This window comes from Cervus canadensis, chromosome 4 (genome assembly GCF_019320065.1).
Source record: "Cervus canadensis isolate Bull #8, Minnesota chromosome 4, ASM1932006v1, whole genome shotgun sequence".
NCBI lineage: Eukaryota > Metazoa > Chordata > Mammalia > Artiodactyla > Cervidae > Cervus > Cervus canadensis.
The window spans coordinates 53,019,169-53,091,257 of record NC_057389.1 but is presented as its reverse complement, the minus strand read 5'-3'; positions in this window follow the sequence as shown (position 1 = coordinate 53,091,257).

Sequence of the window (72,089 nt, the reverse complement as noted above, 5' to 3'; positions counted from 1 at the left end):
TTAAAGTTATTTCTTGGAATGAATTTAGGTTTCTTTTTTTCTTTGTGTGCATTTTTAACTGGTAACCCAAAGCATTTATGTATAGTAGGAGAGGAAAAATGGTGTTTAAAATAAAATTACACTTACAGGACATCAATTGGGCAAAAACAACTTGATTGCAGACTTCTCCAGGGCAAGGAGAATGAACAATGCATCTTTATAACCTTTGTCAGAAGTGTTAGTATATGTCTTTCTCATGATGGATATTCAGAAAAGAATGACAAATGAGTGAATACATACATGAATGTATTAAATAAATGTTAACAGAAATTGAAGCTGGTTTAAATATTGAACTGCTTAAAAATAAGAATGTGGAAACAATCTAAATGCCCATCAACAGATGAATGGATAAAGAAAACGTGGCACGTACCTATGGACACCTTATCTTCGACAAAGGAGGCAAGAATATACAATGGAAAAAAGACAACCTCTTTAACAAGTGGTGCTGGGAAAACTGGTCAACCACTTGTAAAAGAATGAAACTAGAACACTTTCTAACACCATACACAAAAATAAACTCAAAATGGATTAAAGATCTAAATGTAAGACCAGAAACTATAAAACTCCTAGAGGAGGACATGGGCAAATCACTCTCTTACATAAATCACAGCAGGATCCCCTATGACCCACCTCCCAGAATATTGGAAATAAAAGCAAAAATAAACAAATGGGACCTAATGAAACTTAAAAGCTTTTCCACAACAAAGGATAGTATAAGCAAGGTGAAAAGACAGCCCTCAGAATGGGAGAAAATAATAGCAAACGAAGCAACAGACAAAGGATTAATCTCAAAAATATACAAGCAACTCCTGCAGCTCAATTCCAGAAAAATAAATGACCCAATCAAAAAATGGGCCAAAGATCTGAACAGACATTTCTCCAAAGAAGACATACAGATGGCTAACAAACACATGAAAAGATGCTCAACATCACTCATTATCAGAGAAATGCAAATCAAAACCACAATGAGGTACCATTACACGCCAGTCAGGATGGCTGCTATCCAAAAGTCTACAAGCAATAAATGCTGGAGAGGGTGTGGAGAAAAGGGAACCCTCTTACACTGTTGGTGGGAATGCAAACTAGTACAGCCGCTATGGAGAACAGTGTGGAGATTTCTTAAAAAACTGGAAATAGAACTGCCATATGACCAGCAATCCCACTTCTGGGCATACACACTGAGGAAACCAGATCTGAAAGAGACACGTGCACCCCAATGTTCATCGCAGCACTGTATAATAGCCAGGACATGGAAGCAACCTAGATGCCCATCAGCAGATGAATGGATAAGGAAGCTGTGGTACATATACACCATGGAATATTACTCAGCCATTAAAAGAATTCATTTGAATCAGTTCTAATGAGATGGATGAAACTGGAACCCATTATACAGAGTGAAGTAAGCCAGAAAGATAAAGACCAATACAGTATACTAATGCATATATATGGAATTTAAAAAGATGGTGACGATAACCCTATATGCAAAATGGAAGAAGAGACACAGATGTACAGAACAGACTTTGGCAGTCTGTGAGAGAAGGTGAGGGTGGGATGTTCACAGAGAACAGCATTGAAACAAGTATACTATCAAGGGTGAAACAGATCACCAGCCCAGGTTGGATGCATGAGACAAGCGCTCGGGCCTGGTGCACTGGGAAGACCCAGAGGGATGGGATGGGGAGGGAGGTTGGAAGGGGAATCGGGATGGGGAACACATGTAAATCCATGGCTGATTTATGTCAATATATGGCAAAAATCACTACAATATTGTAAAGTAATTAGCCTCCAACTAATAAAAATAAATGGAAAAAAAAAAAAACACAACAACAGTGGTATAGGGGCTTCCCTCATGGCTCAGTGGTAAAGAATACACCTGTCAATGCAGGAGACATGGGTTCCATCCATGGTCTGGGAAGATCCCACATGCTGTGGAACAGCTAAGCCCATGTACCACAACTACTGACCTGTGCTCTGGCTCTCAGAAACGGAAACTGCTGAGCGCATGTGCTGCAGCTACTGAAACCTGTGCACCCCAGAGCCTGTGCCCCACAGCAAGTGAAGCCACCACAGTAAGAAGCCCACACACCACAACTAGAGAGCAGCCCCTTATCGCTGCAACTAGAGAAAACCCACACGTAGCAAGGAAGACTCAGTACACCATAAATAAATAAATAGCCTTCAAGGAGGGGCTTTAGTCAGTTGGGTCAAATGCTGTTGATAGCCAAATTAGATGAGCACAGAGACGTGACCATTGGATTTAGCAACGTGGAGGTTGTTAGAAGCTTAAAAAGTGTAGTTTACATGCACAATGGAATATTACGCAGCCATAAAAGAGAAGGTGTGTGCATACTCAGTTGTTTAGTTGGTCTGACTCTTTGTGACCCCATGGACTGTGGCCTGCCAGGCTCCTCTGTCCATGTGATTTCCAGGCAAGAATATTGGAGTTGGTTTCAGGGGATCTTCCTGACCCAGAGATTGAACCCTTGTGTCCTGCTAGGCAGGGGTATTCTTTCCCACTAAGCCATGTGAAAAACCCATTCCCCTTATAGAAGTCACCTAAAGTAGCCCAACATGTAGAAGTAGAGAGTAGAATGGTGTTTCCAGGGGCTGAAGGAACAAGAAAAAGGAATTTTTTGTTCAGTGGGTATTAAGGTTCAGTTAAGTTAGATGAACAAGTTCTAGAAATCTGCCCTACAACATTGTGCGTATAGTTAACAATATTGTATTCTGCATGTTAAAATTTGTTAAGAGGATAGATTTCATGATATGTTTTTGCCAAAATTAAATAAAAATGAGAGGAGCAATATAGAAACTGCCATGGATCTGAGCTCATAGTTGATCTCAGAGAACAGCTTAATGGATGCTAAGAATTAAAACTACCAGAGCTCTGTAGGTCATGAACACTCAGAAAGTGAAGCCATCTGAAGTTCTCATTCACAGTTAACTCTACATTCCTCATGTAAATGCTCATGTGGATCCATTCCCCAACTGGTGTTAACAGGACAATTTCCTCCAAGATAGTGACAAGAGAGCAAAGTGGAAAGGGTTCCCTGCTTTCTAAGTTTAAAGACAATGACCTAACTGCAGATAAACACAAAAGTACAGGTTTCTTTATTACAGACCTCTAAAAGGTTCTAATATACTAACATGAAATATGAATCTCAGAGAGGGGATAGAGAAAATCTCTTTCCATATTGCTTGAACATAGAACTTTTTGTCCGGGATGTCTATTGGTTTGTGGTAGAATTGTTTTGTGATGCATACTTTGCCAACAAAGGTGCGTCTAGTCAAAGCTATGGTTTTTCTAGTAGTCATGTATGGATGTGAGAGTTGGACTTAAAGCTGAGCACCAAAGAATTGATGCTTTTGAACTGTGGTGTTGGAGAAGACTCTTGAGGGTCACTTGGACTGCAAGGAGATCCAACCAGTCCATCCTAAAGGAAATCAATCCTGAATATTCATTGGAAGGACTGATGCTGAAGCTGAAACTCCAATACTTTGGTCACCTGATGCAAAGAACTGACTCATTGGAAAAGACCCTGATGCTGGGAAGGATTGAAGGTGGGAGGAAAAGGAGATGACAGAGGATGAGATGGTTAGATGGCATCACCGACTCAATGGACATGAGTTTGAGGAAGCTCCAGGAGTTGGTTTTGGACAGGGAAGCTGGTGTGCTGCAGTCCACGGGGTTGCAAAGAGTCGGAAATAACTGAGTGACTGAACTGAGCTGTGATGCATCTACTAACATCTCCTAAAATTAGATTTATGCAGAATATAAACAACTGGTCTAGAATTTGGTTGTGAAACACTGCTCTAGCGAATTAGTGCTAAATTTAGTCATTTGGCAAATTCATCCATCACTGCAAATGTCACCAGGGTTAATTTATCTATTTGATATGTGAAATAGCCAATCTAGTGAAAGAAGTTACAGTCAGCAGAATCATGGTGATGATGATGATTAAAAACAAACTTAATTGAATACTTGCCATGTGCTTCAGTTCAGTTTAGTCACTCAGTTGTGTCTTCAAGGTTGGATCTCCTTGCAGTCCAAGGAACTTTCAAGAGTCTTCTCCAACATCACAGTTCAAAAGCATCAATTCTTTATATTTTTTCAACTGAAGTCTAATTGTTTTACAATGTTGTATTAATTTCTGCTGTATAACAGAGTGAATCAGCTGTGTGTATACATAACCCCTCCCTTTTGAACTTCCCTTCTACCCCCGCATCCCACCCTTCTTGGTTGTCAATAAACTCATATTTTCATAATGATCTCAAAAATGAGTTCTTTAGCTGGATTGTTCAGCCAGTATGCAATCAGTGATGACACATTGCATTTGGTTTATAATATCTCTTTTAAAATTTTGATCTTGAACACTCTCCATTCCTCTTCTCTTCCCTATTCTGGCTTCCCTCCAGGACACCTCTCTCGACCCCCTGCCTGCCTTACTGACTTCTTGAAGAATTCAAGCCTATTATCCTTTAGAGATGTCCCATTTTCTGGATTTGTCTGATTATTTCCTTTTATCTTGTTTTTGCTTTTCCTCTAAATGTAAATTGGATCTAATTCATATAAATTTTTTTTGAGCAGAATTGCTTTAGGCAACACTATTTGTTTCATAATGCATCATATTAGGAGGCATTTAACACATACTTTTCCTGCAGTGAATTAATTAATTAACATTAATTAATTAACAGTGATTATATGATTGGTCGGTGGGTTCAGGTAGTGAAGGCTAGATTCCTCCATTATAAACTCTCATTCTCCACTTGGTGTCTAAAAAGATTATGGTTGATACTTTACATCTTGTGATATGCAATTTTCCAATAACTTTATTTATTTATTTAAACATTCATCAATGCTTTTTCCTGATTTATTTTATTAGACATTTATTTTCTAATTCTTTAGTTTTCTAATTAGTTAATTCTTTCTACATTTATTAATTAATTATAATTCTTCTGTAAGGGAGCGCTATTTCTCAAAACACTAGAGTTGTTTGGTTACCCTGAATTCTTGTAGCAATTATAAAGGCAGGATAAACAATTGTTTCCATTTATGCATAATTGTTTAGAGAATGATTGATAGCAAATGAGGATTTTTTATGGGTTTGTTTTGGCTTCTCTTTTTAAGTGTAGTTATAGAATCAAGAATTTTAATATATTAATGTGTTCCAATAAGTTACAGTTTTCTTAATATACAAATTGTCTCCATTGAATTGTCTCCTTCCAGGTATCAGCTTTATCCTTTTAATACAATCCAATTAGTCTCTGAAAATTTTCTTGCTTTCGAGCAAAAGATGTTCCTGGAACATTTAGGACCTTTCCTTCTTTAGACTTGGAAATAAATGTTTCTTCAAGGAGTTCAAATTCTACTAATAGGAATGGTGCTTAGAAACCAAATTCCAGCCCCAGAATGACATTCACTTTAGGTTCTTTTAATGAACCAAGTTAAATGTGTATAAATAAATTTATTTATCGTATATACATATATATGTGAAAAAATCATAAAATCATGTTAATTTTAAGTTTTTACTCAATTTCTTTGATTTTTACACTGGTGTCTCTGTCTCCACTTTCTCTTTATTTTGAAAATCCATGACTTCTAACTAAGTTAACATAATCATTGATCCACATTTTCCTACAATGTCTGTAAAACATTTCTAGATTACACTTAAAAAGTACTAAATGAATTTTATCTTTTTGTAAAATTTTTTGGTCCTTAGTAAATGTACTAAATGACTTTGTACATTTAGTTTAAGAATTGCATTCTGAAGGGACACAAAATGATTATTCTGTCTGTGTTATTAGGGTATTTTTGTTATTGACTATTTTGATTCTTTTATTAATATATAAAATATTTTCATAGCTCAAGAGCAAACTCTGTATGAAATGGGACTCTCAGGCAATCCTCATTTCCTTCTCTGTTGCCATCATGCCAACTTTCCCACCTCCTACAGGTAACATATTTTATTAGTTTTTGATTTATCTCTTCATTGATTCTTTTCCCAGCACAAGTCTATATACATACATATTATTTCTTCTATTTTCCTAGACAAAATGCAACCTAATAAATAATCTTCTTTATAGGCATACTTCATATTATACTTTTGCAGGTTTACCTTTAGTACAGATTCCTAGAAATGGTATTGCTGGTCAAAGGGTAAATGTATATGTAATTTTGTTAGATAGCACCAGATTTCCTTTCTTAGGGAAGATTTATACTCCTATCAGCCATGTCTGAGCATGATCCTTGTATCAGTTTGTGCTGCATAAAATACTACTCAATTTAATTTAAGACAACCACCATTTAATTTAATTAGTTCATAATCATGCAGGTGAGTAATTTAGGTGAGGCACAACTAAACAGATCTTCTGTTTTCTTGGATGGGCTCTGTCGTATTTCTGAGGTCAACTGCAGGTCAGCTTTTGAGACTGGTTGGCTCTTGTTTGGATTGAAAGGAGGTGACCAAATCAAGTATCTCTCATCATCTGGAAAGTTAACCCAGACATGTTCACATGGTGGCTGGGCAGAGGACAAAGAGAGCAAGTGAAAGCATGAAGTCTGCTTGAAACTTAGTCTGGGCCTGACTTGATGGTTCATCTCCTATATTCAGTTTATCAAAGTCAGTGGCACAAAGGCAGCCCAGATTAGGGGAAAGCACATAGGGAGAAGAATCATTGTGGATGGTTTTACAGTCTACTACATTTTTCATAGACATGCCAATACACTGTATTGTTATGATTATGGATTTCTGCCACTCTTTTTGTAAGAACAGGCATTTTAGTGGATTTTAATTTGAATTTCTATTGTTACTAATGAAGTGGAACATCCTTTTCTATGTACAGTCTTTTCATATCTCTCACCCCTTTTTTAAAATCAGGTTGTTATTCTTTATTTTTAGGAGGATTTTTGTACATATTGGAAATTAATTATTTATCTATACTGTAAACTTTCTGTGTTGTTATATATTTTTCACCTTTATTAGTGATATTCTATTTTATGTCCTAAAGTTTAAGTATTTATATAGCTTATCATTACTTCCTTTATGGCTTCTAGATTTTTGATTCATAGTTATACAGATTTTCTCTATCCTCAGATTTTAGCGTGGTTTATCATGTTTCTTTCTAGGTCTATTAATTTTAGAACCAGCTTATATCCCAAAGTTAACAACTGTGCTAGAGTTTCTTATAACTCCATAAAATAGTGAGGTATTTCAAGCTCATTCTCTGAAGGCAACTTCTTGTTGGAGAAGGTGCAGTGTAATTTTTTTCTGCAGCTTGCTGAGAGGAAAAAAGGCAGAAAGGCAAATAATAGAGTAACCTTGATCCAAAACACAGATTTCCTTCTGAAAGCTTCCTTGCAGTGTTTGTTATTTGAGACCCAGAACATCAGTCCCCCTAGAAACAATGGCAAAAATGATGATGTGGTTTTTCTTGCATCTCACCAACTGTATTTTACCTGCATCATAGAATGAACCATACTATGCTTTGAGCTCTATTACCTGTTCCCATTCCCATCTCTAGACCTGAAGAAGCAGGGGGAAGATATACCATTAACAGTGCCTTGTGAGAGCTGGAGTGTGGACTATAGGCCATCCAAAGGAGTTGAGGTCGTAAAGAGGTATGGCCACCGCTATAATGCAGTGCTGGAGTAAGAGAAGAACGTGGGAGAAGTGGCTCAGTCCCTTCCTTTGATATTGTCAAACCCAAGTAGAATTGAGAGGGCAAAAATCCCAGGTGATTGGGTCCATAAAGGTCAGGGCCTATGGCAAAGAGAAAGGAAGAAGGCTGGGTACAAACAGAATTCCCATACAGTTAGAGACTGCAGCAGTCAGGGTGAGAATTTCAGTGTACCAGAATCTATATGCCATTATAAATGCTAAGATATTGTATGGTTTGAATTGGCTCCCTAATCTTTACTTCTAGGCTAGGAAGGTCTCCAGGCCATCTGTGTATTCTTATTGCTTAACTCAGTGTTTAAAACATGAAGTGTTTAAAACATGGGAAAGATTGAGGGCAGGAGGAGTAGGGGCTGACAGAGGATGAGGTGGTTGGATGGCATCATCGACTCAATGGGATGAGTTTGAGCAAACTCCAGGAGATAGTGAAGGACAGGGAAGTCTGGCGCCCTGCATCTGTGGGGTCATAGAGAATGGACATGACTGAACAACTGAACAACAACAGAAAACATGAAGGAAGCACAAAACATGTGAGAGTGAGCAGTAACTGACTGAACATCAATTTTCCTCTCCAGTGTTTCTCCTTTCCACTTCTTGGGAAAGGTTTTGGTGTTAAAAAGCTCTGTGTTCAACTGCTGGCTCCTACTTATTAGTTCTGTGAACTTGGCTACATTTTTTTTTTTTCTTTCTTTAAAGTTTTTATTGAACTCACATAGCTGACTTACAATGTTGTGTTAGTTTCAGTTTCACATCACAGTGATGTGAATCAGTTATGCATATGCATATATTCATTCTGCTTCACTTTCTTTTCCCATATAGGTTATTACAGGATGTTGAGTAGGCTTCCCTGAGCTACAGAGTAGTTCCTTATTAGTTATATATTTTATATAGAGTAGTATATATTTATTAACCCCAATCTCCTAACTAATCATTTGCCCTCACATTTCCCCTCTTTAATCATGCATTTGATTTTTTGAGAGCTGTGGGCTTGTTTCTGTTTTTTCAATAAGTTCATTTGTATAATTTTTGCTAGATTCCACATATATATATATATATACATATATATATGATATCATACATATATGATATCATATTATATGTCTTTTTCTTACCCCATTTAGTATGATAATCTGTAGTCCATCCATGTTGCTGCAAATGATATCTTGTTCTTTTTATGCCTGAGTAATATTCCATTGTATATATGTACCACATCTTCATCCATTCCTCAATCAATGGACATTTAGGTTGCTTACATGTCTTGGCAATTGTAAATGGTACTGCGGTTCTTAAACTCTCTAAGTCACCTTTGCTTTGTCTGTAGATCAGAGATACTAAAAGAATTTAAATGTCCTCTAAGCATTCTTGTGAGAATTAAATTAGGTAATTCATGTGAAGTTCCTGTTACCTAAGTGTGAAAATGATAGCTGTAAAATGCATCAGTGATGTAAATATCAGAGCTAAAGCCACAATACTTTGGCCACCTGATGCAAAGAACTGACTCATTGGAAAAGATCCAATGATGCTGGTAAAGATTGAAGGCTGGAGGAGAGGGGACAACAGAGGATGAGATGGTTGGTTGGCATCACTGACTCGATAGATGTGAGTTTGAGTAAGCTCCAGGAGTTGGTGATGGACAGGGAAGCCTGGCATGCTGCAGTCCATGGGGTCACAAAGCGTCAGACATGACTGAGCAACTGAACTGAACTCAAAGCCACAGTAAAAATGTTAAAAGAAGAAAAGATAGGAATAAATTGTGGTGAACTTTCACTTGGCAACAAATTCTTACATATATCATGAAAAGCATGAGGAACAAAAGAATTTTGGGGGTACTCGGATCATAACATCATAAATCTGAGGTGGTTACATAAAATATTATTAAACATATTTAAAATAGTGATATTAGTCTTTATTAATTTTTTCAACAATTTGCAACAAAGGACATTATCAAGAAACTAAAAAGACAACCATCCTACAGAATGGGAGAAAGTATTTGCAAATCCTATAAGTTTCTAGGATCCAAACTATGTAAATAACACTTAAAATTTAACAACAAAACAGAGACAATTGAAATAGACAAGGTATTTCTAATATCTAACATTGAATAGATATTTCCTCAAAGAAAATGTACAAATAGTGAACACATGAAAAGATGTTTAACATCATTAATCATTAGGGAAATGAAAATCAAAACCACAATGAGGCACCACTTTACACTCACTAGAACAGTTATAATACACACACACACACACACACACAACAGGAAATAACAAGTGTTGGTTGAGCATATAGAGAAATTGAGACATTCATACATTGTTAATGGAGTTGTAAAATGGTTCATCCGTTGTGGGAAACAATTTGGTAGTTGTTCAAAAAGTTAAGCATAGAATTGCCAGATAACACACGAATCCCTTTCCTGGCTTTTCTACTTTAAATGAATTGAAAAAAAGGTGTTCAAACAAACACATATTCACACATGTTCACAGTAGCAATGTTCATAACAGTCAAAAGGTGTAAACCGTTCTGATGTTCATAAATGGTGAATGAATAGACAAATTGTGGTAAATCCTCAGAGTAGAATATTATTCAGCCACAAAAATGGATGAAGTACTGATGCACGCTACAACATGCTGCTCCTGCTAAGTCACCTCAGTTGTGTCCGACTCTGTGCAACCCCATAGACGACAGCCCACCAGGCTTCTCTGTCCCTGAGATTCTCCAGGCAAGTATACTGGAGTGGGTTGCCATCTCCTTCTCCAATGCATGAAAGTGAAAAGTGAAAGTGAAGTTGCTCAGTTGTGTCTGACTCTTAGCAACAACATAGGTAAAGCTTAAAAACATTATGCTAACTGAAAAAAGTCAGACATAAAAGGTCACATATTGTTCGTTTCATTGTAATGAAATATCTAGACTAGGTACATCCAAAGAGAGAGGACATAAATCGGTGGTTTCCAGGGGTTGGGAGGAGTGGAGAATGGGATCAATGGCTCAGTGAGCCCAGAATTCCTTTTGGGGTAATGAAAATATTTTAGAACTAGATAGAGGTGGTAGTTGTACAACATTGTGAATGTACTAAATGCCACTGTTTGTTCACTGAATTCACTGAATGCGAATTTCACCTCAATTAGAAAATAAAGAATAAAAGACAGGTGGAAGGAAGTGGGTGGCAATGTTGAGGGAAAATATTGACCATGACTTAATAATAAGTACATAAGGGTTCATGTACTATTCTCTAGTTTGTATATGTCAGAAGTTTTGCATAGAAGTTAAATTAAAGTCAGAAAAACGGGAATTAGTACTGCACCTGATACAGTTTTTCATATTTTAATCAGCCCATTGCAGAACAAACTGCAACCTCAGAGCTTTCTTTCTGTTTTATATTTTTGCCTCAAGTATACAGCTTTTGTAGATTTTGTAAAATGGATTACATCCTGAACCCCCCTCCCACCTCCCTCCCCATCCCATTCCTCTGGGTCATCCCAGTGCACCAGCCCAGAGCGCTTGTCTCATGCATCCAACCTGGACTGGCGATCTGTTTCACACTTGATAATATACATGTTTTGATGCTGTTCTCTCAGATCATCACACCCTCGCCTTCTCCCATAGAGTCCAAAAGTCTGTTCTATACATCTGTCTCTTTTTCTGTCTTGCATATAGGGTTATCATTACCATCTTTCTAAATTCCATATATATGCATTAGTATACTGTATTGGTGTTTTCTTTTCTGGCTTACTTCACTCTGTATAATGGGCTCCAGTTTCATTCACCTCATTAGAACTGATTCAAATGAATTCTTTTTAATGGCTATGTACCACAGCTTTCTTATCCATTTGTCTGCTGATGGGCATCTAGGTTGCTTCCATGTCCTGGCTATTATAAACAGTGCTGCGATGAACATGGGGGTACACGTGTCGCTTTCAGATCTGGTTTCCTCGGTGTGTATGCCCAGGAGTGGGATTGCTGAGTCATATGGCAGTTCTGTTTCCAGTTTTTTAAGGAATCTCCACACTGTTCTCCATAGTGGCTATATTAGTTTGCATTCCCACCAACAGTGTAAGAGGGTTCCCTTTTCTCCACACCCTCTCCAGCATTTATTGCTTGTAGACTTTTGGATAGCAGCTATTCTGACTGGTGTGTAATGGTACCTTACTGAGGTTTTGATTTGCATTTCTCTGATAATGAGTGATGTTGAGCATCTTTTCATGTGTTTGATAGCCATCTGTATGTCTTCTTTGGAGAAATATCTGTTTAGATCTTTGGCCCATTTTTTGATTGGGTCATTTATTTTTCTGGAATTGAGCTGCAGGAGTTGCTTGTATATTTTTGAGATTAATCCTTTGTCTGTTGCTTCGTTTGCTATTATTTTCTCCCATTCTGAGGGCTGTCTTTTCACCTTGCTTATACTATCCTTTGTTGTGGAAAAGCTTTTAAGTTTCATTAGGTCCCATTTGTTTATTTTTGCTTTTATTTCCAATATTCTGGGAGGTGGGTCATAGGGGATCCTGCTGTGATTTATGTAAGAGAGTGATTTGCCCATGTCCTCCTCTAGGAGTTTTATAGTTTCTGGTCTGACATTTAGATCTTTAATCCATTTTGAGTTTATTTTTGTGTATGGTGTTAGAAAGTGTTCTAGTTTCATTCTTTTACAAGTGGTTGACCAGTTTTCCCAGCATCACTTGTTAAAGAGGTTGTCTTTTTTCCATTGTATATCCTTGCCTCCTTTGTCAAAGATAAGGTGTCCATAGGTATGTGGATTTATCTCTGGGCTTTCTGTTTTGTTCCACTGATCTATATTTCTGTCTTTGTGCCAGTACCATACTGTCTTGATGACTGTGGCTTTTTAGTAGAGCCTGAAGTTAGGTAGGTTGATTCCTCCAGTTCCCTTCTTCTTTCTCAAGATTGCTTTGGCTATTCGAGGTTTTTTGTATTTCCATACAAATTGTGAAATTATTTGTTCTAGTTCTGTGAAGAATACCATTGGTAGCTTGATAGGGATTGCATTGAATCTATAGATTGCTTTTGGTAGTATACTCATTTTCACAATGTTGATTCTTCCAACCCACGAACATGGTATATTTCTCCATCTATTTGTGTCCTCTTTGATTTCTTTCATCAGTGTTTTATAGTTTTCTTTATATAGGTCTTTTGTTTCTTTAGGTAGATATACTCCTAAGTATTTTATTCTTTTCATTGCAATGGTGCATGGTATTGTTTCCTTAATTTCTCTTTCTGTTTTCTTATTGTTAGTGTATAGGAATGCAAGGGATTTCTGTGTGTTAATTTTATATCCTGCAACTTTACTATATTCATTGATTAGCTCTAGTAATTTTCTGGTAGTCTTTAGGGTTTTCTATGTAGAGGATAATGTCATCTGCAAACAGTGAGAGTTTCACTTCTTCTTTTCCTATCTGGATTCCTTTTATTTCTTTTTCTGCTCTGATTGCTGTGGCCAAAACGTCCAAAATTATGTTGAATAGTAGTGGTGAGAGTGGGCACCCTTGTCTTGTTCCTGATTTCAGGGGAAATGCTTTCAATTTTTCACCATTGAGGATAATGCTTGCTGTGAGTTTGTCATATATAGCTTTTATTATGTTGACGTATGTTCCTTCTATTTCTGCTTTCTGGAGAGTTTTTTTTATCATAAATGGATGTTGAATGTTGTCAAAGGTGTTTTCTGCATCTATTGAGATAATCATATGGTTTTTATCTTTCAATTTGTTAATGTGGTGAATCACATTGATTGATTTGTGGATATTAAAGAATCCTTGCATTCCTGGGATAAAGCACACTTGGTCATGATGTATGATCTTTTTAATATGTTGTTGGATTCTGTTTGCTAGAATTTTGTTAAGGATTTTTGCATGTATGTTCATCAGTGATATTGACCTGTAGTTTTCTTTTTTTGTGGCATCTTTGTCTGGTTTTGGAATTAGGGTGATGGTGGCCTTGTAGAATGAGTTTGGAAGCTTACCTTCCTCTGCAATTTTCTGGAAGAGTTTGAGTAAGATAGGTGTTAGCTCTTCTCTAAATTTTTGGTAGAATTCAGCTGTGAAGCCATCTGGTCCTGGGCTTTTGTTTGCTGGAAGATTTTTGATTACAGTTTCAATTCCCTTGCTTGTGATGGGTCTGTTAAGATCTTCTATTTCTTCCTGGTTCAGTTTTGGAAAGTTATACTTTTCTAAGGAGTTGTCCATTTCTTCCAAGTTGTCCATTTTATTGGCATATAGTTGCTGATAGTAGTCTCTTATGATCCATTGTATTTCTGTGTTGTTTGTTGTGATCTCTCCATTTTCATTTTTAATTTTGTTAATTTGGTTCTTCTCTCTTTGTTTCTTAATGAGTCTTGCTAACAGTTTGTCAATTTTGTTTATCTTTTCAAAACACCAGCTTTTAGCTTTGTTGATTTTTTGCTATGGTCTCTTTAGTTTCTTTTGCATTTATTTCTGCCCTAATTTTTAAGATTTCTTTCCTTCTGCTAACCCTGGGGGGTCTTCATTTCTTCCTTCTCTAGTTGCTTTAGGTGTAGAGCTAGGTTATTTATTTGACTTTTTTCTTGTTACTTGAGGTAAGCCCGTATTGCTATGAACCTTCCCCTTAGCACTGCTTTTACAGTGTCACATAGGTTTTGGGTTGTTGTGTTTTCATTTTCATTCGTTTCTATGCATATTTTAATTTCTTTTTTGATTTCTTCTATGATTTGTTGGTTATTCAGAAGCGTGTTATTTAGCCTCCATATGTTTGAATTTTTAATAGTTTTTTCCCCTGTAATTGAGTTCTAATCTTACTGCATTGTGGTCAGAAAAGATGACTGGAATGATTTCAATTTTTTTTGAATTTACCAAGGCTAGATTTATGGCCCAGGATGTGATCTATTCTGGAGAAGGTTCCATGTGCACTTGAGAAAAAGGTGAAATTGATTGTTTTGGAGTGAAATGTCCTATAGATATCAATTAGGTCTAGCTGGTCCATTGTGTCATTTAAAGTTTGTGTTTCCTTGTTACTTTTCTGTTTAGTCAATCTATCCATAGGTGTGAGTGGGGTATTAAAATATCCCACTATTATTGTGTTATTGTTAATTTTCCCTTTCATACTCATTAGCATTTGCCTAACATATTGCAGTGCTCCTATGTTGGGTGTATATATATTTATATTTGTTATATCTTCTTCTTAGATTGATCCTTCGATCATCATGTAGTGTCCTTCTTTGTCTTTTTCTACAGCCTTTATTTTGAAGTTTATTTTATCTGATATGAGTATTGCGACTCCTGCTTTCTTTTGGTCTCTGTTTGCGTGAAATATTTTTTTCTAGCCCTTCACTTTCAGTCTGTATGTGTCTCTTGTTTTGAGGTGGGTCTCTTGTCGACAGCATATATAGGGGTCTTGTTTTTTTATCCATTCAGCCAGTCTTTGTCTTCTGGTTGGGGCATTCAACCCATTTACATTTAAGGTAATTATTGATAGGTATGGTCCCGTTGCCCTTTACTTTGTTGTTTTGGGTTTGCATTCATACAACCTTTCTGTGTTTCCTGTCTAGAGAAGATCCTTTAGCATTTGTTGGAGAGCTGGTTTGGTGGTGCTGAATTCTCTCAGCTTTTGCTTGTCTGTAAAGCTTGAATTCTCCTTCATATCTGAATGAGATCCTTGCTGGGGACAGTAATCTAGGTTGTAGGTTATTCTCTTTCATTACTTTAAGTATGTCCTGCCATTCTCTTCTGGCCTGAAGAGTTTCTATTGATAGATCAGCTGTTTGTGTGAATCCCTTTGTGTATTATTTATTGTTTTTCCCTTGCTGCTTTTAATATTTGTTCTTTGTGTTTGATCTTCATTAGTTTGATTAATATGTGTCGGGGTGTTTTGCATTGAGTTTATCCTGTTTGGGACTCTCTGGGTTTCTTGGACTTATGTAACTATTTCCTTCCTCATTTTACAGAAGTTTTCAACTATTATCTCCTTGAGTATTTTCTCATGGCCTTTCTTTTTGTCTTCTTCTTCTGGGACTCCTATGATTCGAATGTTGGGGCATTTCACATTGTCCCAGAGGTCCCTGAGGTTGTCCTTATTTCTTTGGATTCTTTTTTCTTTTTTCCTCTCTGCTTCATTTATTTCCACCATTTTATCTTCTACCTCACTTATCCTATCTTCTGCCTCCGTTATTCTACTGTTGGTTCCCTCCAGATTGTTTTTGATCTCATTTATTGCATTATTCATTTTTAATTGACTCTTTTTTATTTCTTCTAGGTCCTTGTTAAACATTTCTTGCACCTTCTCAATCCTTGTCTCCAGGCTATTTATCTGTATGTCTTTTTCTTTTCTTCTCACATTTCCTGAGGTAAGGGTCTGCATCTGGGCTTCCAAGCAATCCTAAAAAACATGAAAATATTTGCAACATTTGTGTTTTTGTATTATTAATATATACCTTTAGAGTGAAGCAGGGCTTGATAGCTTCCATCAGATTCTCAAAGGACTCTGTTAGTACCATGTAGAAGCATAAATATGTCAGCAGAGAAAGAATTAAACAGATGGAGAATTAAAGTACACATGTAAATAACAGAAAACCCATTAAACTGGATTAATTTATCAGGGAACATCTTGGTGTCTATAACGAACAAACAGGGGTGGTTCAGCCTCAAGGATGGATTCACCTAGGGACTCAAACATTGTCATTGGGTCTGGCTCTTTATCCCAGTCTCTCAGCTCTGTGTCCATTTGCTTTGCTCTCTTCTCAAGCTTGGGCTTCCCTTGTAGCTCAGGCTGTAAAGAATCTGCCTGCAATGCAGGAGACCTGGGTTCGATTCCTGGGTTGGGAAGATCCTTTGGAGAAGGAAATGGCAACCCACGCCAGTATTCTTGCCTGGAGAATCCCATTGACAGAGGAGCCTGGCAGGCTACAGTCCATGGGGTTGCAGGAGTCGGACACGACTTAGCAAACTATACCACCACTACCACTTGTCAAGCTTTCTTTTGTGTGGATATTAAAGGAATCACACATTCCCTCTTGACATAGGCAGTGGGAAAATGTTCACCCACAGCACAAGGATAAGAGTGGAAAAAAATGTGGATCCTTGAAAGAAAGCTGGTGTATTAGCATCTTATTACCAAAATAAAAGGAAATGGATTCTGGGAGAGTAAACATAATACAAGTTTGCTGAAAGTACCAATAGTGAGTCTTCATATGGACCTGAGAGTAGACTCTGGTCTTCCTATGCTGCTTGGTCCCTAGAATTTTCTCTGATTGGGAATACTTGCAATTAGAAGCAGAAATGCCCTCTGAGTGGACAGAAAAGTGAAAATTGGAGTTCAGACAAAAGCCAGCAGTGTTAGCATCGCTGAAGGAAGCAAGAAGAAAGGCAGATTGTTCTGGCTAACAATCTTGACCCAGCGAGCAAAGGGAGAAGGATTGACAGCAAATCAGGAGTCCAAGCTTAGCAACAACTCACAAAAGAAATGAAGAGGGAGATCTGAATTTAGAAACAGGTGAGAAGGGAATCTCATGACATAATCCTTCAGTGGACATAATTGTAATAATAAAAATAAGTACCATTTATTAAGCATTTCCTATATGCCAGGCATTCCCCTTGTGTATATTATCTGCACTGCAGACTCCTGTGAGGTGGATATGATTATTCCCACTTAATCTGTGAGGAGATTAAGTTTCTCATCATCTTTGCCTCAGGCCATGCTATATGATTACTAAGCACACTCTCATTGTTGCTTGCTTGGCAGAATGACTCCTTGAGACCAAAAAATGCACTGTACTGACAACTGGTTGCTTAAGGCTGCTTAAGCAACCAGTCCTGCCTTTATGAAACATGAGGGAGTATTACACATGCTAGAACTGAAAAGCTGCTGTGTAAGTGCTGTGCTAAGAGCTTCATGAGCATTACCTCATTTTATCTTTGCAAGGACTCTATCCTCATATGACCAATAAGGAAACAAAATGTGATTTCCTAAAGTCACACTGGGAATCCAGGAAATCTGATCCAAGAGCTGGTCATCACTCTTTTGATCAAAAGATCATTAGAAACAAAAGTTTTGGATAATCCTCATCTCGGTGAAATTTCAGGGCCTGTATTCATCTTTGCCACCAAGGACATCTTTGTATAGTGGTCTCTCTCCATCAAGCATGCATATGATCAGGGATCAAAGTCATAGAAAGAAATACTATAAAATATTTTTTAACTTGGAGAAAAATGATCAGAGTTGTTCTGGTTTTTCTTTTGCCCTGAAGTTTTCACTGGTTTTTCTTTATTAGGTTTGTCCCTTGATGGCAGAAGTTTGATGTTTTTCTCCGTGTTTTTTCTCTTCCTGGATATGATTTTGATACTGATATGTGCTTTGATTCCATTAGCTAATTTCTTCCTGGCTTGTTGATTTGTGCTATGTGTAAAACCCTACAGATATGTGTCAGAAAACAACTGCTTGATTCTTACGTGCCAGTAAGGAGAAAATCGATCTCCAGTCTCCACGGGTGCCCCAAATTTTCCCATACCCTAAGCACTTTCTTTCTAGCAAGATAAAGAGGTGGAGACCATTGTATATAAGTACTGTGTGATAGAATTAACAATAATAAGTATTAATATAATAATGCTGGTGTTATTAATACTAAGTGAAAATCTCATGGACAGAGGAGCCTGGTGGGCTGCAGTCCATGGGGTAGCAAAGAGTCGGGCATGACTGAGCGACTAATACTTACTTACACTAACACTTATTATTATACATAATATAATTAATATAATAATAATAATGATAGTATTAACAATAATAATAAATAATTCAGCAATTATTTTTTGAGCACTTCTTATCTTCTAGACTCTTGGAATGCATCAATGAACAAAACCCTCAGAGAGCTTGCATTCTAGCAGGGAAAAGTGGATAACAAACAATAAACATAATATAAATGAACAAAATAAAAAGAGGGGATATATGTACATGTATAGCTGATTAACTTTGCCGTACAGTAAGAACTAACACAACATTGTAAAGCAACTATATAGTCTAATAAAATTAATTTAAAACAGTGTATTGCTTAGTGATAAGATAAAAAGTGTGAAGACAGGAAATATTTTAATAAGGAAAACATGGTGTAGAAGATGGCTGCAATATTGATAGTATGGTCGGTGCAAACATCACTGAGAAGGTGAGATACTAACAAAGAGTGGTGATGAGGGAGTTGTAAGTGTAAAGACAGGGGAAGAACATTCCGTGCAGAGGGACAGCTGTGCAGAGATCCTGAGGCATAAGCATGCCCAGCGTGTTCTTGCATCAGCAAAGAGGCCTATCTTCCAGAAAACAAATGAGAAGAGGGGGCAGATCAGAAGGAAATAAAAGACATAACAGGGAGCTAGAGCATGTAGGTCTAGTATGTACAGATTCGATTCTTTTATTTTGATTTAAATAGGATTTTTAAAAGAGGAGGGACTTTATCTTTTATTTTAAAGGAATTACTCTGAGATTAGACTATAGGATTACGAAGGTGTTAGCAGGAAAATCTCTTGATGGATTATTACCAGAATCCAAGAGATGGCTCAGACTAGGTGACAACAATGAAGATAATAAAAGATGTCAAGTTCTGGATAGATCCTTGTTTTCCCTGATGGATCTGATATAAAGTGTGATGGATAGGGAAGATTACTGGTGGAGTAATTTGGGGAGGTGATCTTGATCTCTAAATGCATTATTTTACTTATTCATCCATTCATTTTTCATTCAGTCATTCAATAACTATTAAGTGTTTATTATGAGCCAGGCATTCTCTCACTAATTTTCAGAAGTATTATAGATGAGGAAACCCAGGCTCAGAGCATTTAAGCCAATGGCTAGACTTCATTCTGCTAATCAGTAGCATTGCAAGTCCAGTCAGAATCTTTGTGATTTTACCTTCCAAGCATATCCCATGTGACTCGACTGTACTGACAGAAATGAGAATGATCCTGCTTTACTTGTGTGTTGCTAAATATCAGATAGTACTTTTGTGGAAGTCAGACATTTCTTGTCTGCTATGACCTATTTTATCTTTCTGTGAGACACAAGGAAGTCTCCCCCTTCCTAATACTTTTTAAGGCCCTTGTAATCTCCCATTCATAACTTAAAGCAAAAAATGATTAGGTGTTTTGCTTTTATAACAAAGATATACTTGAAGCTTCCAAATATTGAGTGCTTAGCATCTAACAAGCGCTGTGTCTAGATATTTTGACAACAGTGTAAATTTCATGACATGTTATAGCACCAGTCATTTCTTCATCAGGTATGTAAAACAGCAGTGAGAAGGCCACATAAATAGATTTTCCACGAATATTTTTGGCAAAAAACAAACAAAAAACCCCAAAACATATCATAAAGTTTCAATAGTGGCAACTGTATTTCTTTGGATATAAACTGTAAGGTTGAAAGGGAATAATTTTTCTTCTGAGAGTAGCTTTTAACAGCTCTGTGGGATGCTCCTCTGGCCCTCAGGCCCTCTTACTCCTTCCTGACGTCCAAAAAGGAATGAATCTCCCCATGATGCTTTTCCTTGTGCTGCCCTGAGTTGTGGTTTGGGGCCACATTAATACTTATATTATTCTTGATTGGCTCTGTTGCAGGTAAAAAGGACTTTTAGCCATGTTGGAGGGAAACATATCTCCTTATTCTTTTCTAGCCATTTCTTTTATTTTAACTTTTAGGCATCTATTTAATAATTTGGGGGGGAACATTGCCTCCAGTTGTGATTTTGAGGCTATTCTTTTTTTTTTTTTTTTTAATGTTTCCAGAAAGATGCCCTTTCAACAGAGTACATAGTTTGTGAACTTCATTTTCTATTACATGTGAAGAGAGCAGCACCTCCTTCATCCATCCATGATGCTGCCTTTGTTCCCCTTGGCACAATTTTGAGTTTAATAAAAAGGATACAGCTAATAGCTATAAGAATAGAAAGATGCGCTTACAGCATGATCCTCCTCCTACCCTCACCTCCAGTGCCATCTGAAGGGAAAACATAAGGAGGTATGGAATGAGAGGTGAGGGAGTGTGGTGAATTAATCGCTAATACGAGGCAAGTAGAACCCATGAACACACAGCGCTCCTCAGGAAATAATAGCAGCATTCATCATGTGTTGGCACAGCAGAGAGTTGTAAATAAAAAATGTAGATTATCAAAAGAATGACAGGGTTGGCTGAATCATAACCTCATGCTGTTCTCATTCTGAAAGCTGAGTACAAAAGTAAGACTGAGTCCCAACACATGGATTTCTGCCATCAACAGAGGAGCAGTTATGCCATGGCAACGATGATGATGTTTACATTTTCCCAAAGTGTGTCACATGATGTTTGGTCCCTGTTCTTGCAGGCCACTCTGACAGAATACCCTAGAATTTTTCAGTTGCTCTAGTTGACTTGATGTGGTCGTGTGAGAAAATTTCGTTGTTTTATATCATACCAATTATGAATTTGTGTTAAAGGACTAGGTATAAGTCTTAAATTTACTTTTTCACAATGGTCTAAAAAATGAATTGATTGCTGAGAAACTTTCTCACTCACCTGAGAATTTGACTTTAAGCTCTCAAGTTTTTTGGTTTTATGCTAAAAAGTTAACACTGTATTTTCAGCCTTTGCTTTCTATTTATTAAAGTAGGTGAATTTGTGTTTCATGGCTACTGTAACAAGTTACTACAAACTTAGTGGCTTAAAACATCAAGACCTTCTTATCTTACAGTTCTGTAAATCCAAATTCTGATGTGCATGCCCTAAGCTGAAATCCAAGTGTTTATGGGGATGCATTCTTTTCTGGAGGCTCTGGGGAACCCCTTTTCTTGCCTTTTTCATCTCCTAGAGGCTTCCACATTCCTTCACTCATGACCTCCTCTGTCTCAAAATTAACAATGCCCAGTCAAGTTTTTCTCACATCTCACAACCCTGACACTTACTGTTTTGGTCTGTCTTCCTAATTTAAGGACATTGATGGGCTGTAATCGATAACCCAGAATAATCCCCCAAGGTCAAATTAGTAACTTTAATTCCATCCTCAACCTTAACTCCCCCTTGCCATATAACATAACATGTTCACAAGTTCAGGGATACAGACTGGGATGTATATCTTTGGAAGCCATTATTTTACTTACCACAGTAGGTCTTTCTGGAGGTCTTTCTATCATTAGATAACAGTGATAACATTAGATAACATTATCGAACTATTATCTAATGATAACATTAGATAACAAAGTCCAGATCAGTTCAGTTCAGTTCCTCAATCCTGTCCGACTCTTTGCGACCCCATGAATCACAGCACTCCAGGCCTCCCTGTCCATCACCAACTCCCAGAGTTTACTCAAACTCATATCCATCGAGTCGGTGATGCCATCCAGCCATCTCATCCTCTATCGTCCCCTTCTCCTCCTGCTTCCAGTCCGTCCCAGCATCAGGGTCTTTTCCAATGAGTCAACTATTCGCATGAGGTGGCCAAAGTATTGGAGTTTCAGCTTCAGCATCAGTCCTTCCAATGAACACCCAGGACTGATCTCCTTTAGGATGGACTGGTTGGATCTCCTTGCAGTCCAAGGGACTCTCAAGAGTCTTCTCCAACACCACAGTTCAAAAGCATCAATTCTTCAGTGCTCAGCTTTCTTCACAGTCGAACTCTCACATCCATACATGACCACTGGAAAAACCATAGTCTTGACTAGATGGACCTTTTGTTGGCAAAGTAATGTCTCTGCTTTTTAACATGCTATCTAGGTTGGTCATAACTTTCCTTCCAAGGAGTAAGCATCTTTTAATTTCATGGCTGCAATCACCATCTGCAGTGATTTTGGAGCCCCCCAAAATAAAGTCTGACACTGTTTCCACTGTTTCCCCATCTATTTCCCATGAAGTGATGGGACCAGATGCCATGATCTTAGTTTTCTGAATGTTGAGCTTCAAGCCAACTTTTTCACTCTCCTCTTTCACTTTCATCAAGAGACTTTGTAGTTCCTCTATACTTTCTGCCATAAGGGTGGTGTCATATGCATATCTGAGGTTATTGATATTTTGAAAGGTTGTTGCTGAACGATAAGACGTGGGATTCTTGGCCTCCGGAGGAGACGAATTCAATCCAGGGCCAGAGACGAGGCTGGATCGCTCAGAGCTTTTGTGTAATAAAGTTTTATTAAAGTATAAAGGAGATAGAGAAAGCTTCTGACATAGGAATCAGAAGGGGGCAAAAGAGTACCCCCTTTGCTAGTGTTAGCAATGGAGTTATATACTCTTCGATGAATCCAAAGAATGTCTGAAGGTTGTAAAGACCTCACCAGACCTACTCCCATAATTTACATTTTAAGATAACAGAGTTGGCCAGAAGGTTTAATCCGAAGATTGTCCTTAGGCAGGATACATCCTTGTAAAGACCAGACCTACTCCCATAATTTATGTTTTAAGATAACAGAATTAGCCAGAGGGTTTAATCCAAAGACTGTCCTCAGGCAGGATACATTATTGTTATATAGTCACTCACAATCTGTTAATGAAAAGAAAGGAATGTCATAAAACTTAGAATGCCCAGAAGTGGGATTGCTGGGTCATATGGCAGTTCTATTTCCAGTTTTTTAAGAAATCTCCACACTGTTTTCCATAGCGGCTGTACTAGTTTTCATTCCCACCAACAGTGTAAGAGGGTTCCCTTTTCTCCACACCCTCTCCAGCATTTATTGCTTGTAGACTTTTGGATAGCAGCCATCCTGACTGGCGTGTAATGGTACCTCATTGTGGTTTTGATTTGCATTTCTCTAATAATGAGTGATGTTGAGCATCTTTTCATGCGTTTGTTAGCCATCTGTATGTCTTCTTTGGAGAAATGTCTGTTTAGTTCTTTGGCCCATACACACTGAGGAAACCAGATCTGAAAGAGACACGTGCACCCCAATGTTCATCGCAGCACTGTTTATAATAGCCAGGACATGGAAGCAACCTAGATGCCCATCAGCAGATGAATGGATAAGGAAGCTGTGGTACATATACACCATGGAATATTACTCAGCCATTAAAAAGAATTCATTTGAACCAGTCCTAATGAGATCGATGAAGCTGGAGCCCATTATACAGAGTGAAGTAAGCCAGAAAGATAAAGAACATTACAGCATACTAACACATATATATGGAATTTAGAAAGGTGATAACGATAACCCTATATGCAAAACAGAAAAAGAGACACAGAAATACAGAACAGACTTTTGAACTTTGTGGGAGAATGTGAGGGTGGGATATTCCAAAAGAACAGCATGTATACTATCTATGGTGAAACAGATCACCAGCCCAGGTGGGATGCATGAGACAAGTGCTCCGGCCTGGTGCACTGGGATGACCCAGAGGAATCGGGTGGAGAGGGAGGTGGGAGGGGGGATCGGGATTGGGAATACATGTAAATCCATGGCTGATTCATATCAATGTATGACAAAACCCACTGGAAAAAAAAATAATAATAATAAAAAAAAAATTAAAAAAAAAAAACAACTTAGAATGGTACCAGATAATTCATCCCTGGCCATAGAATGATTGACTTGAATCTTGTAGAAGGGCAGATTACCAACAAATAGTTTCATTTATATAGATTAGGGGAACAATACCTGAGTAAGTAGGTTGGGCCATTTGGCAGAACCAACTTGAAGATAGAGTCTGGGTTACATTAACATAGCTTAAGACAACATTTCCATAAGAAAAAGAAATGTATTGGTTAACTCAAGGTTTGAGAGTAGTTAGCTTCAGGTGAAACCAGGTGTCTTGGCAACACAGCATTTTAAGAGAAACCTCCTTTTAAATTTGTATGGAGAAGAAAAAATATTGCTGGTTTGTTTCCTCCTGCCACTTAAGAGAGAGAAAAATGTCTGGCACTTGCAGCCTCTTTCCTCCGTTTGGAGACCCCTGGCCTTCCTGCCTGTTACCCTCTCAATGTCTCCCGGCAATCTTGATTCCAGCTTGTGCTTCTTCTAGCATGGCATTTCTCATGATGTACTCTGCATATAAGTTAAATAAGCAGGGTGACAATATATAGCCTTGACGTACTCCTTTTCCTATTTGGAGCCAGTCTGTTGTTCCATGTCCAGTCCTAACTGTTGCTTCCTGACCATACAGGTTTCTCAAGAGGCAGGTCAGGTGGTCTGGTATTCCTATCTCTTTGAGAATTGTCCACAGTTTATTGTGATCCACACAGTCGAAGGCTTTGGTGTAGTCAATAAAGCAGAAATAAATGTTTTTCTGGAACTCTCTTGCTTTTTTGATGATCTAGCGGATGTTGGCAATTTAATCTCTGGTTCCTCTGCCTTTTCTAAAACCATCTTGAACATCTGGAATTTCACGGTTCACGTATTGTTGAAGCCTGGCTTGGAGAATTTTGAGCATTACTTTACTTCAGTATTCTTGCCTTGAGAACCCCACAAACAGTATGAAAATGCAAAATGATAGGATACTGAAAGAGGAACTCCCCAGGTCGGTAGGTGCCCAATATGCTACTAGAGATCAGTGGAGAAATAACTTCAGAAAGAATGAAGGGATGGAGCCAAAGCAAAAACAATACCCAGTTGTGGATGGAACTGGTGTAATAAGCAAGGTCTGATGCTGTAAAGAGCAATATTGCATAGGAACCTGGAATGTTGGGTCCATGAATCAAGGCAAATTGGAAGTGGTCAAACAGGAGGTGGCAAAAGTGAATGTTGACATTCTAGGGATCAGCAAACTAAAATGGACTGGAATGGGTGAATTTAACTCAGATGACCATTATATCTACTACTGTGGGCAGGAATCCCTTAGAAGAAATGGAGTAGCCATCATGGTCAACAAGAAAGTCCGAAATGCAGTACTTGGATGCAATCTCAAAAATGACAGAATGATCTGTTCATTTCCAAGGCAAACCATTCAATATCACAGTAATCCAAGCCTATGCCCCAACCAGTAATGCCGAAGAAGCTGAAGTTGAACGGTTCTATGAAGACCTGCAAGACCTTTTAGAACTAACACCCCAAAAAGACATCCTTTTCATTATAGGGGACTGGAATGCAAGAGTAGGAAGTCAAAAACACCTGAAGTAACAGGCAAATTTGTCTTTGGAGTACAGAATGAAGCAGGGCAAAGGCTAATAGAGTTTTGCCAAGAGAACACACTGGTCATAGCAGACACCCTCTTCCAACAACACAAGAGAAGACTCTACACATGGACATCACCAGATGGTCAACACCGAAATCAGATTGATTATGTTCTTTGCAGCTAAAGATGGAGAAGCTCTATACAGTCAGCAAAAACAAGACCAGGAGCTGACTGTGGCTCAGATCATGAACCCCTTATTGCCAAATTCAGACTTAAACTGAAGAAAGTAGGGAAAACCACTAGACCATTCAGGTATGACCTAAATCAAATCCCTTATGACTATACAGTGGAAGAGGGAAATAGATTTAAGGGACTAGATCTGATAGACAGAGTGCCTGATGAACCATGGGCAGAGGTTCGTGACATTGTACAGGAGACAGGGATCAAGACCATCCCCATGGAAAAGAAATGCAAAAAGGCAAAATGGTTGTCTGAGGAGGCCTTACAAAGAGCTGTGAAAAGAAGAGAAGGGAAAAGCAAAGGAGAAAAGGAAAGATATTCCCATTTGAATGCAGAGTTCCAAAGAATAGCAAGGAAACATTAGAAAGCCTTCCTCAGCAATCAATGCAAAGAAATAGAGGAAAGCAACAAAATGGGAAAGACTAGAGATCTCTTCAAGAAAATTAGAGACACCAAGGGAACATTTCATATAAAGATGTGTTTGATAAAGGGCAGAAATGGTATGGACCTAACAGAAGCAGAAGATATTAAGAAGAGGTGGCAAGAATACACAGAAGAACTGTAGAAAAAATATCTTCACAACCCAGGTAACCACGCTGGTGTGATCACTAACCTAGAGCCAGACATCCTGGAATGTGAAGTCAGGTGGACCTTAGAAAGCATCACTATGAACAAAGCTAGTTGAGGTGATGGAATTCCAGTTGAGCTATTTCAAATCCTGAAAGATGATGCTGTGAAAGTGCTGCACTCAATATGCCAGCAAATTTGGAAAACTCAGCAGTTGTCACAGGCCTGGAAAAGGTCAGTTTTCATTCTAATCCCAAAGAAAGGCAATCCCAAAGAATGCTCTAACAAAGTCCAGTACTTTTTTGTAGTTCAATGCCTTGTTGTCTGCTTATAATGTATACATTGCTAATTGCTTACAGCATTCCTTTTCCCTGAGACCCAGTATAGTCTCAAAATTCTTTTTAATGGGAAATGCTAAACATTCCTTTAGCAGTTGATCAAAGTGATCACATGAGATAAACCCTTTTGTCATTTCTATCCCAAATTGTTTTACTTCCTCTTAATGAGATCTAATTTCTTAAAACATTCATAAAGCTCGTTTCCTGACACTAACGCAGATTGGCATTTTCCTCATTTATCCTAGTCAGTACAATTTGGTTGAATCAGAGTTGCGGGATCACATTTGTTCATGTTTACTGTATTCATATCCCTGTGCTGGATAACAAAGTCTAAAAAAAACTGACAGTACTAAACACTGGTGAAAATTTGGGGCTGTAGGAACTTGAATATATTGCTGGTTGGAATGCAACATTGTAAAGCCACTTTGAAAATTGTTTGCAAGTTTCTTGAAAAGTAAATGTTCTTATCAGGTGACTCAGAAACTACATGCCTAGATGTTTACCTATTAGAACTGTAAATTTTTTTCATCCATATACAAGGTGAATATGTTTACAGGAGATTTATTCTTAATTGCTTGAAACTGGAGGCAACCACAGTGTGCTTCACTAGGTGAATGGATATGTATCCAAACAATGGAATTCTACCTAGCTATAAAAAGAAATGAACTACTGATCCATATGCAAACATAGATGAAACTTAAGTGCATTTTGCTAAGTGAAAGAACCAAAACGTTACATATCAAATGAATGCCTTCATAAGGTATTCTAGAAAAGGAAAGCTATAAGAACAGAAAAAAATACACCTGTGGTTGCCAAGGGTTGGGAGAGGAGAGAGTGGCTGATTACAGAGGGTAAACAAGAATGATTAGGGTGATTGATCCATTTTATCTGGTATGATGAATACATGACTATGAAATTATCAAAACCCACTGAAATTTACATCCCAGAGAGTAGACTTTAGTGTTCAAATTAAATTAAAAATGAACCAGGAGGTTGCAGAAAATCCAAGGATAAAATGTTGACTGTGACAAAAGAATAATCTGTACTGCATATGTATGACATGACTTCACAGAGAGGGATGAAGAAATAGGAGTTGACTTATGTAACTTTTAGAAGATAAATTTTCAACTAGAAACTGTAAGGCCAAAAACAAAAGGCATTGAACACAAACACTGTACTCTACTTAGTAAAGTTGTTTATCATGGGGATATAGATTAAACAATTCTTAAAATTTCTTACTTGTATACTGAGGTCAAAAATAATTAAATGAATATGGATGGCAGTGAGAGACTTCTCATTGTTGGAGAACGAAGTTATAGATGGGCAAGTGGGGAGGCAAGAATGAGTTATATGGCACTGGATCACAGTAGGAGATATCAGTATTAACATAGGTTTAATTTATCATAATACTGATGGAGAGAACCAGAAATAAGTATAGGTACATATATATGCATGAGTTAGTGTACATATATAAATTTCTTAGTCTTGTTCACCAAGAATTTAGCCTAAAGGTAGTGACATTCCAAGTAACAATGAGGATATTTAGTTCCTAGATCTTTGTTTCTGGACACCATTCTCTAATAATAGGTACCTGGGTCTCTTGGAGAAATTGTTAACTTTAGGGCTAAATAAAAGAAAATACAAGATGAACCTGCTGTTTCTCGTAGTGTTTAAATGTAAGAACATGTTCAAAAGCTAAAAAGATGGAGGCTTCTTGAAGATACATGTGAATGGATCTGAAAAAAGCCCCAGTGGCCAAAGCTGGAACAGTTTAGTAACACAATAAATAATATAAGATCCAATCACAAGATTAAAATAAATAATTGGATAAATAAATAAAGGAGAAATCTTTTTCATACAGAATAATTCCAAATAATTTGTGCAGACACCTTCTTCTCCAGCTAGTAGGGCTTAATCTCCTTTCTGCCCTTGAGTGATGGACTGAACTTGGTGACTTGGTTCCAATGAGTAGAGAGTGGAATGAAGAAGCAACAATGGAAAAGCTTGGCGATACTGTCTTGTCCCCATGATCCAAGTTAATATCATTGGTGATGTTATGTTGATAGCATGTCCTCCAGATATGATGACATGAGAAAGGTACTTTACATCTGATATACCTTCCAAACACCCCTAGCCCCAGACCAACTATGAGAAAAACAACAAACTCACACTGACAGACATTGTACAAAATATTTGACCAGTACTCTTCAAAAATATCAAGGTCATCATAAACAAGACAGGAACTGTCACAAACCAGAGGAAAGTAAGGAGACATAATGTCTAACACAATTTGACTTTCTGACCTAGATTCTGAAACTACAAAATAAAGAACAGTAGTGTAAAAACTTATGAGATCCAAAGAAAGAGTTGAGTTTGGTTAATAATAATTAGAAAATGTTTTTCTTTTTTACTTTCATTTTTAAATTTTGACAGAGGTACTGTGGTTATATAATATATTAACAATCAGTTCAGTCAGTTCAGTCACATCTGACTTTTTGCAACCCCATGAATCACAGCACTCCAGGCCTCCCTGTCCATCACAAACTCCCGGAGTTTACTCAAACTCATGCCCATCGAATTGGTGATGTCATCCAGCCATCCCATCCCCTGTCGTCCGCTTCTCCTCCTGCCCCCAATCCCTCCCAGCATCAGGGTCTTTTTCAATGAGTCCACTCTTCGCATGAGGTGGCCAAAGTATTGGAGTTTCAGCTTCAAATAAGAGCAGCCAAGTAAGAAATATATATGAATTCTTTGTACTGTATTTGCAACTTTTCTCTAAGTTTAAAATAACTCAAAACAAACAAATAAAATTTTACTTGGTACCATGTTAGAAATGGGATGATTTGAGAGAATAGCATTGAAACATGTATATTATCACATGTGAAATAGATCACCAGTCCCGGTTCAATGCATGAGACAGGGTGCTCAGGGCTGGAGTACTGGGAAGACCCGGAGGGATGGGATGGGGAGGGACGTAGAGGTGGGTTCAGGATGGGGAACACATGTATACCCATGGCTGATTCATGTCAATGTATGGCAAAAACCACTACAATATTGTAAAGTAATAAGCCCCCAATTAAAATAAATTAATTAATTTTTTTAAAAAGAAAATATTTTGACCATGTAATGTCACTCTACTTATAAACTGTTCCATTCATGTATTTGTCTATCTTTAGGCCAGTTCAACAGTTTTTATTATTGTAGCTTTTGTAGCAAGTCATTAAATAAATAATGTAAGTTCTCCATCTGTCTCTTTTCAAAAAGATTTTTTTAGTGTTTTAGCATATCTAAATCTTTTGCTTTTCTGTATACATTTAGAATCAACCTGTCAATTTCTTGTTCAAAGGTCTGTTAGAATTTAGATGTTTATTGTATGTAGATCAATTTAGAGTGAAAGTGAAAGTCCCTTAGTCCGCGGAATTCTCCAAGCCAAAATGCTGGAGTGGGTAGCCTTTCCTTTCTCCAGGGAGTCTTCCCAACCCAGGGATTGCACCCAAGTCTCCCACATTGCAGGCAGATTCTTTACCATCTGAGCCACCAGGAAAGCCCAAGAATACTGGAGTGGGTAGTCTATCCCTTCTCCAGTGGATCTTCCTGACCCAAGAATCGAACTGGGGTCTCCTGCATTGCAGGAGCATTCTTTACCAACTGAACTACCAGGGAAACCCTTAGAAAGAATAGGTATCTTAATAATACTGAGCCTTTTGATTCAGAAATATTGTATTTGTTATCATTTACTTAGGTATTATTTAATTTTTTTCAGAAATTTTAAATAATTTTTGCAAGTTATATGCATTTGTTGTTACATTTATTCCTAGATATTTAATGTTTTAGGTGCTATGCATATGTGCATGCTGAGTTGCTTCAGTTGTGTCGAACTCTGTGCAACCCTGTGGACTGTAGCCTGCCAGATTTCTCTCTCCATGGGATTCTCCCGGCAAGAATACTGGAGTGGGTTGCTATGCCCTCCTCCAGGGGATCTTCCCGATCCAAAGATAGAACCTGCGTCTCTACGTCTCCTGCATTGGCAGTGGGTTCTTTACCGTTAGTGCTGCATGGGAAACCCTTTAGTTGCTATGGTAAATGGTTATTTTTTATGTTTCTAATTATTTTTTGCTAATATATAGAAACGATTGTAATTTTTTATATTTACTATGCATCATCTATTTTTTGCTAAACTCATTTATTGGTTTTATTTTTTTCTTAAATATTCCATTCAGTCTTTCTACATAATCAATCATATTATCTATAAACATTTTTATTTCTTTCTAACCTGTGAACTTATTGCACTGGGCAAGACCACTTGTAAAATATGAATAGAAATCATTAGAATAGTCATTCTGGCCTTGTTCCTGTCTTAGAGGAAAAATTTTCAGTATTTTACTGTTACATATCATGTTAGATTTCAGGACTTTATTAGGTGACTTCTTTCAATTGAGCAAGTTTCCTTTGACTTTTAATTTACCGAGAGTTTTATAATAAGTGGATACTGAATTTTATCAAAATTTTTTTGCATATATTGTTATAATTGCAGGATTTATATCCCATATTCTTTATTATAATGACACATATTGACTGCTTCTCAAATGTTGCACTAAACTTGCATTATGGGAAATATATCACTTAATTATTTTGAATTTGATTTGCTGACATTTAAAACATTTTAATCTTTCTCTTACTGCTTTTATGACTTCCTCATTGTCTTTGGTTTCTATCAGTTGACCATGGTAATTTTAGATGTTCTTTACTTTATTCTGCTTCCTTCTTACTGAGCTTCTTGTGTCTTAGGTTAATGTCTTCTGTCCATTTTAGAAAGTTTTTGACCATTATCTGTATAGTTTACCCCTTTTTCTCTTTTCTTCTGAAACTCTAAGTATTAGACTAACTGGTATTGTCTCATGAACATCTGATTTTAACCTACCTTCCCCATTTTGGGGTGTTTCCATCTGAATGCTGCCTCTTGACCAGTCTTCAAGTTCTGCCTTTTTTCTGCTGTGTCTAGTCTGCACTTAGGCCTACCAAATGAATTATCCACTTCTAATACTGAATTTTTCACTTCTAGCATTTGTTTTTTCATATTTTTAATTGGTTTTATCTATCTCTTTTCTATGAAGGAATTGCTACTTTCTGGAATTTAGTTTTTTTTTTTTTTTTTTAATTTCTTTGCATCCTGAAGTCTTTGATGGGGTGTTTTGTTTTGCTAGCTGTGGTTTTATAGCTTATTGGGTTTGCTTGGATTGTTAGAGTGAGGATGAAAGTCTCTTGTGAGTTTTAAACTGTCTAACTGTAATGGAAATTTGTAAGTTATTTTCATGGAAGCATTTACGGAAATATTACTCTTTCCCTTTGTGATATATTATAAACTATGGAATTGTTTTAAGCACACAGAAACAGTAAGGGGTTGGGAAACTTTTCTCAAGAGATTATCTGGGCATAGTCTATAAATAGTACCTCACAAACTGTATCTATACTTGACCCTTATATGGGATATATCGTCAGAGGTATTATAGGTGATGGGTGTTGGTGTTTGACCTCCCTAAATTCAACAGAATTCTCTTCACTCGTCTAAGAAGAGACACATCTCTCTGAGCTTGGATGACTAGAAGGCTAATACCAAACATGCTTATAATGTGTGGCTTTGGGAATTGCTTCCCTTCCTATGATTGAAGAACTACTTGCTAAACAAGATAACATAGTTAATTTATAACATATAATGTGTCTGTAGTTACAGTAGTGAAATGGTAAATCAGTTGTTAGGGCCAATACTAGCACATGTGGATAATAACTTTGAGAAAGCTTTGATAGAGAAAACACAATTCTCTATCCTTTATTGTATGTATATGTTCATAATCCCATGAGGTAGATACTATTATCACAATAGTTATTTATATTTTTACAAAAACTGAACCTTTGACTAGTTGAGTCATTTGTAATAGTGAGCATCTGTTATGATTTCCTTTATAGCTTCAACTTATTCTTATATCCTTAGGGTCATAACAACGTGCTGATTTTCCCTGTGGGAGCAAAATCTTCAGAGTTCTCTCGCGTGGTGTAGGTGAAGATGACTCCTTCTTGTCCTCAGTGTTGTGCATGTGACCCAGACCTGGCCAATCAGCTTTACAGCAACACAGCTTACTGTGATTGGTTCATAGTGTGTGGACATGTGGCATGTGATTCAATTCTAGGGATGCTTTTAAGCTATTAAGAAGGAAAGAATCTCTTTTTCTTCTAGGTGTGCTAGCAGTAAAGATGATGCACAGAAAGAAAAGCAGAATGAACAAAGAGAGAGCACTTGCTGATGATGTTCTTTGGACTCTTAGACCCCAGTCCTGCCTGCAGTCCTTTGATCTCCTGACTTTTCTTTAAGTGTGCCAATACATTTGCTTAAGCTGTTTGAGTCAGGTGTGTCTCCCTTCCTTGCATACAAGATTGTTCTGAAAAATTTGTTCAACACAAGACATTGATGTTTGAAGTCAGGGATCAATTTCAGATGACTATATATTTGAAACTATGCATGTCCCAACTTTCTGACCGAAGCTGCTTTGCTGCAGTTTCACCCAGCATTTTTTGAATTAGGCAATTACCTTATCCAACTTGCCTAGGTAAAGAGAAGAGCTAAACATTAAGAAATTTATTTGTTTAGTTCTTGGTTCCCTTGGGTTAACTCTAGATTGTGATTAAGTGTGGCGTTGGGCTAATTTGTTGCCTAGCATTCTTGTGTAAATCCGTTGATGTCACATCAGATTTAACTAGGAGAAGCAGGGGGCTTTCTTCCTGCAAACCTAGAGTTGTATGAACTATGCAAATAAGCATTCATATAAGAATGCATGTTTGTCTTCCTCATCGCCATTTCCCTGCAGGTTAACTCTAGCTAATCTAGTAATTAGTGGTAGGAAGCTTGCAGATTTGCAAGCTCATTTACACAGAAGAAAACCATGTTTAAAATGACATTAACTCACTAGGTTTCTATGTGGAACTTGGCACACAGCTGTTTGTTCCCTTTGTCTATATATCCCCTGTGGTGTTCTGAAACAGGAAAGGGCATTAGGGTCTGCCTTGGAACAAGATGTATGTAATGGGGAAGGAAGTCAAGACTGAGTGTTTCTCTTTGATACCACTAAAATCCTAGTAGGCCATATTACTGATTATAGAAGGGATTAACAGCCCAGCACTAAATAGTAAAATAGTAATAATGACAAGTCATCTCAATTGCTGAGTACTTACTATGTCTCAGGAACTGTGGTAGATGCTCTTTCTATATATATATGCACATATGTGTATATGTATATATATGCTCATATATGTATATGTGTAGTATATATATATCTTGCCTGCAACATATATGTAATTACATTTTGTCCTCCTCAAATAAATTATCATCCTTATTATGTGGATAAGGAAATAGTGCCTCAGAGACCTAGAGTAACTAATCTAACTAGTCTCAGTTCACACACTTACCTATTATGGGTGTGTGTGTCTCAGTCGCTCAATCATGTCTAAGGGTTTTGTGACCCCCACCCCTCTCCCCCGTCCCGGCCCGGCCAGGTTCCTCTGTCCATGGGGTTTTTCAGGCAAGAATACTAGAGTGGGATGCCATTTCCTACTACAGGGGTTCTTCCTGACCCAGGGATCAAACCCATGTCTCTAATGTCTCCTGAATTGCAGGTGGATTCCTCACCTGCTGAGCCATCAGGGAAGCCCCCACATACCAATAGCAGAGTCATAATTACTATGAGGCTCAACTTTTTAATTACCAAGTGTGCTGTTGACTACATCACTATACTTTGAAGAGAATTGTTATCCAAGATGTTACCAGCATTTGTAATAGAGTCAACCCCATTATAATAAAGCTTAATATCAGAAACCCCACAGGTACACAAACATCTTAAAATCAATTAAAGAAAAAAGATTCCCTTGATCTTAAGTCTATTTTCACCTACTAGTTAATTTTTCTATTCCCTTTCACAGAAAAACTCCTCGAAAGAACAGGCTATTCTTGTTGGCTCCACATCTTCACCCCTCTTTTACCCTAGACCTACTCCAGTAGGACTTTTGTCCTGATGAGATAATGATTCCTATTAAGGTGAAGAGTGACTCTAAGCTCCTCCTTGTATCAGCTTCCTTTGACAGGTTAGATTCCTCTCTTTAACTTTAAACTCTTTCTTCACCTGCTTCTGGGACACCACCCTCTCTTACTCCTTTGTCTGCCTTACTGACTATCTGATCTCCTCTGCTGACATTTTTCTTAGGTCCCAAGTTTAAAACCACTCTAGAGTGCACCCCTGGGCTCAGTTCTTAGACTTCTCATCTTCTGTCTTTATATTCCATTCCTGTTGTTCAGTCACTAAGTTGTGTCTGACTCTTTGTGACCCCATGAACTCAGACACACCAGACTTCCCTGTCCTTCAACATATCATGGAGTTTGCTCAAACTCATGTTCATTGAGTCAATGATGCCATCCAACCATTTCATTGTCTGTTTTCCCCTTCTTCTCCTGCCTTCAACTTCTGCAGCATCAGGGTCTTTTCTAATGGGTCAGCTCTTCGCATCAGGTGGCCAAAGTACTGGAGCTTCAGCTTCAGCATCAGTCCTTCCAATGAATATTCAGGGTTGATTTCCTTTAGGATTGACTGGCTTGATTTTCTTTCCTTAAGGCCTATCAGTCCCAATCCTTAAGACTTATTAATTAAATCTTTAACATGTCTTATTCAGTTCAGTTCAATCGCTCAGTTGGGTCCGACTCTTTGCAACCCCATGAACCGCAGTACGCCAGGCCTCCCTGTCCATCACTAACTCCCAGAGTCCACCTAAACCCATGTCCATCTAGCCGGTGATGCCATCCAACCATCTCATCCTCTGTCATCCCCTTCTCCTCCTGCCTTCAATCTTTCCCAGCATCAGGGTCTTTTCCAGTGAGTCAGTTCTTCACATCAGGTGGCCAAAATATTGGAGTTTTAGCTTCAACATCAGTCTTTCCAATGAACACTCAGGACTGATCTCTCTTAGGATGGATTGGTTGGATCTCCTTGCAGTCCAAGGGACTCTTGAGTCTTCTCCAACACCACAGTTCAAAAGCATCAATTCTTTGGCACTCAGCTTTCTTCACAGTCCAATTCTCACATCCATACATGACCACTGGAAAAACCATAGCCTTGACTAGATGGACCTTTGTTGGCAAAGTAATGTCTCTGCTTTTTAATATGCTGTCTAGGTTGGTCATAGCTTTCCTTCCAAGCAGTAAGTGTCTTTTAATTTCATGGCTGCAGTCACCAGCTGCAGTGATTTTGGAGCCCAGAAAAATAAAGTCAGCCACTGTTTCCAATGTTTCCCCATCTATCTGCCATGAAGTGATGGGACCAGATGCCATGATCTTAGTTATCTGATTGTTGAGCTTTAAGCCAACTTTTTCACTCTCCTCTTTCACTTTCATTAAGAGGTTCTTTAGTTCTTCTTCACCTTCTGCCATAAGGGTGGTGTCATCTGCATATCTAGGATTATTGATATTTCTCCCCACAATCTTGATTCCAGCTTGTGCTTCCTCCAGCCCAGCATTTCTCATGATGTACTCTGCATATAAGTTAAATAAGCAGGGTAACAATATACAGCCTTGACATACTCCTTTTCCTATTTGGAACCAGTCTGTTGTTCCATGTCCAGTTCTAACTGTTGCTTCCTGGCCTTCATACAGGTTTCTCAAGAGGCAGGTCAGGTGGTCTTTCTGAGATGGGTCTAAGGTCCCATCTCTTTCAGACCTTAGCACAGTTTATCGTGATCTGCACACTCAAAGGCTTTGGCATAGTCAATAAAGCAGAAGTAGATGTTTTTCTGGAACTCCTGCTTTTTCGATGATCCAGTGGAAGTTGGCAATTTGTTCTCCGGTTATTCTGCCTTTTCTAACTCCAGCTTCAACATCTGGAAGTTCACAGTTCATGTATTGCTGAATCCTGGCTTGGAGAATTTTAAGTATTACTTTACTAGCGTGTGAGATGAGTACAATTGTGCGGTAGTTTGAGCATTCTTTGGCATTGCCTTTCTTTCGGATTGGAATGAAACATGTCTTGTAGGGGAGCAAAATTTGCTGCCCCAAATTGTGTGCCTTTAGCATGTCAGTTATTTCAAGCTGAAAATAGTCAAGGGCCCAAAGACTCAGGAAGAATCTTTATCCTTTCCCCAACTGCCTGAAAGAATTCATATAGAGGCTCCCAGAATAAAGCTATCACCAGAGGTACTTGCCAGGAATATTGACTAGATGTGGATGGGGAAATACAGGCAGGGATGGAGATGAGAATCTCCTCTGTGTTCTGTTGTCTCTATATGACCCAGCAAACATTTGGTTACCAAACATTTGCTTTTCCATATGAACCACTTTCCTTTCCTTTGAAGTCCCAAACCACTATTCCCAATATCTTTTTATGTTTTTAGGTGAAGATGGTACTTTTAAGGTGAACTTTTTGGCCATTTTGGTGAGCTGACTCAATTTTCTTGCGTTTCTCTATGTATATACATTATTGAACTTTGGTGTGATTTTCTCATTAGTCAGTCTTATGTCAGTTTAATTCTTAGACCAGCCATAAGAATCTGGAAGAGTAAAAGAAATTTTTTCCTCCTCTGCAGTCTCACATCCAGTTATTTCCTTTTTTAAAAATTAATTTTTATTGGAGTTGCTTTACAATGTTGTGTTAGTTTGTGCTATACAGCACTGTGAATTAGTTATACATGTATATATATCCCCTCTTTTTTAGATTTCCTTCCCATTTAGATGAACACAGATCACTGAGTAGAGTTTCACATGCTATATCCTAGGTTCTCATTAGTTATCTATTTTATATATATTAGTGTGTTTATGTTAATCCCAGTCTCCCTACTCACCCCTCCCCCTCTCCCTCTCTTGGTAACCAGGAGTTTGTTTTCTACTTCTGTGACTGTGTTTCTGCTATGGAGGTAATGGGGCTTCTCTGGTGGCCCAGATGGTAAAGAATCTTCCTGCAATGCAGGAGACTCAGGTTTGATCCGTGGGTCAGGAAGATGTTCTGGAGGAAGAAATGGCAAAGCACTCTAGTATTCTTGCCTGAGAAATCCCATGGATAGAGGAGCCTGGCAGGCTACAGTCCATGGGCTCACAAAGAATCAGACACAACTGAGCGACCAACACTTTCACTTTTCTCTTTCCCTGGCGGTAATGAATTCTAGGGATGCATGAAAGGAACAAAAGCACTTTGGAGCCCTAGCAAGAGTCCTGGCGGGAGAGAAGGATGGCCAGGAAGGATGGATAGTACAGACAAAATCTAGTTATTTCTAACCACACCTCTTGCCCCTTTCCTTGTCTCAGCCATCCTTTTTGCCCACCTGAACTCTTGCTAGGGCTACAGTGCTCTTGATCCTTTCTTGCATCCCTAAGACCCATTCCTTCCATAGCAGGTAAAATGAGTTTCTTTTCTTTTTCTGAGTTTCTTAACACAAAAATCAGATTGCAAATTTCCTGATTAAAATCCCCCAATGTTTTCCTGTTGCACTGTGAATATAATTCAAACTGTGTTTCCTGGTAAATAAGGCTATTTCAGATTTATCCTTCCTTCTTTCTCATTTCATGTTTTACTGCTTTCTCTGTCCCAGCTACATTGTCTTTGTTGGTCTTTCTCAAATATGCCAAGTTTATTTGAAAGGTATTCCTTTTACACAGCTAGTCTCTACTTTTGAATTTTCTCCCTAAGGTTTTCACATAGTGGGATGTTTCTTTTTTATTTTTTTAAATTAAATTATTTATTTTAATTGGAGGCTAATAAATTTACCATATTATAGTGGTTTTTGCCATCCATTGACATGAATCAGCCATGAATGTGCATGTGTTCCCCGTTCTGAACCCCCCTCCCCACCCCATCCCTCAGGGTCATCCCAGTGCTCCATCCCTGAGCACCCTGTTTCATGCATCAAACCTGGACTGGTGATCTGTTTCACATATGGTAATATACATGTTTCAGTGCTATTCTCTCAAATCATCCCACCCTTGCTTTCTCCCACAGAGTCCAAAAGTTTTCTTTACATCTGTGTCTCTTTTGATGTCTTTCATATAGGGTCATTGTTACTGTTTTTCTAAATTCCACATACATGTGTTAATATACCATATTGGAATTTTTCTTTCTGACTTACTTCACTCTGTATAACAGGCTCCAGTTTCATCCACCTCATTAGGACTGATTCAAATGCATTCTTTTTAATAGCTGAATAATATTCCATTGTGTATATGTACCGTGGCTTTCTTATCCATTCGTCTGCCAGTGGACATCTAGGTTGCTTCCCTGTCCTAGCTATTGTAAGCTGTGCTGCGATGAACTTTGGAGCACATGTGTCTCTTTCAATTCTGGTTTCCTCAGTGTGTATGCCTAGCAGTGGGATTGCTTGGTCACATGGCAGTTCTGTTTCCAGTTTTTTAAGGAATCTCCACACTGTTATCCATAGTTGCTATACTAGTTTGCATGCCTGCCAACAGTATAAGAGGGTTCCCTTTTCTCTGCATCCTCTCCAGTGTTTATTTTTTGTAGACTTCTTGATAGCAGCCATTCTGAGGCAGGAGATGGTACCTCATTGTGGTTTTGATTTGCATTTCTCTGATAATGAGTGATGTTGAGCATCTTTCCATGTGTGTGTTAGCCATCTGTATGTCTTCTTTGGAGAAATGTCTGTTTAGTTCTTTGGCCCACTTTTTTGATTGGGTCTTTTTTTTTTTTTTTCCTAGAATTGAGCTGCAGGAGCTGCTTGTATATTTTCGAGATTAATTCTTTGTCTGTTGCTTCGTTTGCTATTATTGTCTCCCATTCTGAAGGCTGTCTTTTCACCTTTCTTATAGTTTCCTTCATTGTGCAACAGCTTTTAATTTTAATTAGGTCCCATTTGTTTATTTTTGCTTTTGTTTCCATTACCTGGGAGGTGGGTCATAGAGGATCCTGCTGTGATTTATGTTAGAGAGTGTTTTGCCTATGTTTCCTTCTAGTAGTTTTATAGTTTCTGGTCTTACATTAGATCTTTAATCCATTTTGAGTTTATTTTTGTGTATGGTGTTAGAAAGTATTCTAGTTTCATTCTTTTACAAGTGGTTGACCGGTTTTCCCAGCATCACTTGTTAAAGAGGTTGTCCTCTTCATTGTATAGTCTTTCCTCCTTTGTCTAAGATAAGGTGTCCATAGGTGTGTGGATTTATCTCTGGGCTTTCTATTTTGTTCCATTGATCTGTATTTCTGTCTTTGTGCCAGTACCATACTGTCTTGATGACTGAGCTTTGTAGTGTAGTCTGAAGTCTGGTAGGTTGATTCCTCTAGTTCCATTCTTTTTTCTCAAGATTGCTTTGGCTATTTGAGGTTTTTTGTGTTTCCATATAAATTGTGAAATTATTTGTTCTAGTTCTGTGAAGAATACTGTTGGTAGCTTGATAGGGAGTGCATTGAATCTATAGATTGCTTTGGGTAATACACTCATTTTCACCATATTGATTCTAATGATCCATAACCATGGTATATTTCTCCATCTATTTGTGTCATCTTTGATTTCCTTCATCAGTGTTTTATAGTTTTCTATATATGGGTCTTTTGTTTCTTTAGGGAGATTTATTCCTAAGTATTTTATTCTTTTCATTGCAATGGTGAATGGAATTGTTTCCTTTATTTCTCTTTCTGTTTTCTCATTGTTAGTGTACAGGAATGCAAGGGATTTTTGTGTGTTAATTTTATATCATGCAACTTTACTGAAATCTTTGATTAGCTCTCTTATCATTCAGATCTGACCCTACTGATCACTTCTTCAGAGAGTGTCCCTATAATCCAATCTAAAGAACTTCCTTCCCAAACCCTTACTCTCTCACCCTTTAACTGCATTATTTACTTCATTGCAATAAGTCTATCCCAAATTGTATATTTACTTTTTTTAAACTTTAAAAATTTATTTGTTCATTTGTGTCTGTGCTAGGTCTTTGTTGCTCTGTGGGCTTTTTCTGTAGCTGTGGCAAGTGGGACTGCTCTCTAGTTGTGGTGCACAGGCTTCTCACTGCAGCGTACAAGTGTGTAAACAGCTGTAAAGATGCACAAATTTTAGAAGAATTGTCTAACTAGGATGGAAGGATGATTCCTAGAAATAAGACCTATCTAATCTCTGTACTAGAGGAGCCTTAACACTGAGACCCAAAGTTAAGAAGGAGTTGATCAGACAAAAATATAGAGTCTAAGACAGAGGAGACAGCATATATGTCAGTATTAAAGCAGAAAGGAATGTGTGGTTTTATAGAAACTGAATGACAGTCAGTGTAGCTAAAGCAATGAGGGGAGAGTAGTAAATGTGGAAACTAAAGAGATAAGGGTCTAGGCATGCCCACATTAGAATGTAATAAGTCACTGGGGCTTTGTGCAAATATAAATTTGGGACTTAAATATAAGGCAATACTTCAGATAGAGCTTGTTCAATCTTAACATTCAGATCATGAGCTTCACCTGTAACCTTCTAAATCAAAATCTCTTGGGATAGAAACCAGGGAATCTTCATTTTAGCACAATCACCTTATGATTCTTACATACTTTAAATTGTAATAGCCACTCTTCAAAGGGAAATGACAATGGTACATTTTGTTATAGTATTACTAGAGATATCAAAGTGGGTTTCATGTACCTCTCAAGAGCTGACAGAAGAAGAATAGTGAATTATGTTTTCTCCAAATGCAAATGATAAAGAGTTAATCAAGTTACAAAGTTGTCAGACTTCATTGATGTTCACATCAGCATATTCTAAGTTTCAATTAACCTACTCATCTACATCTCAGTATCAAAATGAAGAATGCTTGTAGTGGGATACACTGCTTGTGAGTGTTGCCCAGCTTCTGCCCCTAGGAATTTCTTTTTTTTTTTTGTTTATACTTATTTTAAAATATGAGAAAGGCCTTTATCCAGGGAAGAATGCAGGAAGTGTGTTTTCAGCTGTGCTGTAATTGGTGGATGCACGGTCTGTTCATACCCTTCTAAATTGGTCATAGTGTAAATTGATAAGATGTGACAACTGTTAACTTTTTATCTACCATTTCCAATTACATTAGCACTCAACTGAAATAAACAAAAATATGCAGAATGTCTACATATTACAAAGCACTTACTGTGTTAGATGTTAAAAAAGTCTTTGGGCATGACTTTGGAAAGTGTGAAATGTCAGAGAGCATAGAGAACTCCCTAAGAACCAAAAAAGATGGCAGGTATGCTGTTATGAGTGAAGATTTCTGGAGAATCATTATCACTTTGCATCTCAAGCCTTGCAGAAGGGAAACTCCTGTTCTTCCCAAAGAAACATTTGAAGCCAAGAGTGAACTGAATCTTAGTAAAGATATAGTAGAAATCATACTCAGGTTGATCACAGATTAGCAACATCAGAAGAAGAAATCATGACTTTTTGTTTAGGTGTAGTGTTGCTTGCTTCACTTTATATTGTTCTACGCACAGTATCAAGCATTAGATTTTTTTTTAAAAGCATAATATGCATAAAGAAGCAAGAAAATATGAAACATGGTCAAGAGAGGAAAGTATCAAGAGATGCAAAAATGATTTAGATAATTGGAATTAGAATCAGATGAGAACTCTAAAATAACTTACAATGTTAAAAAATACTGTGGAAAATGTAGACAAAATGTGTGAACAGATTGAAAGTTTCAGCAGAGAAATAAACTATTAAAAAGTACCAAATGGAAACAGTAGAAATAATATCATTGTTAGAAGAAATGAAAAATTAACATGAAGATCTAAACATAAGTCTGGACATAACAGAAAAGGATAAGGAAGCTTGAAGATTATCTAAGTGGAAACATTTGGAGAAAAAAAATGAACCATAGCAGTTAAAGCCAATGAAGCAACATGAATCAATCTAAAACTATCAATCATTAGTCCTGTTTGATATTTACAAATATGGCATCAAAGCTGCAGAATACAATTTTTTCAAGTGTATATGGACTAGTCACCAAGAGAGTTCATATGGTGGGCTGCAAATCAGGTCTCAACAAATTGTTAATGACTGAAATCATACAGAATATGTTTTTTGGTCGCAACAATAAATTAGAAATAAGTAACAATGAGATATATATGGCTCAATTATTTAGAAATTCAATAAAATCCTTGAAATAACCCATGAATCACAAAATGAGTCAGAAAAAAACTCAGTCAAAATATATCCTATGCATTAAGAGATAAATATGTTGTTTTAAGTGCTTGTATTCTACAGATAATAAATGGATGGGGGATATGATAAACAAATTCATGAAAATAATAAAAAATTTAGATGAAGTGGACAGATTCTTTGAAAAAAAGTTTTAAAAAATAGATGCAAGGAGATAGAAAAAAAAAACACTAGATATTGATCTATTAAAGGCATTGAGTGTATAAATAACAAAATTAAACCTTTCTTATCAAGAAAATTGAGGCCCAGATGACGTCACTAGTGAATTCTTTCAAAGTTCTAAGAAAAAGTAATTGCAGTCTTACTTACTTTTTTGTTAAAGAAAACAGAAGAAGAAACATTTCTCTACATGCTTTATCAGTTCAGCACAATTCTGATCCCAGCCCCCCAAGACAAGATAATCAAAGGCTATAACCCTCATGAAAAAGGGTCCAAAGTCCCTAGCAAAAGATTAGCAAATCACATGCAATGATGTATTACAGGATCCTCAAATCTGTACACATGTTCTTGCCTCAGCTTGGTCCAGTCCTAAATCCCTTCTTGCTTTATTTGCATATCTAGATATCTGATGCTTTGTCATTTTTGAGGTCACTGTTGAAATGTAGCTATTTCATATTCCCCAAAGAGCATCTTAGATCAGTCAACCTAACTAGCCCATGTTTTATAGTATTTCATGCCCTATGTGTTTTCTTTATAGCACTCACAATAATGTAAATGAAGGGAAATTTCCTTTCCTTCCAGATTATAAGTTTATGAGCAGAGATTTCCGTCCTTTTGATGCCCTCTACCTTGCTAAAATGTCTGACAAAATGAATAGTAGTAGTCACTCTAATATATTTATTAATTGAATAAATGAATGAAATGCAAGAGGTCAGTGAAACTAAGCTATTTAGGATCTACATCTGTGAGTTCTGGACATCTCTGGAGTTGCTGCTTCATTTCTGTAAATCTCCATCAGTCTGAACAGCCTTCTTCACAAATGGAATCTTTGCTTTAGTTTATAAAGCTATTCTGTGGGGAACTGGATTATATCAGGCAGGTACTTTCCCTAGGGATTATGTATCTTTACAGCAGATGCCCAAGCATGGAAAGTCACCTCTTTCTTCCATACAGTTTCTGATATAAGTAGCCTCTTACATTCTTGCAGTGGCTTCCAGGAAATGCAAAATATTGGGAATGTTTTGTTAATAAAGACTTTTAAAGAGACGGCCAGGTGTCCTTGCAGTGGTCTGAATTAAACTATTGCAACTCAATCCCTGCGCCTGAGACATAGCTGACTGCTTAGTTAAATGGGAGGACCTGTGCCAAAAAGCCGAGTCCAGATAATTATCTATGTCATCAGAATCCTGGATCTAATAATTCTTAAACTCTTAAATTTTACTGACACAGTGACTGCATCTCATTTTAAAACAAAAATGTCACGTGATTGCAGTTCAACTTTGGTTTAGTAGACCCAAACATTAAACGTTTTATCAGGCTGTCACTCTGGAAAAAGAAGCTGAGAGACAGACAGGCAGACAGACAGAGACAGAGACTCAAGTATTCACCTCTCTCTTTTGTAATAATGGAGAATGTTCTCCTCTCCTTTGTCTCTGGAATATGTTTACATGGTATTGAACTAACCAGCAAAACAGCAAAAAAGCCCACAGAAGACTGTTGGTTAATGAAGGTTATTTTTGACCATCTAATATGTGTGCCATAGGTAACTCAGACACCACAAGCACACAGCGTGATAAATTACATATTGGGGACAGTCACCTCATTTCTCAGTCTCTCTCTGCCACCAAAACAATCATTTCAGGGCTGTACAAGTATGAGGTGATGCTCTTTTGCCAAATCACCTTGTTTAAATCTCCATAAAACATCGCTGCCATCAGCAGGTAGAAACTTTGAGAAGCAATTTAAGGTTGATATAATTTGCAAGTAATTTATCACTGCAAGGGGATGGATTTATTAAACAGCTGCAGGGTGCCTATGTAAAAAACAAAATGGAAAAAAAAAAGGTTATATTACCTGTGTTTATCTTTGCTCTCATCCTCTCTTGCTTTCATTCCTTTTGTTTTCTGATGTGGTTATTTAAACTGAACTTCTTCTAGAAGAAGAATAAAGAAGTAGACCATCCCTAGCATGCATTGTGGAGAAGGCAGTGGCAGCCCACTCCAGTACTCTTGCCTGGAAAATACTATGGACGGAGGAGCCTGGTAGGCTGCAGTCCACGGGGTCACCAAGAGTCAGACACGACTGAGCGACTTCACTTTCACTTTTCACTTTCATGCCTTGGAGAAGGAAATGGCAACCCACTCCAGTGTTCTTGCCTGGAGAATCCCAGGGACAGGGAAACCTGGTGGGCTGCCGTCTATGGGGCTGCACAGAGTCCGACATGACTGAAACGACTTAGCAGCAGCAGCAGCGATAGCATGCATTGAACTAAAAAAGATCCTTAAGTGTATGATGATGACCTTCCCTGCTTTAATAAAAGCAGATTCATGCAAATAAAAGGCAAACCAAAGCTAGACCAAGTAGAGAAAATATTGTGGAGGAGATGGGGTTTGAGTTGGATGAGAGATGACAAAAGGAGAAGGAAATTTCTTTGACAGAGCAAGAGTATGTGCTAAGGTCCTGGGGCCAGGAGTGAAGAGGCAGTGAGGAGACTTTCTTTTTTTGTATTTATCATCATTGCTTCATAGTTAACATACTAAATTTATCTATTTATATATTAAATAGGTGATTTAAAGTGCCTGTAGATTAATCATGAATAAATCTACATGTGATGTATCCAAATTATTAAAAATCCCAAGGCCAACACTTTTTCATCCATTCAACAAATAGAACATAAGCTTCTACTATATATCATACAATGTGTTAAAAACTAGGAGTGCAAGGAAGATTGAATCACATTGTATAAATCAACCTATTAAAATTGTGTTTTAGTGGAATTTCTGTTTGAAGTTCTGTGTGGCATAGGACAGAGTGAGACATTTTGACAGACAGCCACCAGCTTAGGGTGGGTATGGTTAAGACTGCATTATCATGTTTTTAATAATTCTTCAAGCATTGAATATTCAAGTGAAGTTTCTGTGAGAATGCAGAGGGTGATGGGACCATCTTGAGTGAAACAGAAGGCTTTCAAGAGCATGTAAAGGCTTCAATAACACATGAGTTAGTGAACTTAGAGTAATTAACATGTATGGATTACAGGTTCTCTAAAATTTGTATTAATTCAAGAGGGTTTGGTTATGGTTGTATGCATATATTCTATGGAAGCACATTTATATTCTGGATGATTAATTGGACTAACAATGGATAAACCACAAATTTTTAAATGAGTTATTTGGCCCATAAAAAGGCAGCCAGTGGAGAATAAGCAGCTAACAAAATTAATCTGGTTTTCAAAAGAAAAGAGTTGTCACTACTCAAAACCTGGTGTTGATTTGCAAGCAAGACTCCTTTCCCCTTAACCACATCATGGTCATCTGGTCTTCCTGTCTGTCACTCATGCCTTTGGATTTCGATCATATTTCCATGCAGTCTTTTGATTCTGGAAGTGGTGATGGAGACTTTGTGGCAGCACTGTTGGAGAACCCAAAGTTGTTCTCATATTTACATATGTAAATATGGCCGAGTCACTAACCTCTTTCTAAATCATCAGCTCTGCTAAATTCAGTACAGGCTGCAAAACTAGATAATGCTCCCTGCCTCAGTGATGATAACGCTGTTGGCTAATATTTTTTTAAAAGAAAGGTAATGATTAAAAGAAAAGAACATGAATTTTTTGAATTGAATTATTTGAGACATTTAAGGAAAGCTGATTTAAAATGTTTTGCTTTTCTTTTTTTTTTTTTTCCAGTTTGTTATCTCATGGGTTATGACCATTGGGAGATTTTTTAAATTTTCTTTTTCCTCAAATAAGCTCTTAATAAGATTTGTTCAAAATTATTTTTTAAATAAATACATACATACAAATATATAGTTTATCTTCTAATACCATAGAAAGACAAAAATATTATCAAGTTTTCATCCCCTAAGGAAGCAATATATGGATTTTTACTGGATGGTTTGTGAATAAACTGTACTCATGGAAAAACATTTGAAATTCTAGGAATCTTGATGCTGATATTTGGCTCTGTCCCTTATTAATGATTCACTAGTCAGGGAGCTGCTGGCAACTGTATGTAGATCTTGGATTTAATCATTTATCCCTAATCAGTATTGGATACATATTAGTTTCCTTGCTCTTCAATATTAAGAATGGATGAATTAATTAATAAATAGTTCAAAGCCCAAGTTTTCTTTGATATTGCTCTCTGATTTTGTCCTCTCATCAGATTTGTGCCTCAACCACAGAAGATAGGAGCGAGGAGACTAAAACTTATAGCAGGAGCCACTCTGGTGAATAGAGGAGGGATCCCAGTCTGTTGGGAAAAGACCTCAGTGTACTTCCCTCTTACCCTAAATAGTCCATGTGAACTAACTCCAGGGTCATGGGTAATGGAAATTTTACCCTAATGATTCAAGCTGAGATTGTTCTTGGCTGTGCCATTGCAGTGTTTTACTATTTATTAAATTACCTATTTCATGGTCAACACTATTCTTTAATGATCTTTAATTAAAAATGAAAAAAGAGCTCTTGAGAAATAAGTATAAATTTGATTAATTGATTTAAAATAGAAGAAGAAACTGAGGGCCAAAAGGAGTAACAAGCATGCTCTAGGACATTCAGAAGGTGGGAGGTGGGGCCACCATTGAACCAGTAGTGTTGCCTCAATGTCTTTGGGTTGATGTCTTTGAGCTTTTCGCCATATACAAGTGGCCTCTTTACAAACAGGTTTAAGCTCAAGCCAGATCAATTGGAGATTACTGATCTCACTATCACGTTAAGTCATTATTTGTATGAAGTATTGCTGGAGCCTGGGAAGAGAGCAAATGAGAGACAGTATTAAGTGGGTTAACACAGTGTTTTCCCTTATCTGTGAGATACATTTCATAGCTAGAAGAAAATATATCATGCTATCTGAAGTAAACTCACTCATGACATAATATGGGTAGGACAGCAGCTGCTAGTTAAGAAAAGTCATCAAGAGAAGAGTTGTGAGTAGGATTTCTGATCTTTAATTGCTTTGAGACACAATCAGGGCTCTTTGGTGTCTATCATTTTCATGTTCACTGTGTCATTAGAGTTCCCTGCAGAAACCTTGAAAATGAAAAGTGAGATTCCAGCTCAGTAGCAAATGAATTTAGCATTGATTCTTTGTGTACTTAAATCTATGATAAAGTAGATAAACAGACAAGCTGCTCTTAATAACAAAAGTTAACATGAATTATGGACCAACTAGGTAAGAAATAGATGAGTAGATTTTTCATTTGAAAAGAAAAATGTAGTTATGTTAGTTTTATAGGATGTTAGTAACCAGAAACTTTACCTTTATGGTGGGATATTTACAGGTCCTGATACTATATAGCTCTATAACTTTTCAGGATGAAATTTTCTATGCCTCAGTCTTCTCACAACAAAATGGAGATAATGGTAGCACCTATCCACCCATGAAGTAGTGATGCTCCATATACATAGAGTCTGGCCTGCTGTGAGCCTTGATACATTGTAATCATCAACTATGATTTATCACTATGATTAACCACTGAAATAGTGTGTGTGAAGATAGAAATACCTGTGTGAAGGTATATAGAATGCCATATAGAAGATGCTCAATAGATGCATGTCAAATGCATGAATGGTTGCCTTCTGCATCAACTGAAAAAAAGTTAAGAGCAGCTGGTATACTTATGCCCTGGCACTTTTAGCCAGGTATATACAATTGAATTATTGTTTCACTGGGGTTCAAATTCATCCTTGTCCCATGAGGCAGGTGTACAAACTGAAAACCATGTTAATTTTATTAGGTCTTTCAAAAAGAAGTAGCTTTGCTTTATAAAAGCCCTTAAATCATGTTGTAATTATTGACTTATTTTACCTAAAATTTGACATATAATAGCTACTTAATAAATAGTCCATAAATTGAGGGTTTTTTTAAAAAAAAATCTGTTCTAATATAAGCTAGGTAAGCATATAAAATGTGTCTCTATGCAGACAATTAATCAATTGAGACTTAGAATATTTGCACAAGATTTGTTGATTGCTATCATAAAACTATTTAACACAGTGATAGTGATTCTTATTTTGTCAAATACTCTCACTACAGTAAAGTTCTAATGTGACAGAATAGACAATTTGATGTTGTTTTATGACTCAGTATTCACTAAAATCAAGAAATGTAGTCCATTAATATGCTGCTTAAAATGCCAGGGAATAAGGACACCAGCTGCTCTTAACCTTTTTTCAGTTGGTGCAGAAAGCAACCATTCATTCATTTGACATGCATCTATTGAGCATCTTCTATGTGACAGGGACTGCCCCAGACCCTGGGCATAGAGGGGTGAACAAGATATACAAAGTCTTTGCTCTTTTGGGCTTGTGTTCTAGTGGGGCTTCCATTGTGGCTCAGCTGGTAAAGAATCTGCCTGCATTACAGGAGACCTGCATTCTATTCCTGGGTTGAGAAGATCCCCTGGAGAAGGAAAAGGCTATCCACTCCAGTGTTCTGGCCTGGAGAATTCCATGGACTGTATAGTCCATGGGGTCGCAAAGAGTCGAACAAGAATGAGCAACTTTCACTTCACTTCACTTCTAGTGGGTGTAGTTAGATAGTAAATAAGTAAAGGAGGTGCAGAAAGTGATATGTGCTATAAAGAAAATCAAATAAGTTCTTTTTCTAAGTCTGTGAGTCTGTTTTGTAAGTTCATTTGTACCATTTCTTTTCATATTCCACATATAAGCGATATCATATGATATTTCAATTTCTCTAGGTTGACTTACTTCACTCAGTATGACACATTCTAACAAACTTAGGGATAGTTAGGGAATTTGGGGAGGTCATGTACAGACTGCTGTATTCGAAATAGATAACCAACAAGGACCTATTGGATAGCACATGGAACTGTACTCAATGTTATGTACCAGCCTGGATGGGAGCACGGGTTTGGGGCAGAACGGATATATGTGTATATATACATGTGTCTGAGTCCCTTTGCTGTTCACCTGAACTACCACAACATTGTTAATTGGATATACTGAAATACAAAACAAAAAGTTTAAAGTATGAAAAAAAATAAATAGAAAAGGTTAATAGGGAGTAACTATGATGGGAGTGTGTTTCCTTTAAATTGGGTAGCAAGGAGATCTCCTCTGTTTGTGTGACACATTATTTTTAGAAGCACGCTTGAATTCTTTTATGAAGGTTGGAGGATCTAGAAACCATCAAAATGGGAGTCATTTTTAGAGTTTAGAAAGCCTTCGCATAGCTGGATTTATTTTGTTCCTGGATATCAGTAGTTATCAAAAGTGGGAAGCTCCTTCTGTCTTGCATGACTGTTCCCAATTGTTTGATCATTTTGGTTGTATTCAGATTAAAGCATCCCTAATCTCCTGAATGTGATGTTATATCCTTTTCATGTGCTTCTCTAGCATGTACCTCTTTATAATACTAAGGTAAAGAGATTTATTGATCTGTCCATCACAACCCACTATCCATACATAGCCCCTTGAAAGAAGAGACTTCTCTTATTTGAGTTTATATATCCAGTACCTGGCATAGCTACAACTTTCCCTCATGAAAGGTGATAGATGAAACATACGTTATTTAAATTTTAAGTGTCAGACTCATTTATTAACTGTTTTTGTATTCTGTACATGTTGTGCTTTTTCTTAACTGACCTTTGGCTCATGTAAAATTAACTAACTCATATGACTTCAGAAAGGCCCTTGTGTTACAGAACCAGGCTTTTGATGTCTTCCAAACAACGGACAATCATGGAGGTTCTGGAAGTAATATATAAGCAGTAAGTGTTCCCCTATGGAGTGTAGTTAATAAATAATAATTTATAGTTAATAAATGGAAAACTTCCTTTTTTGTACAGTTTTTCTGTCACTCTCCTCTCTAACTGAGCCCAGAAACTCACCTCCTCCCTTACACTGTCCAGTCCCTTATTCTTAATCCAAGGCACCTCTTCTTTTAGGACTTAGTTCACATTTGAGTTTACCATGTGAAATTGAAATGCATCTTGCTTTCCAGACTTTCAATCCTGAGAAAAAGTAGTTGAAGGAGAAATTGTACTACACCGGGAAGAGCTGGGTACGGGGATCTGATGGGTAACAAAACCCATCAGAGGAGGATTTAGGTTAATTTCTAGAGACTGACCTTGTGCCAGCATTTCTAGTAAATTAGGATCAACCCTAACATAGAAATAGTAAATGAAATCTTCTAACATGTTCAGCTCCGTGGGCTTCAAAAATCTTTTACATCAAAGTTAATTCATGAAGTTTTGGAATTTTGAACATTTTTGTTCAAAGCCCCAGTGCTGCGAAATTCATGTGCAGATTCAAGAAAAAAGAATTTCTTTGAGGGAATTTGAGGTACACTCTGAAGTTTTATATAGATATTCTCATGGTACTATATAAATTATTAAGTATATGCATTTCAAAATAAACATATGATACTTGCTAGTTTATGAGGATTTTATTAGAATAGATATGCAGCAGGTTTAGGGCTATACACATTGTGAGTTCCCAATAAATGCTATTTACTGACTGATGAAATTTAAGCTGTAATCCTGTGTTGTGATTGAAGCAGATTGAACTCGGCCAGTGCTGACCCAAAACACTAAGTTTCATTGCGTGATGGCTGAGTAGTTAGCACGGTGTCCTGTTTCCCCACTGCCCTTGAATCTTGCCACACCTTTTTCTCCATGTTATAGGTAAGAGAAAGGAGTTACTATAAATCTATTTGAGAACTTTCTAGTTGTCAAATGTTGATTCTCATTGCTAATCAATTGCTAATTCCACTGATTTTACTTGCTATATATTCTTGATACTTGTCTACTTAGCTTGAATCCCACTCCTTTTGCTCTATGCCAGGCCCTTATATCATTCATTAAATTCAATAGCATGTGCTTGGTACTTAAAAGGTGCTCAATAAATTGTAGATTTCGTACTTTTGTGAATATCTTTTCTTTCTCCCTTCAGTCTATCCTGTACACTGCACTCACATTAATCCTAGAGCATCATTCTAATGATGTCACATCTTTTCTCAAATTCTTTAACAAGTCCCAAATGCTTGGAGAATAAAGCACAGATTCATCCTTTGGTATTCATCCTTTGGAGAATAAAGCACAGCCTCGTCCCAAGTAGTAACTTGAAGAAACTTTTCTTGATCATGTAGCCTATGTTCCTGCATAGGGTTTAACACTATTGTAAAGTAATTAGCCTCCAATTAAAATAAATAAATTTATATACAAAAAAAGAACTTGGATGATGGAATCAAATTCAGATCCTGGTTCCATAATTTATTAGCTAAATGGCCTAATGTAATAATATATAAAACAGGGAAAAATAATGTTAACTACTTTATTGGGTTATGTAATAGTAGTCAGGGTCACACATATGATGAAGTACAAGCTATAACGCTATGTTGTTATTGAAACAGATTTCTTAGAACTTCTGATGTGGATTTTAGTTCTTGACATGTTCGATTTTTTTTTTTTAGTATTAATTTTTAGCAACTACTTTGTGCAGAGTGCTGCAATATGTTTTTATGATGGGAAAATCTGAAAGACATACCTGAAAGGCATGCTCTCCCTTCAGAGAGTAATATCCTTTCCATCTATTTGCAGATTATTTTGTGCCAGAAAGGCAGATGTCTAATGGCCAAGGAGAATTGAGCAGCTTCAGCTTAGTGATAATATTCTTTCTATAACTTTTCTGTTAGTCACACTCAATGAATGGAGAAGAATAACTCCCCCAAGGAGAGTAATTTTCCTCCATAATCATAATGTCTGTGGAGTCCCTGAGAGTAATGGCACTATGAAGAGATTCCTATGGATTTCCTCGTGTCCTAGATGAGGACAGCAGGTGCAAGAGATGGGAGGTTATCCCAGGGAGCAGCCTTTACCTCTTCCCTCCTTCCCATCTCTTCTTCCACATTATTGATGCAATGCCTCCCTGCTCTCTTACTGCTACCCAGAGGACACTGGAACTGAATGCCATTAATAATATCTCAGTTATTCTTTGTACATTGATAATCACTCATCTGGGAAATGGGACAAGAATATACACAGAATGTGAAAAAATTTGAAACTAAGAGATGATCATTGTTCTTAACAAGTGTTATAAACATTACTTATTTTGCAATTTCTGCCATCATTTTTTTAAAAATATACATTCTTTCCATTCTCACCGTTTTCCAAAGGAATAGCTTGTGTGCATCCTTGCCCTTTATCTCCTTGGACATCAGTCTTTCATTAATGCGAAGCCTATCACACTGGGTATCAATCTGTTAATTAAAACTTCAAGGAGAGTCATTCAAAGGTTGAACAATGTCATTCAGGTATTCTCAGTCAGAAGGAGTATTATGAGTAACCTGTTAAACTTTGTCCAGCTTTAGGACAATGACTGTCAGAAAACTTTGGTTTTTAATTTATGACAATGGAATGTTAAACGTGTGGAATAGAGATGGTGCTCTGAGAGCTATTATAGGATATGGTCCCTGACCAATAAAGCTCCAGGGCATCCCTTATACATGAATCTATACACTTTGAACCATGAGACCCCGCTCTCTCCCACAGACTGTCGACATCTGGTCTAAAGGCAGCCAGTGAAGCTACTGACCTAACGTGGCCCCCCATGTTAAATGATTACTAACAGATATACTCAGATTTTGTTAAAGTCCTTTGAATATGAGTAGATGTTTACTCATCAAATGATATCTTGTTGACTATCCACTGTGGATTTGCTCACCTTTTTATTTCTATATGGGATTTGCCCTGTTTGAGAATTTTCAGCCATTTTTGGAATATTTTTTTCAGTCTCACCTTCTTTCTCCTCTCTTTCTGGGGGCTCCAGTGACACAATGTTCAATCTCTTATTATAGTTCTAAAGGTATCTGAGGTTCTTTTCATAGATTTTCAGCCTATTATCTCTCTACTGTTTTAATTGGATAATTTCTACTGTTTCATCTTCAGGTTTACTCATGGTTCCCTTTGTCCTCTGTTTTCTGCTGTTGAGCTCATATAAAAGTTTTATATTTTGGTTATTTTATTTTTAAATTCTAAATTTTTCTTTTTTCCTAGTATTTTCTGCATCTTTTCTGAGACTTCCTATTTTTCCATTACTTTTAAGCATGTTCATAATTGCCCCCTGGGGCATTTTTCAATTGACTGCTTTAAAATCCATGTCACTTAATTTTAACATCTCATTTGAAAAGACCCTGATGCTGGGAAAGTTTGAAGACAGGAGGAGAAGGGGACAGAGGATGAGATGGTTGGGTGGCATCACTGACTCCATGGACATGAGTTTGAGTAACCTCTGGGAGTTGGTGATGGACAGGGAGGCCTGGCGTGCTGCAGTCCATGGGGTCACAGAGAGTCGGACATGACTGAGTGATTGAACTGAACTGAACATTGGGAGGCTCAAAGATAGTTTGTTGCTATCCCTGTATCACCTTCACTGATACCGTAAAGGACGTTCTTATCATGTGTGTAATACAGGACTCAGCACTGAAAAGAGCCAAATTTTCTTAGAAAAATGGCTGATTTCAGGATTGAGGCAGGAAATGCAGGAATGTCTCATTTTATCAAAAATAAGGAAGATACATGTCAGAAAGATACAGCAACCAGCTTGAATGGGCTCCAAGTGATAAAGTCTTAAATTCTTTAAATGTCAAAGTAAATAATGATAGCAATGAACTATAACCCATTAATTAAAGTCAGAATTACTTGATTTTATGCTGAAATAAATAAGGAAAGCTCTTTCTTATAGTGGAATTGCAACTAATATGTATGGAAGTTGAAAAATCATCAATGCAAGCTAGAATTTGTAGGTGTAAGTTTGATCCAGGACAGGATATTTATATAGTATCAAAAAAAAAAAAAAAACCCACAAATTGCTTTTTTTTAACTACAAGGGAAAAAGTGACCTTACTGTGTAAGACACTACCTTACTGACAAAACTAACATTCAGTATTACTGATATTGAGATAAACTGACATCAAGTGACTTCTGTCATAATGCATTGCAAAGGCTCCTTTAGTGGCATTCCTTCAAAAATGCATATCCTTAATCTAATTGTGTCAAAACATTAGGCAAATCCAAAATGAGAGTTTATTTGACAAGATAACTGACATGTACTTTTTTTAAAATATGAAGTTAAAAAAGAAAGAAACCTGTGGTATTATTAATTTTAAAAGAAAAATAAGTGCACACAATACATTATCCTGAATTATTCATGACAACTAAACATGATGAATTATCCTGAATTAGCTTCTGCACATAGAAAAAAGATTATAGAGGATACTATTATAAGAATTAATAAAATTTTGAGTATGGACTATGAATTATTAGGGATAGGAAAACTATAACATGTGAGCCAGACTCATTCCAGGGTCTACTTTTCTATGACTTATGAGCTCAAAGTAGTTTTTACATTTTAAAGAGTTCTTAAAAATAAGCACATCCTACCTCCCACCCCAAAGTATGCCGGAGAGACCCGATGATGCTCTCAATGCCTAAAACAGTTATTATCTGAATCTTTATGTAAAACAGCTTGCTAATTCCTGAACTGAGTGAGTGAGTGAGTGAAGTCACTCAGTCGTGTCCGACTCTTTGCGACCCCGTGGTTTATAGCCTGCCGGGCTCCTCCTCCGAAAATCCCTCCTCCGTGGGCTTCTCCAGGCAAGAATACTGGAGTGGGTTGCCATTTCCTTCTCCAGGGGATCTTCCCGACCCAGGGATTGAACCCAGGTCTCCTGCATTGGAGGCAGACGCTTTAACCTCTGAGCCACCAGGAAGCCCACTAGAGTACTAGTAAAAGTCTAGAAATGCTCTACTTAAGCTCCTAGAATAGCAAGATACCTCCCTTGCCCTTTCGTATACATGAATCAACAAATCCCCTTTGTTCTTCCAAAGCTACTTGAGTTAGGTTTCCAACACTTCTAACCAAAGGGCTCTGAATGATGCAAATAACCTGCACAAAGGCAGACTGCCCTTACTTCCCTCTGTTTTATTTGCTCATATCGGCCACATTTAAGCTGATGAGGTTCTTAGAGGTCTTATCAGATCTTCCATCATGGCTGGTATAACTGTACAGGTATAGAATTTCCATTTAATCTGGTTTATGTGTCTCTGCAAGTGCCATTATACATTCTGCTGCTCTCAGAAGAAATATTGATGAAATGTGTCCAATGTAATTAAAAATGGATTCATAATGGGAATGTCAATTCAATGAACATAACTAATAACACTGTGAGTTCATATAATTACTTTTTAAATGGTCTAAGATCTGATAGAAAAAAGAGACTTCGCTGTCATATTACACTATTTCATAAATTTACACCTCAGAAAATACATAAAACAATTCTTAAGGGAGGGAAGGAGTTGAAAGGAGAGAAAGAAATATCAAAATGATTTAGCGAACTAAGAACTTTTGCTTTAGTTCAGAATCTTCTATTCATTATCCTTTCCATTCATCTCAGCAAACGTGTTGAACAAGTAAGATGTGCTGGGTACTGAGGCCACACTAGTTAATATGATGCAGTCCTTACCATCGAGGTGGTCAAAAGTGTTAGGGAAAGGAAATAAATATTATCCTATAATTGCAATGCCATCTAATAAGGGAAATGAAAGTTATATATATCAAACTATTGCTTAGGTCAATCAGAAAAGAGGCTTGTCTAAAGAACAGAAGTTTAACTTGGATGTTGAAGGCGAAGAGGAGGTTGCTAGGATAATCTTGATGATAAAGAAAGCATGTGCCTTGGGGAAAGAAATTAAGGAAGTTTTTATAGTCATTTGACTATCCAAGACTTTACACATGGACATCACCAGGTGGCCAACACCAAAATCAGATTGATTATATTCTTTGCAGTCAGAGATGGAGAAGCTCTATACAGTCAGCAAAAACAAGACTGGGAGCTGACTGTGGCTCAGATCATGAAATCCTTATTGCCAAGTTCAGACTTAAATTGAAGAAAGTAGATAAAGCCACTAGACCATTCAGATATGACCTAAATCAAATCCCTTATGATTATACAGTGGAGGTGACAAATGGATTTAAGGGACTAGATCTGATAGAGTACCTGATGAACTATGGATGGAGGTTCGTGACATTTTATAGGAGACAAGAATCAAGACCATCCTCAAGAAAAGAAATGCAAAAAAAAGCAAAATAGCTATCTGAGAAGGCCTTACAAATGGCTCTGAAAAGAAGAGAAGCCAAAAGCAAAGGAGAAAAGGAAAGATATACCCATTTGAATGCAGAGTTCCAAAGAAGAGCAAGGAGAGATAAGAAAGCCTTCCTCAGTGATCACTGCAAAGAAACAGAGGAAAACAATAGAATGGGAAAGACTAGAGATCTCTTCGAGAAAATTAGAGATAGCAAGGGCTATCTCTTCATGCAAAGATGGGCTCAATAAAGGATGGAAATGGTACGGACCTAACAGAAGCAGAAGATATTAAGAAGAGATGGCAAGAATACACAGAAGAACTGTACAAAAAAGATCTTCACGACCCAGATAATCATGATGGTGTGATCACTCACCTCGAGCCAGGCATCCTTGAATGTGAAGTCAAGTGGGCCTTAGGAAGCATCACTATGAACAAAGCTAGTGGAGGTGATGGAATTCCAGTTGAGTGATTTGAAATTCTAAAAGATGATGCTGTGACAGTGATGCACCCAATATGTCAGCAAATTTGGAAAACTCAGCAGTGGCCACAGGACTGGAAAAGGTTAGGTTTCATTCCAATCCCAAAGAAAGGCAATCCCAAAGAATATTCAGACTACCACACAATTGCACTCTTCTCACATGCTAGTAAAGTAATGCTCCAAATTCTCCAAGCCAGTCTTCAGCAATACGTGAAACATGAACTTCCAGATGTTCAATCTGGTTTTAGAAAAGGCAGAGGAACCAGAGATCAAATTGCCAATATCTGCTGGATCACTGAAAAAGCAAGAGAGTTCCAGAAAAACATCTATTTCTGCTTTATTGACTATGCCAAAGCTTTTGACTGTGTGGATCACAATAAACTGTGGGAAATTCTTAAAGAGATGGGAATACCATGCCACCTGACCTGCCTTTTGAGAAATCTGTATGCAGGTCAATAAGCTGCGGTTAGAACTGGACATGGAACAACAGACTGGTTCCAAATAGGGAAAAGATTATGTCAAGGCTGTATATTGTCACCCTGCTTATTTAACTTATATGCAGAGTACATCATGAGAAACACTGGGTTGGATGAAGCACAAGCTGGAATCAAGATTGCTGGGAGAAATACCAATAACCTCAGATATGCAGATAACACCACGCTTATGGCAGAAAGTGAAGAAGAACTAAAGAGCCTCTTGATGAAAGTGAAAGAGGAGAGTAAAAAGTTGGCTTAAAGCTCAACATTCAGAAAACTAAGATCATGGTATCCAGTCGCATCACTTCATGGCAAATAGATGGGGAAACAGTGAAAACAATGGCTGACTTTATTTTTCTGGGCTCCAAAATCACTGCAGCTGGTGACTGCAGCCATGACATTAAAAGATGCTTGCTCCTGGGAAGAAAAGCTGTGACCAACCTAGATGGCATATTAAAAAGCAGAGACATTTCTTTGTCAACAAAGGTGCTTCTCATCAAGGCTATGGTTTTTCCAGTAGTCATGTATGGATGTGAGAGTTGGACTATAAAGAAAGCTGAGGGCCGAAGAATTGATGCTTTTGAATTGTGGTGTTGGAAAAGACTCTTGAGAGTCCCTTGGACTGCAAGGAGATCCAGCCAGTCCATCCTAAAGGAGATCAGTCCTGAGTGTTCATTGGAAAGACTGATGTTGAAGTTGAAACTCCAATATTTTGGCCACCTGATGTGAAGAGATGACTTATTTGAAAAGACCCTGATTCTGGAAATGATTGAAGGCAGGAGGAGAAGGGGATGACAGAGGATGAGATGGTTGGATGGCATCACTGACTCGATCGACATGAGTTTGGGTAAACTCCAGGAATTGTTGTTGGACAGGGAGGCACGGCTTGCTGCAGTCCATGGGGTCACAAAGAGTTGGACACGACTGAGTGACTGAACTGAACTGACTATCCAAGAAGTTGTATATTCAGGATAAAATACTGAAAGAAAGTAAAGGAAAAAAGTTGAACTTCTAAGGTTTTAGGAGAAACCTTGGGTTTAAGAGGAGCCACCTTGAAGAGATAAATGCAGGATGAAAGTTAAAGTATTAGTCTCTCAGTCATATCCGACTCTTTGTTACCCTGTGGATTATAGCCACCCAGGCTCCTCTGTCCATGGAATTCTTGGGGCAAGAATACTGGAGTGGGTTGCCATTCATACTATCCAGTATACACGATAAAACACTGAAAAGTGGAAAGGGAAAAGAAGGGGATTAGGAAGAGAAGGAAAGAGCGAGAGAAGAAGATAGGAAGGAGCCAACTGAATGTGGGTTTCCAGAAGTCATAGGTCATTCTGTGTCAGGATACTGCCAAATGCAGGCCTTATAGGACTAACCAAGAGTAACCTCTGTGTCTCCCTTGATTTTGCATCTGAGACATGATTTGAGGCTCCCAGGCTTAACAGACACATCAAACCTTTCTAGAGCTGCTGATTTACATAAGAAAATGAATGGAGCCCTAGAGGAATCTGTAAATGTGTCACAAGTCAGGAGCCTGGTCCTTCTTTGCTGTTTTACCATTCCCCATTGTGTGAATAACAGAACTCCTGTTTCTCTTGGAACATCATCTCTTCCATGTGACTTGTGTAAGCCAGTTTGATTCACTTCTAGCTAGATGTTCTGTGTGACCAAGATCTACATGATCATAACTTTGACTCCTGGGATTTAGTGATTTTTTAAACATGTGACCCAATTCTAGTTTGAACTTCTGGAAGAGATCCCTTTTTATTTACTCAACTGATAATTATAAAAATATAAGCCTGAATCTGCCTGGGGTCAGTTCTAGCAATGAACCACCACCAAAAAAAAAAAAAAGTCACAAAAATGATGATGGAACAACAGCATGAAGTGAAGTAAAATGAAATTCTGATGTCGTCATGTGTGCATCTGAATCTGCTAGTGATGGATTGCCTCAGTTATTGTTTTTTTCTGGAAATATCTTTGTTCAACCCTTGGTTTTGAAGGATGTTTTACCAGGCACAGTGTTCCAAGTTAGTGATTTTGTTGTTGTTGTTGTTCATTTATTTTCCTTTAACAAGTTAGAAAATGCCATTCCATTATCTTATTGTTTCCATTATTTCTGTTAAACAACAAGTGGTTAGTTTTAGTGTTGATGCTTTGAAGCTAAAGTTTTTTTTTTTTCTTCATTTAAAATTTCCTTTTTGCTTTGTTTTCTACAGTTGGACTCTAATGCGCTTAGGTATGGCTTTGCCTAGAATTTGCTGAGCTGCTTAAGGCTGTGGGTTGATTTTTTTAAATCAGTTTAGAAAATTCTCAGCCATTGACTTCAAGTATTTCTTGTATCTCATTCTCTTTCCTCTCTGAGATTCCAGTTACATATATGTTAGACCTTTTCCATATATGTCTTAGGCTTTTATGTATATGTGTATATATATATATATATACACACATACACACATATATCTATATCTATATCTATATATATATATAAGATGAACTTTAAGCTTGTTTTATTGTCTTTTTTGTCTTAGTCACTTTTCTTGAGATGCTAAGTGATTTTTGGCTAAATATCTGTAGGGAAATAGTCCCTATGAAATTAAATATTCAAAAATTCCCTATGAATATTAAATATTTGTAGGGAAATTATAGAGGTTTTAGATAATATTATACTCCTCAATAAATTTATTTACCCTCTTCATTGACAGTTGGCCACAGTAAAGACATATATATTCAATACAATCAGGGAGAGAGTTTCTTTAAAGATCAGTGTAAAGATAAGTATTCCTAAGGACTTTCCTTGTGGTCCAGTGGTTAACAATCTGCCTTCCAATGCAGGTAACTCAGGTTTATTCCCTGGTTGGAGAACGGGGATCCCACATGCCACGGGATAACTAAGCCCACATGCTGCAATTAAGACCTGATGCAGCCAAAAAAATAAAAATAAATAAATATTAAAAAAAGATTCATTCTTTAATAAAAAAAAGATAAGTATTCCTAAGGTGTAGGTCTCCAGAATTTCCAAGTGAAAGGCTGGAGTTCTTGTCATGGTCCCTCCTTCTTGGGATCCTTATCTCCAATTTTGTTTACTCAGACCTACTAAAAGAATCTTTCCTGTGTTAAACATACAGAATTCTTGTTCCTAAAAAGCACACATTTCTTGGTCCTCAGTGGTTGCCTTCTTTAGATGCAGTGTGCCCTTTCCAGTTCACTGCAGACCCTACCAGTCCCTACTGTTTTCTACACAACTACTTCATTCATTTTCATCAGCTGTATGATCTCTGTAATCATTTGATTTCTATCTCCTGAAATCAAGTAGGAGCATAGGATATTCTCTGTTCTTCAGACTTAATAGAGGAAAGAAGCTTTAGTGGCAGTAAAGTGGTTTTATGTTAGATGTAAAGACAAGCTTAAGAACTGGCAAATATCTCAAAGGGAAAATACTGAGTTGTAGGCTTATGCAGCTTCCCCAGTGGCTCCACATGTAGAGAATCTGCCTGCAATACAGGAGACACAAGGGACATATGTTCCATCTCTGGGTTGGGAAGATCTTCTAGAGAAGGAAATGGCAACCCACTCCAGTATTCTTGCCCGGAGAATCCTATGGGCAGAGGAGCCTGTTGGGCTACAGTGCGTGGTGTTGTGAACAGTCAGACATGACTAAGCAACTAACACTTTTAGGCTTATGTATCCACCCTCTCTCCTCTGAAAAATCTAATTTCCTCTTATACTAACAGCTTTGACATCCTTGAACTTCAGCTTTTGTTTTCCTTTTCCTGAAAACTGCCCAAATCCTGATGACTTGCCTACCTCTCTGTAGTTGCTGCCCCCTTTTTGGCTTCTCAGACTCTAATTTTCTGCAAAAAAATGTGAAAAGTTCTCCCAGCAGAAAAGTGGTGTTAGGATTTACACCTCACCTCAATGAACTTCCTTTTTCTGAAATATTGCTCTCACAAATCCTGGCTGCAGTGGCATTTTTTTTTTTTTTTTTTTTTTACTGTGCCTTCAAACAGATTGTTGTGTTTGTGCATGCATTTGTGTGCATATGTATGTGTGTGCACATATGTTGGGATTTTTAGTTGCTATTAATAAGATGTGCTACTAATACTTTGGAGCCTAAGAATTCTTACCTGCACATTATTGTAGATAGAAGTATGTCTCACATGAAAATTCAGACTTTTTTTTCACTTGAAAAGTAACAAAATATAGCAACACAGAATTCTTCTCCTTTCAACTCAGCATGCATTTTATGGAACACAGGGTCTTCACCACTCTATATTGTCTTTCACCCTTATACCTGAACTCGTTTCTATCACCTGTACATCCCTCTGTAATCATTTGATTTCTGCATCTCTTGAAGTGTTTTGAAAGAACAGTATGTTCTCTGTTCTTCAAAGCCACAGTAGAGGAAAGAAGCTTCAGTGGCAATAAAAGAGAGTTTTGTTAGACATAAAGCTTTTCTCCCTTATAGGCACTCTTCAAGAAAGGTAAAGCATGTCTAGAGTACAATACAGAGAGACTAGGGCTTCCCAGGTGGCGCTAGTGGTAAAGAACCAGACTGCCAATGCAGGAGACACAAGAGACAGGTTTGGTCGCTAGGTGGGAAGATCTGTTGGAGAAGAGCTTGACAACCCACTCTGTTATTCTTGCCTGGAGACTCCCAAGGACAGAGAAGCCTGGTGTGCTACAGTCCATAGGGTCGCAAAGAATCAGACACTGAAGCAACTTAATGTGCATGCACAGATAGACTAGGTACCCCATCCACGTAGCATAGATGAGACTGTTAGAGATCTGGAATTATTGAAAACTGGTGAACTTGGTAGACCTGATAAGTATGACTTCATTAACTTCTGACACAGAAATAAAAGAGCATAAATAAAATGATAATAATTCAGGAATTTTCTGTGCAAGTGCATCATCCTTTCACTCTTTATTCACTCATTATTGTATAGCTACTATATGTTAGCATGGTTTCTAGGTACTCAGCATTTGGGATGAGCTTCAGTTTTAGCAGGATAATAAAGACAGTAAGTACAGAAATAAACAGATGAGTAAGGTAATTTCTGAAAGTGTTAAGTATTTGTGGTAGGCAAAATAGTGGCCTCCAATAATATCCATGTCCTAAGGCCTAGGATCTGTGAATATATTACTGTTGTGACAAAGTGGACTTTGCTGATGTCATTAAGGCTAAGGACCTTAACATGGAAAAATTATCCTGCATTAATTTGGTGTTCCCAATATAATAATATGAAGACCCAGAGGAATCGGGTGGAGAGGGAGGTGGGAAAGGTGGAGATCTTTCCTGGCTACAGTCAAAGGAAGGTGTGAGCACAGAAGGATTAGAGACCTGGAACGTTGCTGGCTTTGAAGATGAAGGAAAGGTGCCATGAATCAAGGATTGTGAATGGCATCTGAGAACTGGAAGAAAATGGAATCTCCCCTAAAGCCTTCAGAAAGAAATGCATCCTAGCTCGAATACTGCTCTTAACCCAGAAAGGCATGTATTAACTTCTGACCTACAGAATTATAAAATAATCCTTTTGTGATGCCTTAAGCCACTTGGTCTGTGGTATTTCTGCAGCAGTAGAATGCTAACACAATACTGTAAAGAAAGTCTGTGGAATCTGTGGAATACAAAGTATACAAAGTAGTGAGGTGGCTGCACTGGCTGAGGTGATGATGAAAAACATTCCGAAGAGGAAACAAGATGGTCAGTCACAGGACAAGATGGGAAAAGTTTGTCATTTGAGAACTGGAAAGAATACCAGTGTAGCTGGAGATTAAGAAGAGCATGAGATGTCTGCATTTAGGGAGGTGGTGGGGGACACAGAGGATAGACTAGGAGGTGAGGAAGGAGAAGCAAGCAGGTGACACAACATGTGGAACATGGTGGGTCCTGGTAAAGTATTTGGATTTTATTCTCATTTTGTTTGGAGGATTTTTATCATGAGACTGATATAATATTGTTTGCATTCTTGGTCCCATCCCCAGAGAATCTGATTTATTAGGTTTATGAAGGCATTTGAGGGTCTACATTTGTTTACACACCCCTACTGATTCTCATGCAGGTGGTCTTTTGATCGCACTCTGACAGAGACTGCTTCAGTTTCTTTTCTTTCTTTTTTTTTTTTAATTGGGGTATAGTTACTTTAAAATGTTGTGCTAGTTTCTGCTATAGAGTGAAGAGAATCAGCTCTATGTACACACATATCTCCTCTCTTCAGGATTTCCTTCCCATTTAGGCTTCCACAGAACACTGCGTAGAGCTCCCTGTGCTATACAGTGCATTCTCATTAGTTACCTATTTTATCCACTTGTTGTTTAGTTGCTGTCTTCTATGACTCTTTGCATCCCCATGAACTGTAGCCCACTACGCTCCTCTGTCCATGGGATTTCCCAGGCAAGAATACTGGAGTGGGTTGCCATTTCCTTCTCCAGGGGATCTTCCTGATCCAGAGATCAAACCCATGTCTCCTGCATTGGCTTGCGGAGTCTTTACCACTGAGCCACCAGGAAACCCTGTTTATATACAGCAGTGTATATATGTCAGTTCCAATCTCCCAACTTATCCCACCCACCCTTTGCCTGCTTGGTGTCCATACGTTTGTCCTCTATGTCTGAGTCTCTGTTTTGCTTTGCAAATATGTTAACCTGTACCATTTTTATAGATGCCACATACATGTGTTCATATATATTTTTCTCTTTTTGACTTAATTTCACTCTTTATAACAGTCTCTAGCTTTAATTTCTGTATCTCTTTTGGCTTTTTCCTTTGGTCTGTTTATATTTGCTCCCTCCCCACTTTCTTGTGGACACTTTCCCAAAATTTAATATCAAGACCACAGAACATTTTTTTAGGTTCCTGCCATGTTCCTCAGGGAGCCTAGCCTAATTCAGAGCCTGCAAAAGGTATCTTGGTATATACTTATTTAATTGAATCAAATTATATTTATTTAATATCACAATTCTGGTCACCATTTTTATGTAGAAAATATATATATGAAAAATAAAGTGAAAGTGTTAGTTCCTTAGTTATGTCCAACCCCATGGACTGTAGCCCACCAGGCTCCTCTGTCCTTGGAATTCTCCAGGCAAGAATACTGGAGTAGGTAGACATACCCTTCTCCAGGGATCTTCCTGACTCAGGGATTGAACCCAGGTCTCCTGCATTGCAGGTGGATTCTTTACCATCTGAGCCATATATGTGTGCACTTTTATAAGGTTCCAATCATGAAAATTCTATTTCTCTTGGCCTTACCTCACCCCTTAGGGATATACTTTTTAAGAGAAAAATGTTCCTGATGAAGTAGTTAGGCTTTTAGCTATGTTTGAGGAAATTCTGTATTGTCTCTCTTGCTGCAGGGTAAGGAATGTAAAAGTGGAGAGGTTGGACTAGGGAAAGGATGTGTCTTTAAAATAGCTCAAATCTATAAATTGGATTTAGGAAAATAGACCATGACTGGGGACGCCATAATATGGGGATACTTTTACAAACTGCCACAGTATTAGACCTTTGCTTCCTATGTAAGTAGCCATGACACTTGATTTGACCTTCCTGAATCTTTGAAGATAACCCTACCAAGCTCTCAGTAATGCTCATTTGCCCAAGCAACTCATCACTCCTCATAAACCTCCAAAACAAGTGGATGGCCTAGAGAGGAGTCTCTCATTTTAAAGAGGTAGCCAACTTTGTCTTAATTCATGCTTTCTTGTACTATTGAAAGTCAACTGGAAATAGAACTGCCATATGACCCAGCAATCCCACTCTTGGGCATACACACCGAGGAAACCAGATCTGAAAGAGACACGTGCACCCCAATGTTCATCGCAGCACTGTTTATAATAGCCAGGACATGGAAGCAACCTAGATGCCCATCAGCAGACGAATGGATAAGGAAGCTGTGGTACATATACACCATGGAATATTACTCAGCCATTAAAAAAATTCATTTGAATCAGTTCTAATGAGATGGATGAAACTGGAGCCCATTATACAGAGTGAAGTAAGCCAGAAAGATAAAGATCAATACAGTATACTAACGCATATATATGGAATTTAAAAAGATGGTAACGATAACCCTATATGCAAAACAGAAAAAGAGACACAGATGTACAGAACAGACTTTTAGACTCTGTGGGAGAAGGCGAGGGTGGGATGTTCAGACAGAACAGCATTGAAACAAGTATACTATCAAGGGTGAAACAGATCACCAGCCCAGGTTGGATGCATGAGACAAGCACTCAGGGCTGGTGCACTGGGAAGACCCAGAGGGATGGGATGGAGAGGGAGGCAGGAGGGGGTATCAGGATGGGGAACACATGTAAATCCATGGCTGATTCATGTCAATGTATGGCAAAAACCACTACAATATTGTAAAGTAATTAGCCTCCAACTAATAAAATAAATGGAAAAAAAAATACCCCCCAAAAAAGAAAGTGGTGTTTCTTTTTAAAATTTTATTTATTCACTTTTGTCTGTACTGGGTCTTCATTGCTGTGTGGGCTTTTCTCTATTGCAGAGAGCAGGGGCTATTCTTTAGTTGTGGTACTTGCAGTTCTCATTGCAGTGGTTTCTCTTGTTGCAGAGCACTGGCTCTCGTGCATGCAGGGTTCAGTAGTTGCAGGTCTGGGACTCTAGAGCACAGGCATAATAGTTGTGGTGCAGGGGCTCAGTTGGTCTGCAGCACATGGGATCTTTCTGGATCAGGGATCAAACCTATGTCTCCTGCCTTGGCGGGTGGATTCACCACCACTGAGCCACCAGGGAAGCCCAACAGTATTTTTTAAATTGTTAATTTTTCTTGCCTTATAACTATGTTTGTTTCTGGGGACTGATGACTGCCAGGCAGGCTTCCTTTTTAAGGCATCCCTGTTTCAGGTGTTTCAAAAGTATCTTTGATCTTACTCAGAACTCAGCAGCTACATATGGAATTCTTTAGTGGCTTTTCATCCAATCTTTTCTTTCATCTCTGATTTGGCTTCAGGATTATGCTTGCATTTTTTCAGAGGAATTGTTTTTAAGTGATAGCATTGAATAGAAGTGAGTGAATGCTCTAATGTAATGGTCCTGACGATGTGTCTACAAAGAGGAGAGTTGAGGCAGCTACTTAGGTCATTCAGGTTCCTAAACACTTTCTATTTTGTATTGGCATGACCCTAAATGTTTTATGTTCTCCTCATACACTATTTCAAACCCCTCAGTATGTCTTTTCACAAAGCTATCCAGGAACTTCTTCTCAAATACATGAAGGGCAACAGGATAGAACAAAAACCAATACCATGCCAGACCAAAAGTCCAGTTATCCATAGTTTCTACTTCCAAATTTATAATTCATGTTCTTTACCACAATGATCTCTAAAAATTATAGATCTGATCTTGAAACTTCTCAGCTCAAAATCCTCAATGGTTTCAACTACTTGTGTTTGGAAGAAAATATAAATTGTTACCTCTTGGTAGGAAATTATAGGGTGACTATATAATTCATTGTCCAAAATGGGACATCTTGAGAGTAGAAGGAGTGCTATGAATAATTATATTTGTGCAACAGGCACAAACTCAGACTATTCTGAACAGGAGCAGATGGTTACCATCACTAAAAGCTGTCTGCAAACTCACCCTCCACCCCCCTCAGTCACTCTGCTCCAATCACACTGGTCTCTTTCATGTCCTTAAATGTGCTAACCTTCCCCCATTATGGCCGTTAGTTACGCTATACACTTTATCTAAAACACCTTTCACCTAGCTCCTTGCATGACTGGCTCCTCATCCACTATGTCGCAGGTTAAACACCATCACCTGTCTCTGATCATCCTCTCTTGTGATAAACCTCACACCTCTATGCTCTATCCCAGGATTCTGTGTTTTTCTTTCAACATTGATTACAGTCATAAATCCTGTTTTTCTGTATCTCTTCCAACTTCTCAGTCAACAAGCTCTCTGTATTAGTCAGTCTATACAGAGTCCATATCTTCTGTTGTTACCTTTTAGGGTTTCATTTACCCAGTAAGGCTGTGTGACACTCTGCGTATCCCAGTTCCAAACTCCTGGAAGAGGGTACTGACTGTCCCAGGTTGGTTCAGGTGACCTGCCCTGGTATAGTCAAGTACTATTAAGGGAGTGGGTCAAAGTATGCATTATGTATGCCAGAAGCCCACATTTTTGAATAGGGACTGTTAAAGGGGTGTGGACAAAGGTGTGTCATTTAAAAAGTACCTAAACACATCTCCAGATGGTTTCCTTTCCTCTCTGTATCTGTGGTTTCCTAGGGTAGGATTCTGATACATTCCCACTTCTTTGCTCTTTCAATTTCTGACAACATCTAGTTACATATTTTATTCAGCTCTTTTGAATAGAGAGATTTGGAATTGTTTTCTCACTGATTTGTCCAGTTTTACTGAATTGAGTGGTGGTTTTTGGCATCCTGTAAATAACAAACTCTGATTGAAACTAATGAATCATTTATTTGATCAAAACATGTGTCCCATACCAATATTCTGAACTTGACCCTTGACATCAGGCCAAGGGATTTATTCTGACATTAGCTGCTTTTCTTTGGAAATTAGAGGGTTTATTCATTTTTGGTTGTGTGTGTTTATTTTGTTTGCATTACAGATTAAAATCAGATGCATATTATGATTCTACTGATTTAGTAGTTCAATAAAACAATTTTCTCCCCTTTGGCACAAAAACCTAATTAAACATGCACCCTCTATTGTGAGTAAGGAGGCTCAAGTACAGACTGAGTCCTGTTACTAGCTAATGGAGTGGTGGTGGGAAAGCCCTTTAGCCTGTCAAATTGGCCTTCTCCATGAAATGAAATAATTGATTAAAGTTGTTTCTGAGTTGCCTTCAGCCCTAAAATTCTGAGATACTATAACTTCCTGAAAAGGAGTGATATTATCTTTTGGTTATCAATTAGTTCTTGAAAAGCCTCTGGATAATAAAATACTTATAGGTTCTTTAGGGAAAGTTTTGGGGGAGAAAAATGTTATGTTTCAAAGAATTAAACATCATAAGAGGACTTACTCAGGTCCTAAAGTCCATGAGTCTTTCCAAATTGGTTTTCTCTCTAGCAAGAATTCTGCACAGTTTTGCTACATTTTGTGAAGGAAAGACTGAGAGGCAAAGTGGCTGAAATGGCTGCTGACTGGATTCTTGTTCGGAATGCTCAGTTAGAGGGCAGTGCCAAGATGTGGACCAAAGTAAGAGTCATTATGTTTTATAGCAGATCAATGAGAGTGAAGTAGAGACAGTTTTCTGCTCTGCAGAGGTGCCGCTTACAGTCATATAACATATGGCTCAACACAGAATAAGGGAAATTAAAATGGGCATTGAATGACAAAGGCCAGAAACTGCCACTGATGTCATCCGAGGGGACTGAGGGACACTCTGACCTGCTTCCTCCCCTGCTTGGCGTTTCCTCTAATGAGAGTGAGGACACTTTGCCAGTTGCCGAGTGACTGTCCTGTGAACCTTTCAAAGAAGGTTCACAGCATCTGCTTACCACACAATCAATGACATGAGCAATATTGCTCCTGGCATAGTCCCTCCCAAGAGGGACATGACTACACAGTGCTTCTTTCTGAAGACTTTTGATAGCTCTTAGCAATTCACAGATGTCTAATAAATACAACTTGGTGAAATGATAGTTATTAGGACACCTGCTGGCAACTTAGCTCATGTGTTTTTAGGCATCCAGATCTTCTGAGTGTATTTTACATATTGTTTTGGTTGTCTTTAGTTTTCAGTGATCTCTACAAATGGAAGGAAGTGGTTAATTTAAAACAGGAGGTTTTTCAAGAATAATCTTGGCACTGGTGCAAATTTTGATAGAGATTTTAACAAGGCTATGCTTGACACTCGATCAGTTCAGATCAAGACTTACCACAAGAAAAAGAGAAACTGTGAAAAATAGAACATTTACTATTGCCCCTGACAGTCTCCCAAAACAGAACTCTTTCATCCTTTAAGTTCATTGCTGAGAATATAGAGAATCACATTGTAGAGAGGCAAAGTGCGGGTCTAAAGCATGACTCACTTATCGGTATCAGAGTCTCTGTACTTTTCTATCTTGTTCAGTTCAACAAATATTTATTGAATGCTTACTGTCTGTGAAGCATGGCATGTAAAGCGACATACCTTGCTTTCACAGAGCTGGCAACCTAGCAAAGGACACATGCACCCCTGAAAATAAGTAAAATGCCCCGTGACGAAGTGGCACAGATCTTCAGAGCAGAGATGAGAGTGCAAGGTAGGGAAGTCAGAGAGAGTTTCAGAGTAGATGCTACATTTGAGCTGAGTTTGAAGGCTCAGTAAAAATCTTTCAGGCAGAGAGGGAGAGAAGGAGGGCAGTTTCTATGATGAGGGGACACCATACACATAGCCATGAATGTTTAGTTAGTTGTAACCCAACAACTAATTAAAGAACAGAGGATAATTTGATGTGAATTAAAAGAAGTGTCATATGAGTAGAATATCATTGAAACTCTCTAAGCAACCAAGTAAATCTCATGCCAGGCATGAATAACTGTTCTCAAGAAACTTACAAGCTAGTTTAAGAAGCGAAACAGACATAGAAGAGAGAGTTAATAACTCAAGATAACAGGTGATAACAGACGGTGTTTATGAGACATGCAAATATTCTGAGGATTAAGAAGTTTGGAACCGCAGAGTTTCAGGGCTCCCTGGAGGGCCTCTGTGGAGGCAGAAGGGAGTTGGAGATAAAACTGAAAACGAGACTGCAAGGCAGGGTTCCAGAGGTTTTCCTAATATCCTTTGTCCATTTCACAGGCTTTCAGGTTGTAATCATCTTATTCACATAAGACACAACCAGTAATTTACACAGGATTATTATGTCACTCTTCCAAATACACATGGAAGCCCAGTTTTCAATGTAGGTTCATTGCAACTAATAAAGAAATGCAGGAAAAAGTAAAGAAAAAGAAACCATTCATCATATACCATCCAGAGAAAACTGGTATTAATATTTTTATTTATATGATTTCCAGACCTTACATAAATATGTTTATATTTCTATATGTAAAATTTTAAACAAAGATGGAATTATCTATAGATTTAATTATAAATTTTGATTCTTTGTTTTCATTATAGATACCTTTCTGTGTCAAGAAATATTTACATCATCATTTACAGTAGCTTTTCTTACTCATATTCTATGAACAAATGAGATCTTTTGGGGGTTCCTTTGGTCTATATACCCATCTTTATGCATATCTCATACTGCTTTGTGATACATTTTAAAGTCAGGAAGTGTGATGGTCACAGTTTTTTTGTTTCTCAAGATTGTTTTGGCTTTCAGAGCTCTTTGGGGTTTCATATGAATTTTCAAATTTTTTTCTATTACTTCAAAATTGCCATTAGGATTTCAATAGGGGGTATGTTGAATCTATAGATAATATTGGCTAGTTGTTATTCAGTTGCTAAGTCATGTCCAACTATTTGCAACCCCATGAACTGCAGCATGCCAGGCCTCTCTGCAGGTCACCATTTCCCAGAGCCTGCTCAGACTCATGTCCATTGAGTTGGTGATGCCATCCAACCACCTCATCATCTGTTGTCCCTTTCTCCTCTTGCTCTCAATTTCCCCAGCATCAGGGTTTTTTTCCCAATGAGTCAGCTTTTTGTGGTGGCCAAGTATTGGAGCTTCAGCTTTAGCATCAGTCCCTCCAGTGAGTATTCAAGGTTGATTTCCTTTAGGATTGACTGGTTTGATCTCCTGACTCTCCAAGTGACTCTCAAGAGTCTTCTTCAGCACCACAATTCAAAAGCATCAGT